The sequence below is a fragment of the Podarcis liolepis genome (genome assembly GCF_965112155.1).
Source record: "Podarcis liolepis genome assembly, chromosome: 5".
Taxonomy (NCBI): Eukaryota; Metazoa; Chordata; class Lepidosauria; order Squamata; family Lacertidae; genus Podarcis; species Podarcis liolepis.
The window spans coordinates 69,996,821-70,068,267 of NC_139556.1; the positions used below are offsets into that span (position 1 = coordinate 69,996,821).

General features: G+C 43.2%; 3 protein-coding genes across 4 annotated transcripts; 2 read left to right on the forward strand and 1 right to left on the reverse strand.

Annotated features, from left to right (window-relative positions):
- Positions 1-22,390: 22,390 nt before the first annotated feature.
- Positions 22,391-29,209, forward strand: MRPS22 (mitochondrial ribosomal protein S22). Of its 2 annotated transcripts, none has more exons than XM_083506564.1 (8): positions 22,391-22,549; positions 23,304-23,467; positions 24,309-24,473; positions 25,715-25,858; positions 26,789-26,872; positions 27,321-27,466; positions 28,546-28,654; positions 29,026-29,209. In XM_083506564.1, the coding sequence occupies exons 1-8, from the start codon at positions 22,417-22,419 to the stop codon at positions 29,116-29,118; spliced, it is 1,038 nt and encodes a 345-aa protein (XP_083362690.1). In that variant the 5' UTR covers positions 22,391-22,416; the 3' UTR covers positions 29,119-29,209. The 2 variants fall into 2 exon arrangements, with proteins under 2 accessions (XP_083362690.1, XP_083362691.1); XM_083506565.1 differs by having other exon boundaries at positions 22,392-22,549; positions 26,792-26,872.
- COPB2 (COPI coat complex subunit beta 2) lies at positions 28,627-48,581 on the reverse strand. The gene is made up of 22 exons (XM_083506388.1): positions 48,435-48,581; positions 46,335-46,472; positions 45,840-45,926; positions 44,950-45,076; positions 43,587-43,735; positions 42,989-43,135; positions 42,548-42,647; positions 40,977-41,119; positions 40,203-40,402; positions 39,908-40,018; positions 39,386-39,474; positions 39,186-39,292; positions 38,849-38,992; positions 37,797-37,927; positions 36,402-36,609; positions 36,021-36,131; positions 34,878-35,092; positions 33,207-33,299; positions 32,939-33,119; positions 32,758-32,826; positions 31,500-31,589; positions 28,627-29,672 (listed from the first exon to the last, which is right to left on the reverse strand). Exons 1-22 carry the CDS (start codon positions 48,435-48,437, stop codon positions 29,580-29,582), a joined length of 2,736 nt encoding a protein of 911 aa, XP_083362514.1. The 5' UTR covers positions 48,438-48,581; the 3' UTR covers positions 28,627-29,579.
- An 8,679-nt stretch (positions 48,582-57,260) lies between these two features.
- On the forward strand, positions 57,261-62,496 carry MRI1 (methylthioribose-1-phosphate isomerase 1). Its single transcript, XM_083506551.1, has 6 exons — positions 57,261-57,421; positions 58,549-58,790; positions 58,875-59,044; positions 59,525-59,701; positions 60,584-60,808; positions 61,577-62,496. The coding sequence occupies exons 1-6, from the start codon at positions 57,290-57,292 to the stop codon at positions 61,708-61,710; spliced, it is 1,080 nt and encodes a 359-aa protein (XP_083362677.1). The 5' UTR covers positions 57,261-57,289; the 3' UTR covers positions 61,711-62,496.
- Positions 62,497-71,447: the final 8,951 nt, after the last annotated feature.

The following is a 71,447-nucleotide window of genomic DNA, read 5'->3' on the forward strand; positions in this document are numbered from 1 at the left end:
AAAAGAAGGAGGGTGCCTTGCAATGACATCCCACCCCACTTTGAGGGCTGGATTAGGGCCTATGCATGCTTTAGCAACATCTGCTGCTGCATCAGATTGCTTGGCTTTTGGAGTTTTCCCCTCATGCACATCAGCTGCCATGGCAACACTGGCAGATGGGAGGGAGGCATCTGCCAAAGCCTCTGTGGCTGTTCAGGAGGGATGGACGGATCTGTCAGTTTCGGTTTCTCATTTTCCCAAACTCAAATTCAGTTCCCTTTCTGCAGAAGTTTGTGATTGGTTTATTTTTCCAAATCCTCATGAAAACTGATTAGCATTTTAGTTTGAATTTCTCCTAACATTACATTTTTCATATGCTGCTTTGACAAATACACAGATTTTTACATGTTCTTTTTTTAAAATGGCTGAAAGATTGTGGAGAACTGAATCTAAGAAACTGACAGGTCCTCCCATCCCCAGACTGGAGTGAACGAGGTTGGAAAAGGCTGCCTTAAGTATGCCTGCCTTTCAGTCATATAAGCTTGGGTCTTCTCCCTACATCAAATCATGTTTACTGTATTTCCAAAATGGATTTTTGTGTGTACCCCTGCTAGATAACGTTATTCCCTTGTTATGCTCGTTCAGTTTCCGCCTTGTATACGCTGCATTCTGAACCTTTTAGCCGGCCTCTATACCTATCCCTAAAGGAAACACTGTATATACAATCCCCAAGTAGCCATGAGGGCAGGTTTCAACTCTAATCAGTGTTAGCAAAACATTTCTTGAATTAGCTGCATGAAAAAGAGTAATGGTGATCCTCAGCACCACCAGCCAACCATATCATTACATTAAGCTAATCTAAATAACAACAGCCTAGTTCAGCAACTAAAGCCAGCGGAATAAGGTTTTACTGAGCAGAGCTTTGGGGGAACTTCCACTTAATACTAAACAAATATAATTTAAAATCACAGCTAAAACAAATCATGTAAGTGAATCCAATTTGGATGCTAATCATTGGTATAAAAAGGGAAATGGCTTGAAATGGAAAAAAACAAACCCCAAACCATGAGGCTTATTACTTGAACGAACTTGATAAATCCAACACGTATAGTCAGATCAGTAGTTCCACTTCTTACAACTGTTTGTCATTACTGTGATTCTGTTGTTAGTAACAAAGAAATTTTAACTGATTCACATTATGGTAAAGGGAAGAATAAGAATAAGAATAAGAATAAGAATAAGAATAAGAATAAGAATAAGAATAAGAATAAGAATAAGAATAGGAACTATAGAGTTGTATGCAAGTATGCTAAAGACCCAAATCATTTTGTGTAAAACCCATATTGGTTTATAATGTTTAGATGGCACTGCTTAAGTTTTTATTTGATATAAAAAAGACATTATTAACAACAAATGCCCTTCTTAATTATTTTGTATATACAGTGGTAACTCAGGTTTTGGACGTCTCTATTGCCGAACGTTTCGGTTTTCGAACACCAAAAAACTAGAAGTAAATGCTTCTGTTTTTGAACACGCCTCAAAAGTTAAATGGCTTCCTCTGTATTTTTCTCATTTTTCTCAATGAAATTTGCAGACCACCCATTGTGCCTTGGTTTTCGAACGTTTTGAAAGTTGAACAGTCTTCCAGAATGGATTACGTTCGAAAACCAAGATACCACTGTATGCCTCTTTTGAATGTATGCACCCATCACCTCACAATGAAATCCATTAAAGGCAGGGCTGGCCTAAGATGTATTGTTGCTGTAGGCAAAACAGCCTGACACTGCCCTCAACCCTATGATGATGCCCCCCCTCCAGAGATCCAGCCCCCTTCTCCTCCCTGCCCCCACTGTCACCCCCCCTTCCTGCCAGCCTTGTCACCAGAACTGTATCCTCACCCGCAGCTGTGCCTTCACTGCCACCAACATGTAGCAGCAGTGGCTAAGGCAATGGGGCTGTGTTGGTGGCAGGAGCGAAGCACTGGCATGGCTGGCGGGAGCGCAAGGGCAGATGAGGCAGTGGGTCCAGTCTGCCACCTGAAGCAAATGGCTTCACCTTGCCCAATGGTCGAGCCACTCCAATGAAAGGGGTACATCTAAAGATAAGATTGTATCCCCGCATGGTGTCATAGGAAGTAGAACAACAGCCATGTGGCTCAACAGGGACCACCATATCTGTGACACAAATATGCCACTAAATGTTCAGTAGTGTGGAGCAGTGGTGTAGTGGTGCAGGGACCGACAAGGACACTTATTTCACAGCAGGGCCATTATATCATTTCCTGGGATGCTCTTGTGAATCCTCTGCATGCCACAAGCTTATGTCAGAGAGAAACCCACTCAGAATGCTAAGCAGAGGAAGGGCTAGCTTACAGCAGCATGCGTGGCTAAGCATTTATACTGTCACTTTTATTTTGAAAAATCCCCAAATGGCTTTGTTATGACCAGTGCTATTTTTCTAGAAAAATAGGTGCCAGAACTCACCATGAACACCTCCCTCAGGCTCTTAGAATGACAATGGTGCCCACCTGAGAGGTGCCGGAACTGAGTTCCAGGTGAAAAAAAGCTCTGGTTGTGACCAACCAAAACGTCACAAAATGGCAGGCAAGCATTTGAGTCTGCCATAACTCTTCATCCAGCTTGATGATAAGCAAAATGGGAGGAAGAGAGGGAAATAAAGCTAGATTGGATTTTGAAACTTATAATGTCCCTGCCCTCAAGCTTACAATCTAAAAAGACATGAAGCAGATGGGAAGTAGCTTGGGAGGGGAAAAGGAAAACAAACCAGAACCATTTTAAATCCAGTGTACTTTCCAATCAATGTGTCTCCTTCATTCAGTTTACAAACAAGGACGCAATTCAACCAAAGATGAGCACTTCCAGGTCCCACTGAATTTACTAGTAGAGAACTAAGCAAGTTTTCTCGCCGATAATCGGTTAATTCTCCCAGTGAAATCAGAAAGACCAAAAAGACTGGAAGGAGGCTTAAATACAACAACCATCTGTTCTTAACAGAGGTCATGAAAATGTCTGAGCATCCATCTAGCAGGCTGAATCGTACAATACACTGAGTGAAGTGGCTGTGAGTATACTTTATTCAGAGTAATCATAACTTTGAATTGCATTAGACTGATCAGGTTTAAGCAAAGCCATTCATTGTATGTAAGGAGGGGGAAATGCTGACCCTAAACATTATGCTGCCATTGAATTAGGCAAGTTTTTGCTGCAATAAATCTTGCTGTGCAGTAGGTACTATGCTGGCAGATGACCCAGTGTTCAAGCTGGGGGTTTTTTTTGTTTTGTTTTGTTTTTGCTATGACCTGACAACTATAAAAAAAGATATTCTGCATTAATCTCCACCAGATCTCCAGGACCGTTTTCAAACTTAGATGAAACTCTCTCTAATCAAAGTTGACTTTGGGGGAAATGAAAGGCACAAGGAAATGACAAGCTAGCAGAAGGCTAACCACTCAAGTGCCCCAGAGGCTGCTTCAAAAGTTCACAGCCAAACCAAGACCTGGGTGTCGACCCCAAATGTCTCTCCTGAAGAGATGTGACCCGGGGTGTGACATCTAGATGACATGGTCAAACTACCTGGAACAGACCGAACACTTGCATAGATCAAATCTTTGGAATGCTTTTCAATTCCCATGGCTATTAACAAAGACTTTGTAGCTTTCATTTTCGCCAAGCATCTGTCTTGTGCTTGACTTGAAAGGTAACTCCTTCCACCCCCCCCACCCCAAAATCCCTTTAGGATGTCTTGTTCCTTTAAAAAAAAAAGTTGCCATGATAAGGTATAATTTAATAAAAGGGGGCGAAAATGACATCTAATGAAAAAAATGTTTGCTTCAAAAGAAATGGAAAAGCGTAAGTCACATAGAGATGTAAAAGTGATACACAGGTGCATAGTGCATATTCCTTCTAATGTCCTTTGTGGATGTTGTAAGCAACAGTTAAAAACAGGCAGGCGAGCTTGGCAAGTTAGTGTGGTCCTGGGAACCTGGTGGAAGCCTGGACTCATGAACTCACCTAGCGTGAATTCTCACTTCACATTTTGTTCTCTTGTACGGACACAAAGTACAAAACAGATAAACAGATGTGAAGGGCACATGTGTAAAATTTAGTGCATGTTTCTTTAAAATTTTCAGAAGTGTATGTGTGGAGAGGGGGGTGCAATGCAATCTGATTCTGAATTTACTTTTTGCACTCTGGCATGGATACCCAAGCACAAAATACGTAAGTTGCTCAACAAGTGCAAAGGGCACACATGTATAAAATTTGATGCATGTGCCTTCAAAATGTTCAGAACTGGGGGTCCAATCATTTCTGGAGCACCACTTCTAAGAATTTAAAGAGAAATGCACCCAATTTTACACACGTGTGCCCTTCACACTTGATGAAAATCTTATGCATTTAGTACTCAGGTACACAACATGCAAAACAAAAATTGGCCCTGAGTGGTCTTGGCTCGTTCCTTGTCTCCCATATTTCATTTCATTTTTAATATGGACCAAATTCCTAAATGGAAAACACTCCTGTTTAGAAAGAAGTGGGCAATTCAAAATTAGATAGTCATCTAATTCAATGTACATGGAATGAAATGCACACCACTGTGGCTGGATCTGGACTTGGGGGTGGGGCACTCAGCACAGTACTATGATGAGCTCTTTCCTATACTGGTGTTCCCCATTGTGGGTTTAGGGGCAGGAGGTGTCCTGCTCCGACTCTCCTGTTTCCCCCTCAATGTTCCTCATGAAGCATAATTCCAGAGTGTTGTAGGATTTTAGATGCTGACCATGTGGTGGCCCAGCACTGGGGAATGGGGAATTAAAGGAGGGGCAGGCCAGGCATCACAGCAGACCTGTCAGGGCATCGCCCCCGGCCAGTACCTGAGGATTCCACATGGTCACCCTTGACCTGCACACCTCCAATAATTCCAGGTGGTGACCTCAGAATTAAAACAGACATGCATTCTAAAATGTAGCTGAAGTGGTTTGAACATACATTTCTAAAAGAAGGGGGGAAAGCCTTTGGTTTTGCTTTGTTTGCTTTTGCCTCTATACATTTTGACTGTTGCATTGCAATATTATGATTGCCTAAGACCTTAAATCAGTGTTTCCCAACCGGTGTGCCGCGGCACACTACTGTGCCGTGAGACACCGGCTGGTGTGCCGTGGGAGGGAGGCGGGCGAGTCGGGCGGCGAGAGGCGGCGGCGGCGGCGGCGAGGATCCGCGTCGAGCCGGGGGCGGCTCCGCGGTGGTGGTGCCGAGCGGCGGGGCAGCTCGCGCAAAAGGGAGGAGCGCGAGACAGCGGAGGAGGAGGAGGCCGGCATGTCCGGGCAGCAGCAGCAACAGCAGCAGCAGCAACTCCCGGCGACGGCTCCTCCTCCGCCCGCTATCGCCGCCGCCGCCTCAGCTGCCCTCGCTCTGCTGCCTCCTCCCACCCCGGCAAGGGGAAGGGAAAAAACGTTCACTTTTGTGCGTCCCCCCCCCCCCCCGCGTGACGCTGCGCGCTGACGTCACGGGGCGGGGCTTTAATGGTGGTGTGCCGCGAGATTTTTTTCCGGTAAGCAGGTGTGCCGTTGCCCAAAAACGTTTGGGAAACACTGCTGTCAGGGGTTCAGGAGCAGAGACGCAGAGAAGGGAGGAGACAGAGAGCGAGGGGGAGGAATACGAAGGAAGGATGAGTGGGGATGACGACCCGAGATCACCGAGCCTGTCTAGCGAGTCCGAGGATTCCCAGAAGGGAGCGCCAGCAGCCAGAGCAAGGGGGGAGAGCAGGGGGACACCCCAGGAAGAAGGGTCCAGAGAGGGATCAGAAAGCAGCAGTTGGAGATCGGGACCCACGTTCCCAGCCGGGAGCAGCGGGGAGAAAGGGGACCAGATATCGGGCTCCGGAGACTTTCAGAAGGAGGGAGGGCATGAGTCAGGAGTAGTCACGCCCACCTCGGGGAGCGAGGAAACGATCAAGAGGAAAGTGGAGAGTTGGGCGCGCGCGCCAAGTTCAAATGTAACGGAAGCTGGCGCAGCCAGCAGCCCAGAGAGTGAACCGAGTCCCAAAGCCCGCCGCAAGGAGGCGGAAGGGTCAGGGGGGTCCGCGTCAGAAGAGAGTAGGAAAGGAGAGACCCAGGGGGGCAGGAGGACCCAGAGACGGAAGGAAAGGCGCAGGAGGTGGAGCAAGGCTAGGGTATTAAGCTGGTGCGCTAGAGGCGGAGACTCAGACGGGTCTTCGTCGTTCTGACCTAGAAGAAGTAGGGCTGCACGTTGCAGTTTGGAAATGGAACCTGTAATCCAATAAAGACTCTTTGAAACTGAACGCTGGCTGACTGGGTCCTATGTGAGCTGGGACTGGGCGGCAGCCCTGACAGTAAGACCCGTCTCAGTAAGCTTCTGACACCTGATACCTCGCAGCGGAGACAGAAGCAGCTGGAGGAGGGGATCGGTGTGTGGGAGCAAGCTCACGACGGTTGGCAAAGATGACGGAAGCAGAGAAAGTTTCAGCGCTGCAACAGGCAGTTACCCAATTGAATGCGGAGGTACTGGCATCCAAGAAAAGGGAGGAGGATGTGGCAGCCGCCTACCGAGATCTCCACGCCAGGTTTGAAGCATGGGTTAAGCATGGGCAGCCAGGACCCAGACCGGAGGGGGTTGGGTTGGCACGGAGAGCAGGAGGGCTGGTGGCTCACTTCGATGGGAATTTACAACAGTACCCCAACTTTCGAGCAGATGTGATGTGCGCACTGCAACTGCTGGCAAAAGACTTTAGAGATGAGCAAGAGAAAGTGGGGTTTATACTGTCCCATTTGCATGGGGATGCGAAGGCGTGGCTGCGCAATTTGTGGAGGGATAAAGATCCGGCGCTTCAGAGTGCAGATGCCTTTATCAAAGCGATGGATGCATGTTTTTTGTCTACCATTGATGTGGATCTTGCCCGACGGGAGATTCATGGACTGAAACAAGGGAGGGCGAGCGTCCGACAGTACCACGCCCGCTTTTTTGCGCTGGTCAGTGCATTGGAATGGGAGCGGGACTCGCCCCCAGTCAGGGACCTGTTCTGGGAGGGTCTCAGCTCTGCTGTGAAGGATGAAATTGCGAGGGGGGAGAGGCCCCGAAGCACGCAGGAGGTGGTCCAAAGGGCGCTGACTGTGGGGGTGAGGCTGGAAGAACGTCCATGGTGCAGAGATGAAGGACGTGGAGGGCGCGAAGCAGCGAGAAGTTTCTCTTTCGTTCCAAGGGAAGCAGCGCGTGCGCAATCCACACCTCCGCCAGGAGGGGGAGTGGAACCTATGGAAGTGGGAGGCGCCAGGGCTCAGTCAGCTAGCAGAACCTCTGCACCGACAGCAGTCAAGACTAAACCTCCTAGAGGGACCAGGAAGTGTTACATATGCGAGAGCCCTCAACACTTGGCGAAAGAGTGTCCCCAGAGGAGCTCCAAGCACACTGCAGCCTCCGCAACGGTGAAAGTGGCCACACAATGCAGCGAAGACCAGCAGGGAAACGACGATGTCTGGCTGGAGACAGAGGCACTGGGGCCCAGCCAGACGCATCAGTGAAGCAGTCCCCAGCGATATTGCAACCCACGGACCCCCTCCCACCCAAACCAGTAGTGCAACTCACAGCGTCTCTCCAGCTACCCAATGGAGTCACCATCGAAGTGCCGCTTTCTGTGGATTCTGGAAGCAACGCAGACTTTATAGCACAGGATTTTGTGGAGCAGCACGCTATAAAGCTGCTGCCTGCCACTCTGCCCCTGCAAGTCGTCACAGTGGATGGCAGAGAGTTGCTAGGGGGGCAGGTGGTGAAGCAGACGCCACCAATGGTGATGCAACTTGGTAACCACAGGGAAGTCATCAGTTTTAATGTCACCCGACTGTCGGACACGCCCATTGTGTTGGGCATGAGTTGGCTGGACAGGCACAGTCCAACGCTGGCTTGGTACCAGAGACAGCTGATCTTCGGCTCCTCTTACTGCGCAGAACACTGCATCCTGCCCAGGCAGGAGGGGGAGGAGGAGGACTCACAACTGCAGTTGGGAACGTTGCAAGCAGTTCCCCACAAATACGCGGACTTTCTGGAGGTCTTCTGCGAGAAAGAGGCAGACAAGCTACCACCGCACAGGCAATATGACTGCAAGATTGACCTCCTGCCAGGGGCGACGCTGCCGAAGGGGAAGCTATATTCCATGTCTGAGGACGAACTACAGGAACTCAAACAGTTCATCGATCACAATTTGCAGCGCGGTTTCATCCGGGAGTCCAGCGCAGTAGGGGGCAGTCCTGTTTTCTTCGTGAAGAAAAAGGACACGCCCCAAAAAAGATTGGTCGTGGATTACCGCCTCTTAAACAGAATGACCAAGCCCTCCGATTTCCCTATGCCCAGGATTGACGACCTGCTGGCGACGGTGCGCAAGGGACGCGTGTTCACCAAGTTGGACCTGCGAGGAGCGTACAATCTCATCCACATGAGGGAGGGCGATGAGTGGAAGACAGCCATGTTCACGCCTCTGGGCACCTACGAATATAGAGTTATGCCTTTTGGATTGCAAAATGGCTCCCACGTTTTTCAAGCTTTTATGCATCACGTGTTGGCGGGACTCCTCTACAAGAAGTGCGTCTGCTTTCTGGATGACATCCTGATATTCTCTGACTCGCAGCAAGCACACGACCAGGACGTTCGGGAGGTGCTGAAGAGGCTGCAGCAGCATAGACTGTACGCCAAACTGGAGAAGTGCCAGTTCGACACGACGGAGGTGGATTTCTTGGGTTACAAGCTGTCGGACAAGGGGCTAGCCATGGACAGCGCCAAGGTTCGTGCGGTGTTGGATTGGAAGAGCCCGCGCAACCGGAAAGAGGTCCAGAGGTTTGTCGGATTCGCCAATTTCTATCGCAAGTTCATCAAGAGGTCCACGATCAACTCAGACGGCAGCTGGAGCTGGCGAAGCACGCATACAAGGTCCAAGCTGACAAGCACAGGCGAGTTGGCGAGGAGATCCGAGTGGGAGACTGGGTCTGGTTGGCAGCCCACGCGGTGCCGACCCGATCGTTAGCCAAGAGGAAGCTAGGGCACAAGCAACTCGGTCCATACCGAGTCGAAGCGCAGATCAACCCGGTGGCTTTCCGGCTGGTGCTACCAGAGGGTTCCAGGATGCATCCGGTGTTCCACAGGTCGGTGCTCACTCCCTACAGGGCACCGCACAGGTTCCAGGAACCAGGAACGGCACCGAGTCAGTCTCCGGAGCGGACGGAGGTGGGAAGATTGCCACAGCAGGACCCCATCAACGAAGTCACGGAGATTTTGGACTCCAGATGGGGGGAAGACGGAGTAGAATATCTACTAGCAAGGGAGGGCACCCGGGCCAGTACTAATAGCTGGGTGCCGGACTACGCCTTGGAGGAACCCCTGCTCAAGGATGAGTTTCATGCCCTTTTCCCACACAGACCTATGCCAGCGGGCTTCTTCGACGACTGGTTGTTCACGCCCACGCTTTCCTCCAGCACGTTCCATGGCTTCGACTCGGAAGGGGAACCCGCACCGCGCACACGTTCCCCAGAGGGGTCACCGGAGGGTTCGGCGTCCGACAACTCGTATTGGTGGGACGATCGGCCAGAGGAGCAGTGGCGCCGGAAGTGGCAGGAGACACCAGGTCCAGCGACAGACGCAGAGACGGACATGGACGTTTGCGGGGAGGACCTTGGTTTCGAGCACGGCGGCACCGAGATGGAGGCGGAGGAGACCACCGTTGACGAACGCGGGGAGGAAGACTCGGAGGTCTTCAGTTGGCGGCCAGCAACGGGGAGCGAACTGTATCCGACATTCACTCCCGTGATGACGGAGCACCCACCAACCACCCTTGAAAGCGGGGAGGGGGGAAGGGGAGGCTTCGAGGGGGGGATGGATGTCAGGGGTTCAGGAGCAGAGACGCAGAGAAGGGAGGAGACAGAGAGCGAGGGGGAGGAATACGAAGGAAGGATGAGTGGGGATGACGACCCGAGATCACCGAGCCTGTCTAGCGAGTCCGAGGATTCCCAGAAGGGAGCGCCAGCAGCCAGAGCAAGGGGGGAGAGCAGGGGGACACCCCAGGAAGAAGGGTCCAGAGAGGGATCAGAAAGCAGCAGTTGGAGATCGGGACCCACGTTCCCAGCCGGGAGCAGCGGGGAGAAAGGGGACCAGATATCGGGCTCCGGAGACTTTCAGAAGGAGGGAGGGCATGAGTCAGGAGTAGTCACGCCCACCTCGGGGAGCGAGGAAACGATCAAGAGGAAAGTGGAGAGTTGGGCGCGCGCGCCAAGTTCAAATGTAACGGAAGCTGGCGCAGCCAGCAGCCCAGAGAGTGAACCGAGTCCCAAAGCCCGCCGCAAGGAGGCGGAAGGGTCAGGGGGGTCCGCGTCAGAAGAGAGTAGGAAAGGAGAGACCCAGGGGGGCAGGAGGACCCAGAGACGGAAGGAAAGGCGCAGGAGGTGGAGCAAGGCTAGGGTATTAAGCTGGTGCGCTAGAGGCGGAGACTCAGACGGGTCTTCGTCGTTCTGACCTAGAAGAAGTAGGGCTGCACGTTGCAGTTTGGAAATGGAACCTGTAATCCAATAAAGACTCTTTGAAACTGAACGCTGGCTGACTGGGTCCTATGTGAGCTGGGACTGGGCGGCAGCCCTGACAACTGCCTTAAATAATAAAATCAACTGGCATTAGCTACATTCCAATTTATTTTGTTTTCAGGTCAAGCATGTGTGTTCAGACAATTTTCACCAGACCTAGAATGTCTGTCTGTCTTCTGCTGTGTCATGAAGGGTCACTTTGCTTGTTTTACATACATTCAAACAGTAATTAAATTATCACAGACCATATGTTTCAGATTCCATTGCCATGTAATGCCAACTTCTAGATCCCCTTCCCTTTGCACCCATGTGTATACATACCTGTCAACTGAGGATTACACTTCGTGCATCTGATAGACTCTAGTCTACGAAAGCTGATGCCATAATAAAACTGGTTAGCCTTTAAGGTGCCACGAGAGCTGTTATTGTTTTCGTCTTCACCCCGTCTCTCAGGTTTGTGCACTATTTGCTACATATGAGTTTTTTGGATGTGGCAATTCTCTTGCACGTGGAACAAACTTAAGGGTAGCCTCCCTCACTGCATTTCTGCGAGAAGAAACAAAATAGATGTTCCAACTCAACAATTCATTTACCCTCTTTTTATTCCATTCAAGAGAAACAAGTACCCCATGCACATGTTTGTTTGTGCATGAAGATGTGCTCTTATTTAAATGAATGAAGGTACATAGTGGAACACACACTGAAGGAGCATTTAAAAATGCCAAATGAACGAATGAGTAATGGGAACAACTTATAAATATCACTCAAGCAAATCAGGATGAATGTTCATTGCCTTATAATCATTCCACAACGAAATCAGAAGGAAAGCTCAGTAAAGACTGGGCATAGTCTATTCTCTTGTGCAAGAAACAAAAATGAATTCTTTCCTCCGTACTCAGCTTGAGAAAAAACTGAACTGTGGAACTCCCTGCCACAGGGATATTGCCCATTCCCAAAGAGGTGTTAGATAGCAATAAAAAAGTATGTCCGTAATTGTCAACTGATTAGGCCAATATCCATCTGCTACCATTTTGATGTTGACTCTGCCCGTGCACTAGCATTTTGTGACTGGTTGGCTTCAGGGATTTTTATTCTTCCCAAGTGGACCCTGGAATTAAAAAGTGCGAGAAGCCCAAATTAGATCCTTAGGTGATATATTTATTTACAAAATGCATATTCCAGAAATGTACATATTATGTTCTCAGGATGGCTGACAATGTAGTAAAAAAGTATGCAAGAGAATAATATAAAACATGCAAGCTAATGCATCAAAATTAAAGCAACAAATTAAAGTAGCAAAGCTCGTTTAAATCAAAGGGAGTTAAAAATGTTTCCATTAGCACATTTTTAAAGCCTGGGAGAACAGAAGAGATTTTTCCTGGTGCCTAAATTATAGCAATGAGGTTTCCAGGTGGGCCTCCTTGGAGACAGCTTTCCAAAGGTGAGGAGCCACCACAAAAAAGTCTCTCTCTCCCTCTCTCCCCCACCCACATTTTATGTTTGTTCAAGGTTCCTATATTTGCCCACTCATGAGATGATTGTTTTATATTGTATAACCCATCATTTATCCATTATTATCCTATATGTGCCATTTCTGATTTCCCAGGCTTCTTAGAGGCAACTAGCCCACGTCACATAGTCATCCCATCCTGAGGATCCTGGAAGAACAGTACAAAGGTAGCTATGTAATAGAAAAAATAAAAATAAACTTTATGCATGACTGTAGCCTTATGCTAACTTGAGAATAAGCATTAATTAAATAGGATTACTTCCAAGTAAACACTCACAGGCTCAGGCTGTGCAGCTGAAGATAATTACCCCCCCCCCCCATTTGTTCAGCTGATTGCACTTTAACTTCCTTATGAGATTCATTCGTTATCTTTCCAGAGTGATTCATTTGTCATCAGAGATCCTTTTCTAGATCAGCCGCTGTTTACATTGCTTTGGTTTAGCATTCATTTTATTTTATTTTCCATTCCAAGGATATTTTACTGCATGCTCACTGCTAAGACCTTCAGCTATGACCACACACATCCTAAATTCACTTCCCACATCAGCTGGAGCTCATCGCTGTGTTGAGATGGAATAAATGAACAGAGTGCTTTCAACATATTTGACCAAAGGAGGTGGGAGTAAGAAGGAGAGGAGAAGCTAGAAATCTGAAATAGGGAACTAAGCCACAAATAGAAGATGCTGCAGCTGCAATCCTGATGGCCTGTTACAGCTGGGAAACCTCATCAAAAACAATGGGACATACATGTGATGTCCATAGGACTGGCTGCACATCTCTGAACGCCCATTTACCTGTATGTTCATTGCTCACTCTACACACATATGCCACACTGAACTGAGTTTGGATTTTAGATCATGAATAGGAAATCCAGCTGCCACTTCTGAGGATTTCCTGTTTCTCTGAAGGACGTTGGCTCATTTGCTCATCCCTTTACAAGAAAAACAACAACTATCTGTTGCATTTCTGTGGTTAGCAAGAAAGCAATTTCTGTACAGGAGTACATTTTTTAAAATTTGCAGTGTTTCTCCAGCCATGTAATGTGTACAAAAATGTATATGTTAGGGCAAAGTGTCTATATATTTGAGAAAATAACATACAAGAATGCATGGTATTAGGGGAAATTGTTCTGCAGTGGTGTGTGTGTATTAGGCAAAAGTGCATGCAAGATGTGTATGTTTCAAATAAATTCACACTAAAATGCTGCTGAATTTTCATGTTATGCATATTGTGTGAGACAACAGAAAATGAAGAGTTTTGTAGGGAGCCACCTATGGAACAACTAAGTACAAAGAAGGCTGGGGCTGATAGCAGCCTCTGGAAGGCCCCAAGTCAGCAAAGGCTGACTTAAAGCTTGATTATGGTGATAAATCAATACATTTTTTAACTTGTGTAACTAGCTAATCAGCATCCATATCTGAACCATAGGGGGGAAAGGCTTCCCACTTCATCCATACATTCCTCAGTAAGCTGTTGCAAGGTTGTTGTTTTTTGTTTTTGACAAAAAGCTTGGGGAGTCTGTAACTTGATTATTCTGCAGTGTTCACTTGCAATGGAAATAGAAGCCAGGGCCAGCCCAAGACAAAATCCAGCAAGCATTCCTCCCTCTCCCTAGCAGTGAAAACACAAGAATAATATGTTAAAATAGCTTTAGCAATTTGCTACATGAGACCCCAAACCAGCGAATACAACAGAAAATGAATGCATTATGTAGTCACTTGTGGAACAGTTGTCACAGCGAAAGAACAGGCACAAATGTGATGGAGACGTCTTACTCTGTCTCATGGTGGAGCTGGTCCTTGCTGGTCCTGTGGCTTTTCACCCTAGAATAATCTGGAATGGTGGTGTGATGCATTTTTCAAAGAAACTCAGTGCTCAAGAGAATGCCTTGCACTTTTCAGAAGCTCTTTCATGACAAGTGAAAGACCCTCACTGCTTCGGTTCCTTATAAACATGAATCTCCATATTTGTTGCTAACTAGGGCAAAGCAAACCCAAAAGCTGTATTCACACGGAAGTGGGTCAGTCAAAAGCCTCTGCATTTCTTCTAACGTAGACATTCTTGCACAGAAGTTTCCTCAAAAAGGATACATTTTTGTATGTTTTTTTCCAATAATATGTACATTTTATTTATTTTTGTTTGACACATTATATGCCACTTAACTACATTTTTGTACATGTTATTTGGCTGGGAAATTGCATTCCAATATTCAGGGAAGTGCACATTTTGAAGGATGCATGTATTTCAGATCATATATTGCTCCTTAAAGTATATTAGGTGGGTTTGCTTTTTAAGAAGGAACTGAATTGAATTTATCCCTCATTCCTACCATCCAGACACTTAAAACTATGGCCCATTTCACACAGTATGTGACAGGAAACTCAAGTTTGTCCTTGACCTGTATTGATGCACGTGTTTGTTGCGTTCACGCTTTTCAATTATACATAATACACACACAGTATCTGAAGAAGTGTGCTTGCACACGAAAGCTCATACCAATAACTAACTTAGTTGGTCTTTAAGGTGCTACTGGAAGGAATTTTTTTGTTATAATACACACAAAAAGTGCAAATTTTATTTCTGTGGCTAAATCCTGACTAGAGAGAGATCTTGTGATTTTAATAACTATGTATCAGGGAGAAATCTGATAACTAATATCTGATAACTAAGATTCTGTTCCAGCCATCACTGCTGGCTGAAAGTATACCAACTAAATCACTTTCTACCGCCAGGTTTTAAAAGGGATTGGTGGATTCAAGCCTTTCCAACTGAAACGTAATGTGCAATTATGTTGTTGTGGATCTGACAAAGGAATCACTATTTGTAGGACTCGAACCAATGGATTCAAGTTACAAGAAAGGAGATTCTGATGGAATATCAGGAAGAACTTTCTGACAGTAAGAGCTGTTTGACAGTGGAACAATCTCAGAAGGTTGTGGAGTCTCCTTCCTTGGAGGTTCTTAAGCAGAGGGTGGATGACCATCTGGCACTGGTGCTTTAGTTGAGATTCCTGCATTGCATGGGGTTCAATTCTATGATTCTGTGATCACCATACATTTGTTGATCCTTAAGGTGTGATCAGACTCTTCACTGCTTTGTAAACCATTTGTTTTTCAGGTTTCCCAGATGGAACAAAATAACTGCTAATTTTTCATTGCTCTGAATTGCATCATTGTTTGTCGTTTTACTCTAAATAGTTGCCGAATGCAAAACAAGTGCCTGTAAAAGTCCCTGGACCTTTTGCATCTGTGTTTATTATGAACCGTGTGCACTGTCCTGTATGTCATTTGCGCCTGTCTTTCTCTTCGAAAAGGGACACTGCTTCAGTCAACAGTTGGTGGGAAAAGGAGATGCACATATTTGAAATTGAAAGTTGGTTGACTCAACAAGTAATCTTCCATACTTGGTATTTTGTGAGTGAGTGTGTGTGTGTGTGAGAGAGAGGAGGGGGCATATAAATAAAAAAAAGAGGCGAGTGCCCTCTAGCTGATAAAACAGCACTTCACATCATTTTCAGACCCATGAAGCCAATCTCATATTGTAAAGTCTAATTGTTAAATTCTGGAAAATGCTTTTATACTGGTTTCAATTGGATTTGCTTCCAGATAAGTGTGCTTGGGATCACACCATTAGTGGCAGTAATGCATAAAATTCTCTTGAAGGTTTTTTTTTTAGCTCTGACATTGATAAACCACACTTGCCCATATATGTCTCCACCTTCACTTCAATTTATTATTATTATCATTTAAAAAAAAATCTCAGTGTGTTTTCACTCTAAAGCTCCAGAATTGTGTAAAGGATGTCATAAAAAGGGACATGGGAGCAAAGTATTTTCATTTCTTCCTGTTGTCTAAGGAATGTTCTGATGATATCAGGGTCTGCAAAATTCCTCTCCCTTCTCCTCCAACCCTGAATATCTAGCAATTATCTAGTTTTTGCTTAGACAAAAGAAAGGCGCATGCTGAGCTCACACTCCTCTCTCCCATCCAACAAAATGTGGCCTTAAATAAAACTCCCACACGGAAGAAAAGCTTGTCTACAAGGCACCAGAATACTTCTTTTCTTTTCTTTTTTAGAAAAAAGACTGAGCAAATCCATGACTTTTTTGCAATAAAAACACAATATGCTATAAAATAATTCAAAAGAAACTTTTTTTAAAAAAAAGATTTTGCAGAATGGTGTATGAAATGAATTGCTCCTGTAGCTCATGTGTATCACATGAAGGAAGACAGTGCCCCCTGGTGTTCTTCAGAAAAGATGTTCCTACTCACACAGTGCTTAGGTTCTGAAACCAGACCAACCCGAAACTGATCCAAGTCACTGGGAGAGCAATTGCTGGTAAATGGATGGCACTTGACTGCCATCTTAATATGTTGCTGCATGCTTGGTGAATGCACATGATGTCAAAGTGAGATCAAAAGGGAACCGCAGTAAAATTATGTCCAGCTGTGTTGGTTGAGACTGATGGTGAGTAACTAAGAAAGTTGCCCTCGCCTATCCAGCTATTGAACTGACTGGCTGGCTGTGTAATAATACCTGTATGCCTTTCCTATCCTCCCACTCCATCCTGGAAGATGCTTGGAGAATGATGTTCAAGTTTGGACACCATCGTTTAACAAGGTAAAGGTAAAGGGACCCCTGACCGTTAGGTCCAGTCGCGGACGACTCTGGGGTTGCAGTGCTCATCTCACTTTACTGGCTGAGGGAGCTTCCGGGTCATGACTAAGCCGCTTCTGGCAAACCAGAGCAATGCATGGAAACACCGTTTACCTTCCTGTCGGAGCGGTACCCATTTATCTACTTGCACTTTGTGCTTTCGAACTGCTAGGTTGGCAGGAGCAGGGATTGAGCAATGGGAGCTCACCCCGTCGCAGGGATTTGAACCACCGACCTTCTGATCAGCAAGTTCTAGGCTCTGTGGTTTAATCCACAGCGCCACCCGCGTGCCTATCGTTTAACAAGGTTATGTACCAATTGCCTTCTTGATAGTGGTGCCCGCCCTGTGGAACGCCCTCCCATCAAATGTCAAGGAAATAAGCAACTACCAGACTTTTAGAAAACATCTGAAGGCAGCCCTGTTTAGGGAAGTTTTTAATACTTGATGTATTCGGCAGGTTTTTAATATTCTATTGGGAGCAACCCAGAGTGGCTGGGGAAACCCGGCTAGATGGGTGGGGTATAAATAAGTTATTCTTGTTGTTGTTGTTGTTGTTGTTGTTGGGAGCTGCAGGAGGATGAAAAGATTAAAAATCAAAATGAAAGAGGAAAGGGAGACAGAATTGGATATATGCAGCCCAATTCTCCACCACCATATTACTGCCTAGTTCTGTGCTGGTATGATGGTAATACAGTTCTCTACTCATGGGAGGGTTAATTTTTTTATTTAAAAAATCTAGCGCTTTACTTTTCAGCTGATTTGCCCCCCCCCTTCCAAATTCATAGGTTCAGTAGTAACACTGGATAGGTGCCAATTGCAAATACAATACAGTGGTACCTCGGGTTAAGTACTTAATTCATTCCGGAGGTCCGTACTTAACCTGAAACTGTTCTTAACCTGAAGCACCACTTTAGCTAATGGGGCCTCCTGCTGCTGCCACGCCACTGAAGCACAATTTCTGTTCTCATCCTGAAGCAAAGTTCTTAACCCGAGGTAATATTTCTGGGTTAGCAGAGTCTGTAACCTGAAGCGTATGTAACCCGAGGTACCACTGTATTAGGCAAGCTTTGCACTTTCAAAGTGCTTAGCTTTGCTTACCAAAAAGAGTTGACAGATTGAAAGAATCATAGAGTTGGAAGGCTGAGGATCATCTAGTCCAACCCAAATATGTAGCACAATGAACATGCTGCAAATGAAAAACTGCACTATGCATATACGCTGATTTGCATAGGAAAATGTCTGGGTAAATTCCAACTATTTTTAAACGCATGTCACTGCTTCTATCTATACTATGCTAGTGTAACATTTTAACTTGTCAAACCAAATGCAAGTAATTTTTTGTAACTGCATTCATGGTCAATGGAAACCATCTTTTAGAGACTCCTTGTAAAGAATATAGAAATAGCAGGCAATTAAGTGTAGTACTTTACAGCCTAAATAAACACAATTTACTAATTTTGATAAGTGCTCTCTTTCAATCTGAGCACCATCTCCTTTGTTAAATAATAAAAAAAGGTCACTCCCATTGGAATCATGATTATACGCAGGTGGAAGTGGCTTTTAGCCCATACTAGAGCATCCCTCGGGAAAAAGAAAAATCCACACAACTGCCAGCACACGACTTCCATTTCGGAAAACAGAAAGCCAAACACTAATTTTTGTATAACCGGCAACGGCATGAAATGTGACTTTATAGCCAAATTACACGGGCCAATCTCTTTCCTCATAAATGCCAGATGGAATTTTTGGGCACAATCCAGCCAAAGTTCAGTACTTTTATATACCATCAGTTTCAATGGCAGAGTCACACACATGTTTAACTTTAACAGCGCAGTCCTATGCATGTTTACTCAGAAATAAATTTAAAGGGAGAGCAGTGGGACATTCTCTGAGGAAAACACGTGTAGGATTTCAGCCTAAACTCCAATCTGTGCCATTTAGAGTCCTAGGTTAGAAGTAAAGACCCCATTCTCTATGGCATTTGAGTCACCTTTGAGTGGGGCTGAAGCTCATCCCAAATGGTTCCAAGCATAGTCAGTCATGTTCTGGAGTAGCTCTGGAGTGAATCCAATGCTGAACTGATTGACCAGACTTTTTATTTATTTGTGTGTGTGTGTGTGTGTGTGTGTGTGTGTGTGTGTGTGGAATTTGTTTACCACTTAATTGTAAAAACTTCTAAGAGGCTTACATAAAATATACATAATTTTAATTTTATACATTAAAATTATTGATTAAAGTCTCGTGCCTGCCCGTTCCTCATTTTGCTCCCTGTTCGAAAATCAGCCCTGGCCCAGATTCACTTTCCTCTGCTAGCTACCATTTCATTTCCTCCTGCTCATTTCCTCTTTCCTTCACACTGACTTCAGCTCTGATCATCCACTTCACCCACCTCCTACGTGGCAAAGAGTCCCTGGAAATGCTCGTGTGCCATTTGAAATTGAGCAAGGGCTCACAGCTTGAGCTGGACATCCTCCAGTGAGGCTCCAGATTTGGGAGCATTGTAGGAAATTTGCATGGTGGCCAAATCTGCCTGGAACTGCTCAGAGTGCCAGGCTTGGGGGTTGGGGGGGGTATGGGTGGGTTTAGAGCAGGCCATCTGTAAAGGGTCCTGCCAGCTGCCCAAATATACAGAAGTGCTGAAGGCATGTATGGCATTTACCACCAACGTATGCTCACAACATACCTTTGTGCTCACCAGTACCCATGACTGTTATAGACTAATTTCACATCTCCAAACGTGTTTACAGAGTGTTGACTCTACTTACATGATTCAAATGCATGTCCTTTTGTAAGCACCACGAACTGACTATACCTTGATTTATGATTATAAATATATATGGAATTAACTTTATCTCACATGCCAGCAAAGCTAATCCTCCCAGCAGCTGTTCCCACTCAAGTACAAAATGAATATGATTTTAACTACGCCTGGATCTAACCTAATAAATTCTATTGTTTTCCTAAGCACTTCTGCAAATTAAAGTGAACTCTGGGTTGCCATCCAGACACATGTATTGGGCTGAAGTGGCTTTTAGGCATGTAGCCAAATAGCTTCCCAATTCCCTAATAGGGTATATAGAACTCTCCCTCTAGAAAATATGTGCATCAAACGTGGAAAAACAAGCTCCTTTCCATTTCCTTTAAGTTTTTTTTTTACTTTCCTAGCATTGCCAAAGTGCCTCGGCAGGGTTTAACTGTGTGACCCTGTGGCAAAGAAGTGTGCAGCCTCCAAGTCTCCCACCCTGCAGGCCTGTCAACTGTTCCATCAGCAGCTGGCTCCCCCCTGATCCAGTCTGCTCAAAGGTGCATAGTTAGGGGTGGACAAATCTATCTATTTCACTTTCTCATTTTCCAATCTCCACATTTCCCCATCAGCTCATTTTTTTTAAAGTCCACATGAGAATTCAGCAGCACTTTAGTGCAAATTTGTCCAAACTTTTGTACACAATTCTACTGAATATAATGCATTTTACCGTATATGTTATTTTCAGTTCACTCTAGCATGTGCACTTATGTATACATTACTTGCCTGGAGAACTGCAGCACAAAATTATGAGAAAAGCACATTTCAAAAGATGGTTGTGTTTCGGTTCACACGTTGTTTTCAGAAGTGCAAATTAGGTAGGTTTGCCTTTAAATAAAAACTGAATATGCCAGCCCGATGTTGGCCAGGTTTAAATTTTAAGAGGAAAGGAACTTTTGAAAGACTAATGCAATGTTTCCCAAACTTATGATAGCTTAAACTGTTTTGCCTGTTGAACCTTGATTTTGGATTTAGGGTCCACAAAGGTGTTGGAAATGTAAATGTTTTGATGATGATGATGATTTTATATGCCATCCATCTGACTGGGTTGCTCCAGCCACTCTGGGTAGCTCCCAACAAAATATTAAAACATCAACCACTAAAAACTTCTAGAGTGACAATTCCTGGGCAGAACCTTTCATGCAAGTCTGTTGTAAGGTGTTCCTAGTCAAGGGCTGTGGAAACAGTGGTACTCTAGAGGTTATTGTGCAGGACCAGCCCCTGACCACTGCCTATGCTGGCTAGGTCTGATGGGAGGTAAACAACATTTGGTGGGTTAGCTCCCCATTTCTCTCCTAGTCCAAATGAGGCTTGATCACCATTGCTCTTCTGTATTTTTACAGTTGTTGTAAATTTGTGATTGATTCTTTGTGGCACACCCAGATGTGTCATCACGTAAGAGGCAGAAAATCCCCAAGACAGCATGGGGAGGGATGGTACCTCAGGTGGGGGACATGTCATGATCCTTCTGGGGCAGTTTGTCCACCTTGCACTCAGCTCTCACCTGTGGCTCCTAGAAGCTGTCAGCATGTTCAATGTGACATGCCACATGCTGGGAACAGCTTCGACTGGCTGGCTAAACCAAGTGAGGTTAGCCAATGGCTCTCAAACCTTTGGTGAGTTAGGGACTTCCCCTGCATGTGAAGATAGGCTCCGGCAGACTTGAGTGGACAAGACCAATAGCGGGCCAACAGTCAAGAAGGCAGTTCTGTAGAGGGAAGTGAGGGGCAGATGCAGCATGTCAAACTGGGAAGGTAGTCCATCTTGGGAGAAGGAAAACTCTGATCTTAAACCTTCACTGCCTTTGGGGATATAGATCTTCGGGAGAAGAGGGGTGAATGAGTAAACCCTGAAGAAATCCAGAGTAGAGTCCCTACGACATTTGGACGGTGTCTTGTATGCCTCCTTCCAGCAACTCCTGCAGCCAAGCTGCTGCTGAACGTCTTGCTCTGCTTCCCTTTGGACCACGTCAGCGAGGACAAGAGGGAGGGTCTTGTCATCTGGGCAACCCAGGATCTCCATACACCCTGCCCAGGCTTGCACCTTGGGGAGGCCCCCTTGGTTCTGCTAACCCAGCAGTTTGACTTCACCCTGCCTGGAGACACACTTTCATGACTTTCATTATTATCATTTTGTGTGTGGGTGTGTGCACATATGTGTGTTTTTGTATGGAATATTTGGGAGGAAATAAGACGGTAAATAACAAATAAGAAACTAAATATTGATGTATATAATTTTTATTTCTTAATTATATTTGGTGGTAGTATGGTTGTATTGTTTTTTGCAACATAAGTCATTCAATAAAAATTATTTTTTAAAAAAAGCTGTAGGGGGCTTTGCCCAGCCACTAACTCAGGCATAGGCAAACTCGACCCTCCAAAAGTTTTGGGACTACAACTCCCATCATCCCTAGCTAACAGTGGTCAGGGATGATGGGCATTGTAGTCCCAAAACATCCTTCCTTTCCTCTTAAAACTGAGCCTCACTCGCTTCACAGGGCAGCGTTTGTACTGCTTTGAGCTGCCATTGCAATAAATCGCGCTAAACCAGAACGAGGTGCCTATCTCGAGCGCCTCTTCCTCTCTCGTGTGGCTTTCTCTCCCTCCCACCTTCGTCTCTCCTTCGGCGCTGCTGCTTTTTGCACGCAAACCAAGCTCCGCAGTGCCGGGTACGGGCGGACTCAAAAGCCTAGCCAACAAACCAACACCAGCGCTTCAAACCGGCGCTCTCTCTGTGGCGCAAGCATAGAGGCCGCTGCCCCATCGGAGCCTAGAGCGGATTGGTCAAACGCCACTTCCGGATTGCGTTACCTTAGAAACCCGCGGCGCTGCGACCCGGAAGCGCTTGCGGGACCAGTTCCGGGTCGCCGCGCCATGGCTGCGCTAGGAGCGTCGGGGTGCTTGCGGGGCGGAAGGGTCGCCGTGGCTTCGCTGCTCCTGAGGCAGCGCCCGCAGGGACGCCATGCCGCGTGGGGATGGCGGGGCCTCTGCCAAGGCCCGGAGGCGGGTGAGTCTTTCCCTCGGGGGGCGGATACAGGCGGACAGGCTGCCCCCCACGTTGGGCGCGTGAGGCGACGTCGCGTTTGAAAGCGCCTCCTGTGGAAATGGCTCACCTGGTTGGGGCTCAAGGGCTAACCAAGGAGGCAGGTGGGCAGGAGGAACTTGCTGCTGCTGCTGCTGCTGCTGGCTTTTGCCGGTTAACGACCCCACCCCAATAAATGGGACGCTTAGGGGAAGGGGCTGGGCTGGCACCCATCTGCTGGGCCTGATCCAGGCATCTTCGTTGTGCTAGCCTGGGAGCTGGCGCAGTGAAAGAAGCATCTTTTCCTCCTACACTGGCCCACACAAGTGGCAGGGACGTTAGGGTTGCAACCTTAGGATTTTTTGTAAAACATCCAATATTGCAGCCAAAAGTTAGTCCCCATGTGTTTAATGGGACTTACTCTAAGGTAAAACTTGCATAGGTCATGCCTAAGTTACAGCTGGCACTTTAGTAGCATCGTTCAAGTCTCACTTTTCAAAACTGCATTTTAAAAAAGGTATTTGAGCTGTTGCTTTCCTGCAAGACCAGAGCTTTCCGAACTTTTCACGTTGGGGATGCACTTTTTGGACATGCATTACTCCGCCACACAGTAATTTAGTTTTACCAGCAAACCGGAGGATAAGCTAACCCCTTATAAGAGATATCATACAACACACTGCAGCTGGCTCACTAACACAGTTTGGAAAGCTCTGTGCTAGCCCAACCACTTGTTTTTCAGGGGAGAAGAAATCTGATGTTCCAAAACCTTCTTTTACGGATGAAAAAGTTCAGAACTTACTCTTCCAGATGACAGGACTGAATTTGCAGAAAGTCTTTAAGCCAGTAAAACAAGAACTCAACCCCCCGACGTACAAGCTTATGACAGAAGCACAGCTGGAGGAGGTATATTGCCAGTGTTCAAGAAATAATATATATGGGTTTAAGATATGAATAGAAGACACTTCAGGTTGTTTTTTATTTATTTGCTTTGGCCGTAAGAAGAGTTAGGAAATCTAGGCACTCAAAACATTTATATATTTGTTAAGATGTATATGTTGTGGTTCTAACATACCAAGGCAGTTGCGAAAAAACATTTAAAATAATTTAAATTATTCAGAGCAATACAATGACCATATAATATACCTTGAGAAATGTATTGCTTATGCAGTGGTAATAATGAGAATGAATGCTGAAATGTTGTAAACAGTAACTGATTCAGAGTAGCCTTGTACAGCAGGAAAAAAAAAAACAACTCTGTCTCATTTTGATCCAGATGGCAATCAAGTACATGAAAATTGATGAAATCTAACCTGCAGTATGCGGATGTGGTCACAACTCTTTAATATCCCAGGCACTTAGTTATTGGGCATGTAAATAAGTATTTCCACGAACTCAGATCAATAATAGTAGGTGCAGCTTGTAAAAAAAATATGTATCTGCTCTTCCATTTGTCTCTCATGTTTTTATTAGTATTTTTGAACAATTGTCAAATGCTAACATGTTTTGCCAATGAAATGACAATAATAATTTTTGTGTAAGAAATTGTAGTAAGACATGCAAAAATATCTGAAACTTTTGGGTTTAATTGTCACCATGCCAATTTGCATATTTTTGCATGGCTAAACCATTTCTCCCCCTGTCCTTCAAAAACCTATATCTATCAAATATTCGCACATTTTTTATGTTAGATGATTTTCCAATATGACATTTTCTGTTTAATTAATTACTCACTTCTTCCTTTTAGGCCACAAAAGCTGCTGTTGAGAAGGCTAAAGAGAGGCTCAAAATGCCTCCTGTATTAAGTGAGCGGGAGCCAATTAATGATGTATTAGCAGAAGACAAGATTCTGGATGGAATAGAACCTTATAAATATGTATTTACTGACCTAGCATACAGCACCCCCCACCGTGTGAGTCTGTTAGCTACCTTGTAAAAATATCAATTAATTTTACCCACTTTGCAGTTCCACTAGTAGACACTAATCTACAAGGAAATGCACTGTTTTATTGTACACACAGGATCACAACAGCAGCTGCTTCTGAAATCAGGATATGCAGTTTTAGGATAGATAGCTGGGTATGCTTTTTTAAAAAAAATACCATTGATGGATTTGAAGAAAGGAAGAATTTTGCCATCCTTGGACACAGAGGCTTTTTGCTCATGGCATGTTCTGACACTATATTCTTGGGCTGACCTATACCCTCTTGTAAAGTAGTACTTGATGCTTCTGAAAAAAAGACTTCCCCCCATGGACCACTTGAATATTGGCTGAGTCTTGATAGACCACATCACGAATTTGTTTTGTTCTACAAATCCAAACAAAGCTCACATTTTAAGAACTGCAGTCTTGCTTTTTTAATAGGATGGGCCTGTTTTGTGAGCAAAGATCTGTGAAATTGTAATGTTTGTCAGCTTTATTATCAGATCAGGTGCAGCATCCATCCTGCTTCTTCATTTTGAAGTACGGTGATGTTAGCCTTTTCGCAGGCTATCGTGGTGATTGCAGACCACAAGCTTAAGAACTTGTGCTCTATCTGATCCCACTTGTCCCTCAAGATACGTCCCATGGGATCAACAGAGGCCTGAATCATTTTCTTTTGAACAGGGCTCTGTCTCCTTTACTATAATCTTTCTATTGGAATTAAGTTTACACTTGAACCTATAGAATTAATTGCTACAAGATGCTGTGCCTTTTAGTACAGGTAGATTTAATATGGATTAGATAAATTTATGCAGGATATGCCAATATAGGGATACTGGGTATAATAGCTAAATGAAACTAAGGAGAATGATTTTCCAGGTGTGTTCTGACTAGCCTGTGAGCTTTCTAGAGACTATTGGCTGACTGTTGTTGAGAGAACAGCTGGATTAGCAGAACTGAACTATTAAGGTAACTCCCATACTCTTAGTTTTTGGTCTTTAAATCCCTTCCAAGCAGCAGTAACATCAGCTTCAGGTAAGCTGAACAAGCATGTTCTGTTTTCGCTGTGCAGAAGACATGATACAATTTACTTTTTTCAAATATCTTGATAGGAAGTTACTGAAAAACAGTTGGCCCTTTAAAAGTTTGCACTGTTCCATATCTTAAAGTAAAGAGACATGATGGAACAGATGACTACAAGTGCAGCTTACTTCTCTTTTCAATTTCAGGAACGCTTTATTGTGGTTCGAGAAACAAATGGAAAATTACGCAAGGCCACTTGGGAGGAACGGGACAGAATGATACAAATATACTTCCCAAAAGAAGGGCGCAAAATTATTCCTCCAGTTCTATTCAAAGAAGAAAACCTTATGGTAAAAGCTAGTATTCAGCCTTGTGCAAAGCAATTAATCTTACTCACGTGAGCAATATGAGACAAATATATTGGGCCTACTGCACCTTTGCCATTGTCTCAGCTTCCTTACCAGTATCCTTCTTCATGATTTTCTAAATTATCCTTAGACTATATGGCCCATTTGGAAACTCAGTTCTCTATTTGCTAAACCATAGTTTAAAAGCTGGGAATGAGCAGTGAAAATACACACTCCATTCTCACTTGTCTTCTGGTTTCCTTCCTGTCTGGGCACTTATTTCCTGGTATAATTAGCCTGCAGTTTGCCATTATGTCCAAAACTCATTTAATGAGAATTTTACTTCCCAGAATCTTAAACATTTTGAAGTTGCATTTAAGAATACAGTTAATAGACTACCATTCTCAATTTTGGTTATTAGAGCAAACTGCAGTTTAATTACACCAGGATGGGATGAGGAAACACATCCCTTCCTTTGCAGCCTATGGGAAGGTGGGAGGACTCGGCTGGTAAGGAAGGTGCCTCATCACTTACTGGGAAGGTCACAGGAGGGCCCGGAGACCTGCAACGTTCACAGACCCCAGTAAGCAGCCCTCCATCTTTTAGTGGGGGCACTATGCACTATTTTGTTTTTGCCCATGGACCCCCAGAACAAAGTCCTCATGTAAGTGATGTAGTATAAAAATCCACTGTAGTATAAAAATCCAATGAAAATGAAGCTGATAAAACTACTTTGAGATCCGGATCTTTGACAGTGCTGGTAATCTTGATAGAATCTATTAAAGAACGGACCCAAAACATTTTTGCAACTGCTGTCGGATGAGAACCCTAAATTATTGCCATTGTTTAGACCTGGACTATTACTGTTATTGAGTCTGGTTTTTTGATGCAGGATGCTTCATTTATATTTCATTCTTGTTACTATTGTTCCAGACAACGTTTCTTCAAGACCGCCATGAAGAACTCCTTGATCGTTGCCTTGTACAGTTTGAGCCAGATTCACCTGACTATATCAGAGTGAGTTGCCAACATTTGGGCAGGGAGCGTGGGGCTGAGACAATGCTGTTTCCAAAGGGGTAGTCATGTTTTTGTTGTAACAGTCTTAACTTTTTGCACAACAAATAAATTTATTATGGCATAAACTTTCATGGGCTGCAGCTGACCAGTGTTATCCTATATGCCAGATGGTATCATTCCTCAAAGTTGCTATCCCTTTGACACCACTGTTTACAATCCCCTTCTTTCTTGACCCTGTAAGATGGTTGTGTGTATACCTGCAATTCAGGATAACATTACATGCAGATGAAGTGGACTTGTCCATGAAAGGTAATGCTATATAATACATTTGTTTAGTCTTTAAGGTGCCCGAAGTCTTTGATGTTTTTGCTACATACACTTATTCCAGAAACTTACTCGGGAAGCTATTACGACGTTTAAGCATTATTATGTTTCAACTTCTGCACAGGTTCATCAGCGGACGTATGATGATATTGAGAAACATGGAAAATATGATCTGCTGCGTTCAACAAGACACTTTGGAGGAATGGTGTGGTACTTTACAAATAGAAAGAGGATTGATGGATTGCTGATAGACATGCTCCAAAGAGATTTGTAAGTGCTGTTTATTGAGCTAGAGTTATCTGGGTTCTCCAAGGCAATACAGAATTTAAAAGTTCATATTTAAGCAGCCTATCTGCTGAGATTAGTTGCACTTGTAAGCATATGTGTTCAGGATCAAAGCACTGGTTGACTTTTATTCAGGAACTGTAGGCTGGGTTCTTAACGATCATTAACATACTTTGAAAGAGTTTGCCATGAGACACTAGTTAATAGTGTTTTCTGCCAATAGTAGCTAGCAATTCCTGCAGCTATTGCTTATTTTCATTTCCACCTGTATGGGTAGGATAATTCAGTTCCATTTATTATTATTTATTAAACTTGTATACCACCCTTTATATACCACTCCATACATCTCAGAGTGGTTCACAACATAAAAATACAAGAGGAAAAAGAGAAAATACATAATAAAAACAATAATCCCCCCCACATTTTATTATTTACTCATCCGAAACATATTTTGGTGTCATCCAGGAATCAATTCAGTTTGAGTAAGGCTGCAGAATGTGATTGGAGTGTCAGGGTAAGGTATCAGATTGGATTTTACTGTGAAGCTGCAGTCCTTTGGAATAATCCCTTTAAATTTGGTGGGAAGTAAGACTTCTCCAATACATGTTCATCAGTGATGCTGGATAGTTTTACAAAGGCATTAAACTGTAGTGGTCTTGGGAGGTAACTCAATATTGAAAGGGGGTGATTTATATTGTAAAGGTACGTGTGTGACTACAGAACGCCCAGAGCAGGAGGTGTGTTAGAGAGTTCTTTCTACAATATAATCCCTACTGTTGGAATGGCTCCTATATGGGTCTGAACCCAAATGGAGACACTACCTGCACAGGGGGCAAGGATGAAGCTGAGATCGAAAATGAATTCAGCTGGGTAAAAACCCACCTCTTTGAAGATATTTGCTCATAGTGGTGGCTTTCATCGGTTAGTAATTCCTCAAAACTTAGTTCTTTTAGCTAGTGAATTTAATAAAACAAGCTAGTTCCAGTTTAATGTGTTTGTGTGGAGTGCTAACTGTGATGGTTCCTAGAAAAGCAATTAAGTCTTGAATAACTCCTGTATTTCAGAATTGAGGACGCAGTAAGCTTAGTTACTTTGTATCACATGCTCCATCCTGATTGCCAGTCAGCAAAAGAAGCACAAGAATATGACATTCAAGGACTAGATTTAATTAAGGTATACAATTCTTTTATATGGGCCTCTTTTCATGGGGTAGGTACTTATCACAGCAATTTTCCTTTTTTTGGAGTTTTGGGACAAGAAATATTGTACACATTTGTGGAAGCAAATCATCCATGGAACAGTTTGTTAAAAGGCCAACATTTCATATAGCTGAAGTTATCTTTATTCAGTGTTAAATAATCCCTATATGGACTAGAGACTGCACAGCTTTTAACTTCATAACCTGTATCCTCCATTTCACAAAATGTAATTTAGAACATTAGGCTAGTTTCGTCATTTTGAGGTTACCTGCTAGAGCCCAACCCTAGTAACACAGTCAAAAGCTTGCTGGCTACCTAATTATTATCCTTTACATTTTTGTACAGGTTTTTGTGAAGACAGAAACACAGAGAGCTGGATACATTGAACTTGCACTCCAGTCTTATCAAGCAACTACACCTAGGTCTGCAGCTTCATAAAGAACTTACCAATCCACTTAATATGATGTTTGTGAGTGGAAGGGTGGTGTAAAATGTATATAGAATTCTGAATAAAATACTTTTTGCTGTATAGCGTATGGGAAGTAGCTTTAGTTAGCTTTTAAAGCACAGTTGGCCTGTTTTGATTAACAGAAATACAGAGAACTTCTCATATTGAATAGTTTTGTGGGTACAGTGCTTAGTAATCAAAACATTAAAAGGGAAACTACATTTTAAAAGACATTTATTACAAGGCATGGTCTTCATGTGACAAGAGCTTGGCATAGTATCTAAGGAGTTCTACACAACAGAAATAGATACTGCAATGCGGTTCACAGGTCTAACCCTACTTACTTGATCCAGCTTGCATATAAAAACCAAGCTTCTTTCCACAATGAAGACTGCAGTAAATGAAGTTTAGGGAAAGAAATTTGTAAGAAATTTGGTCATTAAAAAAAAATTCAGTCAGACATCTCTTCATCCAAATTAATATCGGTAGTATCAATATCCTCCAGGTCTAAGTTATCCAAGTCTTCATCCAGCTCCAATAATGCCTGTGGCGGGAAGTACATAGAAGAAAATGGCTTACTAAATACCATGCATCTATCATTGCTAAAGAACTACTTACTGGGAACTACTTATTTTATTTCTGCAAGTTGAAATGCTCCAACTACTGCTTTTTAGTGATATTGGACTATCCTGCTACCACCATCCTAAACAACTATGGGCCTGCTAGATATATTTGCTTATTATAAAACACAGCCCCAAAATTTGGGTATAATAAGCAACTCTGATTTAAACCAATGTACAATCTGTGTGTTGAAGGAAGAGGATGAGTAACTTTTTTCTGATTTCATAAAGAATTGTGAAACCTAGAAAACTTTTCCAAACAGGGCCTCTAACACTCTGAGCAATGGTGATTAAGGCAGTTTTAGAGGCTGTATAATGGGACAGTATTTACATTAATATCTAAAATATTACACATTCTACAAGCAGAAGTAAGTTTACCTAGGCAGTAGAGATGAGGATGGGGCAGGGTTTGGTACAGTACAGCAAATCAGCAGCAAGATTAAAACGAGGTTATTGGCAAGATTGGTTTTATCAAAGATATCCTGTGTTCTGTTAGGACAGCCACGATCTCTGTGACACGTTGACAATGAGCTGCATCTGAATAAGGACTTCCTTGAGAAGTAGGTTTGCGTGCTGATAGAACTACTTTAAGGTTGTATCCACTGCTGTCACACATATGAGAATGGACTTCTGCTTGCACAATGGGACTTCACTGTCTCCTACACACTTTCAATCTGCTTCGGGACTCTGGAGCAGAAATGGGGGAGGAGGAGAGGAATGCAAGTCCTGTGGCACAACTGGAAACCTACTTGTGCAACACTGGATTCTGTCCTAAAGAACCAAAACCTAACAAGCTGAATGGAAGAATTCAAGTTTTTATGCAGCTAGGTTCAAGCCTGAAACCTATGGCTTTAGCTGACAAGATAAGGGGCAATATCCAACACTAGTCATACTCTGGGCATGACTTATGTCCACTGACTTCAATGGATCTACTGGGAATATGACTAATCTTGGATATCACAAATACCTATCTTGCTGGAAAGAGTTAGGGAACGTTCAGTTTTGCAGTCCAATTTGATCATGGTGTATAAACACATTAGGGATATGTGGGAGAAAGTTGAAGGAAGCATTCTTTTTAGCACACACTCTGCAAACAAGCTTCATGTGCCCAAGTTAAGAACACCCATCCTAAACAAAATCTGATTGCAGCCAAGAGCACGCAGTAAGAATGTACTGTGATGTACTGATCAGAAATGTAAACAACTACTAAGCACAAGTTTCTATATTAAATTAAGAGGAAATCAATCCAATGGCAAACTTTCCTAAAGAGGTCAGATTAACATTTAGCCACACTCTGGAGAAAGTGTTATTCTCTCAAGAGCTCTCATGTACAAATCTGATCTCAAAGGCTATGCTTCACAAGAAAAATGTAACATAGGAAAGTGAGCGAAGTGGGGGAAATTGCAGAATGGAGTTAGCTTGTCACTGAATTGTTTTATGGAGAATGGAAATGTAATGGTAGAATTCTAGATTGTCTCACTCCCCAAATGATCTGCATTTAATGTTCGTACATTGCAAAAGTAACTAAACCAAGCTTAACCTCATGTGCCAGTTTATTACACGGAGGGAGATTTGCTATCGCCAGTCTTGAATCTAAAGCTCTGCTGACTTACTCTTATTCTGTATAGCCTGTAGAAAAAGTCTAATTTTGAAACTTCCAATGACAGTTTGGAACAAGAAAAATAAGGATTGCTACTGGGATTAGAACCTTCCCAGCTTTAGGATTTTTCATGGTGCACTTGAGCTTTTACCTTTTCATCTTTTATTGTTTCAATTGGGTCCTTCCCTGCAACCGGAGGCACTATCACAGGCTTAGGAACTAGTTCTTCCTCTTCTGAATCCTTATGACAAAAAAGGAAATATTTAAATATTTGATAAGGCTCATATAAGGAAAAACTGGATCCCATTCTTAGCTTGCGTAACCCAAAGAAACGGATTCACCAAGAAAGCGTGTAATACTAGCCCTACACAAAAGCAAATTCGAGAGAAGGCAGCATATGGAAATACTATGTATCATTTTATTCCATTAAGACATTCTTCCTACAATCTTACCTATTGCCCTTAGAACTCCTGATCTAATTGACACTTGCCCTGTTCAGATGACATACCAAATAATGACCTGGTTGTGACAAAAATAAACTCTAGCGAGCTACCCATCTTTCTAACACACACTCAATAGGAAAGGAAGCTTAAAATGTCTGGTTATATTTAAACAGGTACAGCTTTGCCCTAACCACAGTTAACATACCAGGGTCTCAAAGCTAGTTTCAGATCCTGGTTTATTTGAATTAACATTGGTTGGAACTAACCACAGCTGCACATAGTTAGATGTAATGGAAAACTGCAAAATGTCCAAACTGATCAAAAGCTTTAAACTTCTATCAGGTTGTTGGAGGAGAGCATTCAAGCCTGAGCATTCTCATTACAAGAAACTATAGTTTCTTGTGACGTGAACAGGTCTCTCATTCCTGGAACGTGCAACATTTGCTCGCCATTCCTTTCTTAATACCCTTCCTTCTCCTTCCTCTCAAAATTTAGTCTAGAAGGACAATCTTCTTAAATGTTGTGAAGTATATGTGGATGGGCTCATAAAGCGATAAATAATAATAAAAAAACTAAGAATTTTGGAGCTGTTGCTCAGGGCTATTTCAAAGTGCTGAAAGCAACTGTGATGGGAAGAAATGCAGCAATGTTCAGGAAGACAACCGATTTATTCAGACACAGAAATCAGGAAAACTGACAGCAACAGAATTATCTGCATGCATCTAAGTGCCAATGCTATCCAAAGCGGTTTCTATATTAAGGTAACATGGTATGAAAAGAACACACTTACAGAGCAATTGCTTATCACCAAAGTAAATGTAAAATATAAAGAGGACGGACAATCTAAATGGCTCAGTTTTGTTTTTTTAACACAGTCCATAAAAAGCCACAGTCTACACTGTGGAAGTAAGGATTTTGAACATTTAGTGGAGATAACTCTTACTCCAGAATTTCATTACCACTGACCTGCAATGCTTCCCCTATTTTTGGTGTGTAACCTTTAGCTTCTTCCAGTATGTTTCTCTCTTCATTTGGCTACCAAAGACAGAGAATATATCATGTGAGTAGAGACTTTTGCTGACACTAAATGATTCTCAAGGTCGTGCCAGATTCTATATGAAATTGCTCATAACTTGTATCTACTTACAGTGACTAGGGGATATTTATTGGCTGGCCGCAAATCAGTTTGTGTTGCCTTGATGTATTCTTCAGCAACAAAAGCTTCCTTTAATCCAGGGAACAAGTTTTCATATTCTGTGGGATCGGCCAGCGATTCTGCAGCTTTCTGGTTGACTTTAGAGAGATTTTCTCTCCACAGTTTTACAACCCTATCGATGGAACAGATGGTCATTGCAAGTACCTCCGTTATAAGCAAAATATTTTTTACAAAACACACATTAACATTTCAAAGTTACCTTGAAACTTGGCTCGGCAAATATGTTCGTGCTAGGAAAGCAGCTTCTGGTAATCGTCCGGTTTTAATCAACAGCTCAAGACAACTATCAAGCCTACAATGGTACATTTAAAGAAAGTCACATTTTCATTTGTTTGGGTTTAGTTAAATAAAGAAAAAATAAAAGTAAAATCTAGTTTTTAAAATGTACCCATTACTGGAGTATAACACAAATGAGGCAATAGTAATAATCTGAGGATTATGCTAATAGCAAACCATTGTGTTCAATGTTACTGGCAATGTGGTTTTAAAGGCTAATGAATGTCTAATGCCCTGATCCTATGAAGCAACTACATAGGATCAGGCATAAAGCTGCTAAGGTTTCTTAGAGGAAACAGGTTGTTCTCTTATACCATCTTGGCTGTGAGTCCTGGAAGACCTGCTCCCTGCCTTGCAGGCCTTTTTCCACCTGGACTGGGAGGGCAAGACCCTGACTGACTCCAAGTACACAAGCTTTTGAATAGATTCTTGGACTGGGATACTGTTTAGGGGCTTGGGGGTGTTGCTGTTATTTATATTAATTTTATCTTTGTTTTAGATTACAATTTATATTGGGAAGCAGTTTGATTTGCTTATGTGCCTTTTGTTGTTTTATTTATTATGATTACTTTTGTTACATTTGTAATTATGTATTTTTTCATGTTGTAAGCTGCCTTGAGCATGGTTTTAACTATGGAAAAGTGGCATACAAATAAAATGATGTATGTAGGTCTTATACTGGCACTGGCAAGCAGCTTTTGATGCTATTGTGCCAGACATACTCCCCGGGCCTCTTCGTGGTATATAGTTGTGTTATAAACAACAAAGGAAACATCATTAACACCACTGTTACATCCTGTAGACCATTCCTAGATTTCCCTCAAATCTAAGACAACAAAACTAATAGATTGAGAGTATACAGGACTTTCGCATAGAGAGGTTCTATTGCATAGACAATGGATAAACTCTGGATTTTCTTTTTAAACAGCTTTCAATGTTGGATCCTGCACACATGCACTTTTTTACTTTCCATCTCCGTCTCCCCTCATAAGTGAATCCATTCCCTTGCACCCACACCCTTTCCCATGTCCATTTATGTCATAATCCATTTTATGGTCTTTCAAATGCTGGCTCTCTCAAAACTAAAAGATTTCATTGACCTTCTTTCCCTATTGGTTTCCATCCCCCTTCCTCTGTTTCAGGTACTTATTAATAACTTTTTATAAGTAATAATAATAATTTTTAAACTGCCCACTCACTACTGCCATTTGTTCCTGGTTTATTCTAATCAGCTGCTAACTCAGACAGTTGCAAAGCCTTTGGCTGCTCTACAGAATGACCAGAGGTCAGATCTTTTGTCAGTCAACACAACTCAGCTGTCTGAGCCAGCAGCAGCAGAAAAAGATTACTACTGCTGAGTGATTCAGAAAGCACTGTAAATCTGGGAAAGAAGAACTAATGCCAAAGCAATTTGGGGGCAGTTCTCTGCAGAAACAAGTCAAGTGCAACAGTAATAAACCACATCAGCAAAATAAAATGATGATGATGATATCACCATCAAAAATTTGCCAAGGGTGTGTGTGCACTCAGGGCCCACATAAAAGTTTGGGGATTAGCCACCCCTAGTATAGATGAGAGATTATTTGTTACTTACTTTCCTTGCAGGAAGTAGCTCATAAATGCGACATTGTTCTTCCCATCTTTTTCTGCCCCTTCGGCCAGCTTGTTCACCATGCTGGTATTTCCTGAGGCTGTGGCCAACAGCAGTAAGCCACCATAGTCTTGCGCATGGTGCAGGCACTCTTGGGCAAGGCCAAACTGGCATTTACTGATAGCAAGCTCAGCCAGCTGCTTCCACTTCTGCTCAGACTGCGTAAACAGAGAGCAATTCCACATCAGCCATGTTTGACATTGTTCTGAAGCCTATTTAGACTAAATTTAGCCCCGTTAGGTTTTTTATCTCAGCTTTCTCATCTATAGTTCCCCACTTGCACTGAATGTTTCATTCAAAGCACATGGTCATGCCTTAAGAGAAGATACTTATTGCACTATTTGGACACCCAAGAACTACGGGTATGCCTCTTCTAAAAATTAACTCTTGGTTAGCCCACAGAAAACTTCTCACTGTCCAGATCACCCTCGGTATTTTCAAACTATGCTCTGTAAACCAAAAACTATGAACCTGGATAGATCTTGAGACTATCCTAGACGCGTGGACTATCTTATACCACTGAAACATCATTCAAGCAATCTAGTCAGATACTCCAGATTAGCAGCAAGACAGAAAATATATTTTAAAAAACACTTGAATTAAGCTGCTTGCTGCTGTCAAAATCTGGGGAAAGCTATCTTGCTCTCACTTCAGCTTTACAGACAGAGATCATGTCAAATAATCTTGTTTGGTGCTTTACAATATAAAAATCAGGAATTCTAGAACTTCAGTGGGCAATCAATATTTTACACAGATTCCATTAAATTCAGTTCAGCCTTGACACTAAACAACCAGGTTGACTTTGCACCTTTATTGCTGGCATCCATTTGTCTCGAGAGACAATGGAAGAATGCACCTTAGAGGATAAAGTCAATCCACTGGAGAGTTACAGCACCTGCTGTGGCTGCAGAGACTGATACAGGAGAGACATGTTTTATTGCAGGTTGGGCAGGTATAGGTATTCCGTTTTGCTGCTACAGGTGGACCTTTAGAGCCAAAACATTTCTTTCATAAGAGACTATTCTTCTGCATCTTAACATGGACATTGGTAATTCCTCCTGGGTTTCTAAAATGGTGTCAGCATACCTCTGCTTCCACTGCAAGCTGATATGCAATCTTAAGTTCACCAAGCTGAAGAGCAAGCTCAAAGCGGTGTTCTGGGTCTGTAGATACTGCGAGTGCTTGCTGTTTGAAGCCCTGAATATTATAATAATAATAAAAGACATTAGTGAAGAAATCTTCTTAGCAAACCACAGCAAAAATTGATACACAAATACATCTCCCTTTTTATACAAGCCAAAAAAACAACACACCATGATTATTTACCTTGTATTTAAGAGCATTTAAGTGCCTAATAGATATGTCCACCCCTGCCAAATTAAATTTGCAGCCATTTCCAATTCCAGTATTTTAATCTATATTTGTTGACCAAAGATTAATTTGATAGAATGTGCCAAATGTTTTCACCTGCTTCTCAAGGAAGTGTGCAACTCTGGTCCTCTGTTCCTTTGGAATTGTGGGAAGAACTTTGTCAGCCATACTGAAGTCTCTCCTCATCACGGCAGTTTGATACTCTAGCACCGAGACTAGCAAGGAGTAACTCACTATGTTCAGTTCTTTGTCACCAAGGTAAAGTCTGTTGTCTTTGGGGATATATCCAAGTAAATACATTGTCCTTTAAGGAAAGGGGGTGGGAGAGAGAGATTGCATTCATTAGAATAACTTCAGTCTCAGAAATCATCTGGCAGAGCAATCCTAATGTGGAGCAACAAACAGCAAAGTGTCAGTTGAACCACCACATCCCAAGCTCCACTAGCTACACCGGCTGGGGAAGATGGTGGTGGGGTGGTTCTTCAGTACATTTAGTGCATCGGATCCTGGTTGGTGTAGCAGAGAGACACAAGGACCCAATTGGGATGCTTTGCTTTCCACTGCTGGTGGAACAACAGCTGGCAGCAGCTTTCTACTAGCATGGGCAATAGCAATGGTCTTAGAACCACCAGCACTCCAGTTGGCCAGAAGAGAGCCATTAACACACCATCCTAACCTGCACTCCCCTAGCCATCAGCATCACAGTCCTTAAGATTGCACGCTGAATTATCAGGAAATTATGTAATTCACTTGAATTAAACTGATAAGCTAAGGATAGTGAGTCTCTATCAAACTGTGAGCATGCTGAGGTACAGAAACTCCAGATCACTGTGGAGACCCACCCCACCGCAAAGGATTTTTATTTCTGAAACTCTTCCATTTCCTTAAGTAGTAACACACTGGAGATAACAGCAGCGACGGATAGGAATAATTTATTGCTTAGCGCAAGTATGGAGAACCTTTGGCCCTCCAGATGCTGCAGAACTACAACTCCTATCATCCCTGGCCATTGTCTGTGCTTGCCAGGGCTGCTAGGAGTTGTAGTTCAACAATGCCTAGAGGGCCACACCTAGCTTAGTATGTGATCTTAAAGTTTAGCCCACACCTGGCTTAGTGCCATATCTGAAAGACAAAAGAATCTTCAAGAAGCAGGTCACATGGGCAACACAAAAGCTACGCTGCTGGAGCACCCCACAGTCAGATTTACACTCTAAATAGCTTCTTGCTTAAGGACCACATTTCTGCCCATCACAGGCACAGTAATTACTTCTTGCCACAGAACTCTGCTCAATGTGCACTGAACTATCAAAGAAGTAGAACATGCTACACTTAATAGCAGTAATTTCATATCTTTCTTTGCCAAACCTTTATTAGGCATCACAAATATAGGCCATCATAAAACCTCCATATAGAAAATTTTAAAATATATGCAAATAAACAGGTAATTTCATATCAATTAGAACTACACCTGATGAATAGCTGAACACTCACCGGTCCAAATGTGCAATGGTGACGATTTCTCCTCCAACGTAGTAGTTCAGTCTGTTCACAGAACTGGTATAAATAAAACAGTCGCCTACCCACAACCCCGTTTTCACAATCTCTTGAATTTCACCAAGGACCTGGAGGAACAAAGGTGTTAAGGCTTAGGACAATCTTGTTTACTGAACTCTCCATAGGCACTGGGTCCATTAAAAGAGTTTAGCTATATAAGTGGGTCAACTCCATAGGCTTAGTGATGAAGAGTCCCATATTAATGGAAGCTCAGCTTAAAATATTGATCCACCAAAAAAACCTCTTCTACTACAGCACAGATAAGATTAACAAAAGTTCAAATTCCCTATTCACCACAGTTCCCTTAGTAGTGGGATATGGTACAAGAAGTTCCATGTGACATATGTACAAAGTAGCCTAACAATCTTTTAAAATCCAACAGAACAAAGTTCATTCACTAACTTTGTTGTCAACAAAATATTCTGAACCAGGAATGTGACCTTCCAGCTATTTTTGGATTCCAAACTCCCATTAAGTTTAGCCAGCATGGCCAAAGGTCAGAATGACAGGAGATGGAGTCCAACAACATCTGGAGGGCCACAGGATCCCCAGCCCTGCTCTATACAGATCAAGACAGCTGTAAGATTCATATTTACATGAAGCCTTATTAACATCTTAATATGGTTCCCTTGCTGCTAATGTTTAGGAGAACAATTAAATTGTTTCTTTTTCAATTAGGCTTTAGAGCCCTCATAAATATATTATGCTGGTATCATGTTATGTTATATTGTATTATATTGTCTATTGTATATCATTTTACACTGTTTTTATTTTTATTATATACCACTTTGATTTCCTTAGAAAAAACAGGATCTAAATGGTTTAAAATGACCGTGTGTCCCCCAAAGCTAATCTTCCAAGTCAACCCATCTTGTCAATTTCCACATTCTCCTTATATCACATGGCTAGTCTGTTAGTTGACAGCAGTATAAATGGTTTAAAAGACAGAATCAGATCCAAAAAGCCTATTAATCATTAAGTGTAGTTACCTCAAAGGCATCTTCAATGCCATCTTCAGTGACTCCCTCGTGTGTCTCTTGGGCTGTTGCAACTTTTTCAGAAAGATACTTCAGAATGAAGAAAGATTCTTCAGTGGCTATGCAGACGAGCTCACCAGAGTCAGACCAGAAAATCTACATCAAAACAATGCAATAACCTTTAAGGTTTGGGCTCTGATTAGAAGACAAATTAAGCCTATTGTGGCACCAAAAGAGGTAGAGCACACTAGTTTTGTTTTAAGACTCCGAAAGTTTCAGAATTAACAGCAGCTGACCTTGCAAGGTGAGCTTTAATTAATCAGCAGGTTGCGATTGGAACAAAACTCACATGTTTGGGCTGGATTTCAATTCTGCGTATCAATTCTGTATTTTCCCAGTCGTAAAATGCCAGGCCATTGACAGATCGGACACCCAGCAAGAAACCGCCATAGATACCTTCAGGGGACACAAGCAGAAGAAATTAGAAGCTTTCTGGACAGTGTTTAAAACTAGCTAAGATGGGTACAGAAGATAAAATGCATAACGTGCCTTCTGCTCCAAAGTCAGGTTTAAAAGACTTCTTCTCTTTGAAGTTTTTAAATATCTTGACACTGCTGTTGCTTTCCCTGATTGCATACCTGCACACAAACAAAAGATTTCAGTAGAACCAAGGTCTTATTCAGCAAGATTAACAAACAAGGCCAGGAGCAGTCAATACTAGGCACACTGGCCATATAGATCCTGCCAATGTTCTCTTGCAGACTTGTATAGACAGGTTATTCCCCTTTTGCCAAAACAGCTGTGAAAGGTCGGCTGGAATAAGGCTTAAATTGACTGGATGCAGTCCACAGGCCATGTGTCTTTGCCTCCAACTAAGCCATAAACTGAATTGGGATGCAGCCACTACAAAAACTGTTGGTTTCACTTTTTATAGTTCATACTGAATTTTTTTAAAAAAACAATAACAGCAGACCAAAGAGCTATGCAAAGACAATTGCTGTTCATAGTCCAAAACAAAGTGCCATAATATTAAACGAAATGCTAAGATTAAACAAAGCACAAAGGACTTACTCTGAAGAATCATGTGCCCATGCAAACTCCTGAGCAGAACCAAAGCTTTTGTTTCTCAGTGCCATAGCTGTGTAAATGATGTATTCACCATCCCCACACACTACTACAAACCTGTAATGTAGTAAAAACAAAAGAAATGTAAATTACAGTATGCAAGGAAGGTTTGTGTAAGACTTGTAAAACTCAGAAAAGCATGATCAGAAAGATACACATATACAATGTCTCTGGTCCTAAACAGAATTTAAAATTAATGAACGGATTTAAGTTTTTATCTTCGGAAAAAGAAATCCCTTACCGCCCATTGGGATTGTGCTGAATAGTCTGAGGATATATTTCACAGCTGCCCATATCTTTCACAGCAAGTGGCAGTCTCTCTCCGTCTTTGATTTCAGCATCCCCCATTGCTTTCAGATTAGCTTGCTGAATTTCTGAATGCTTAGCCCAAATTATCTTGCCATTAGCATCCATTGACATGGCTGGCTCTTCACGGCCAAGCTAGCAAGGAAAGAAGCATGAGGAGAGTAGATGTATACAATAGTCAATGTAACTAATAAACCAATTTGCTTAAAAACCTTTTGATGTTGACATCAAAACCTTGATGTTGACATTAAAAACCTTGTGGTGCCCCGCAAGACGAATGCCTCGCAAGACGGAAAACTCGCTAGACGAAAGAGTTTTCCGTTTTGGAGGTGCTTCACAAAATGAATTTCCTATGGGCTTGCTTCGCAAGACGACAATGTCTTGCGAGTTCCTGCTGTTTTTCCCCCCCTTTCCACCCTTTTTCTAAGCCGCTTATCAGCTGATCCGATCAGCAGATAAGCCGCTAAAAGCCGCTAATAGCGCTAATCCGTCAATGGGCTTGCTTCGCAAGACGAAAAAACCGCTAGACGAAGAGAATCACAGAACAGATTCTTTTCATCTTGCGAGGCACCACTGTATTCTCCAATGCAGTTATTACAAATAAGACTGGTGTCCTCTGCAATGACCCCAATTATATAATAATAATATGCCAAGTAATTATTCCACTAGTGGACATCTAGCACAGTTAAATATTTTCTAAGGCACATACCTTAACAATGATGCTACCTTCATCATATCCCAGAGCCACATTATTTGATCCTCTCAGGCTCGCCACACACCACACCCTTTCCATGCCATAGTTCAGAGTACTTTCCAAACGGTAAGTGCTTGAATGCCAAATCCGAACAGTTCCTATGCAGTGGCAGAGTTATCGCATTCAGCATTATTTAGATACTTCAGAGGGGGGGAGGAACCCAACCCCCAATCATGATTATTAATACACTGTTTCATACCCTGTGCAAAACTGGGTTACATAAAGGACAAAGAATATAACTACAAAATAAAATGCAACAAATATGTAAACTGCACAAATCACCTAAATACATAAAGGAGCAGAATCATAATGAAATAAAAGAACAAAAGCATCATCAAAAACTTTTCTGAAGATTTATGTTTCCATTGTCCACAGAAAGGCAAGCAGCTATTGGGACAGGTGATTCCACATGCGTGGTGCCGTACCTGAAAAAGATCTCTATCCTGTGCTCCCCTGCAGGAGAACACAACAGGATAGAACCAGCACTTTGAACTGGACCCAGAAACAAACAGATACTCAATAAAACTTGCACAACTGCCCTCTCCAGGTGTTTGTAACCTGTGTACAATACATGGGGGGGGGGGCACAGGAGCTGTGAGGACGAGAACAATAGATCCACTGCCCCTCAGTTTTCTGTTGCCTTCCATGAGTTGGGAGGGGGCATATTCTGGAGTAGGAAGGCTCCCTTGTACCTGTGGAGGCTCCCTGCACGTTTTACAACTGTGTAGATAACCATCACGTGTGCAGGAGGTTCCCTGCTTCAGATAACTGTCCTCCAATTTGTGGAGGGCATCAAAAATGATGAGGGGGTGTGTGGTTCTAGCAGCACCCCCTTTTTTGTTTAAATGACTTACAAATGCCTGAACCTAATTATCATCAGTTACTGCAGTCCCAATTAGAAGTAACTGCTGCATTTTGAACCATCTGTAGCTTCTGTACATTTTTCAAGGCAGTCTAACAAGAAATACATTAGAGAAGTCCCACAGGGATGTTGCCATAGCATGAATGACTGTGGCCAGGTCTGCCTTCTCCAGTCTTTATATAAAAGATAAGTATTTTCCAATCAGAGTATTAAGCATTTGTTTATCACTTCTCAGACATTTCTAACTGAAAAGAATTTAAATCTGTGCAATGGAAATATATCTCATGGAACAATTCTACCCTTCTTGCATTTCGTATTTATTTGTAATCATACCCCTTTTAAGCCTTCGTGATTATTAAAAATCTCAGCCTCTAGGTATATTTCACTTTTGTTTACAATGCTCCTCCAATAAAGGAGCTGTAAATGAAAACAGTTCACAAAGAAACCCACTAACAAACCTACACTTCGGCTCTGCAACCCATCTATACAAATATAACAGGACTATTTCTAATTGTCTCGAGTTAATTTGTAAGCATCTGAAAGAAAAAAAATGCTTATGGCTCATGTCAAGCTTTGGTGAGATGTTAAGTTCTCACTGCTACAGAAACCCCCATAGGAAAATAAACTGGCATTCTAAAGAGAATTGAGAAATGGTTGAATTTACCATCTTCAGAGCCAGTGATGATGATGGGAAGCTCAGGGTGGAAACTAACGCAGGACACATTTTGTGCGTGACCCTCAAGAGTTTGCACACATGTTTTATTCTGCAAAGGGGAAAAAGAAATGAAGCTGTGGATGCAAAGACTTGATAGCACTCTTTAACATACGATAAATGTTATAAACTATAAAACTGAATGACAGTTATAAAGTACCTAACTAGACCTTTCTGATGATGACAACTACTTTATTATTTATATGCCACCCATCTAACTGGGTTGCCCCAGACACTATGGGTGGCTTCCAGCAAAATATAATAATCTTGAACTGAAAACAGCCAATGACAAAAATATTCATATACCTGATTTAAAAAACACAAAACCATAACATTTTTGCTTTTTCAATATAATGCAAATAAATGGTATAGGAATAGTAGGACACAACATACCTGATAGTCCCAGATCTTTACTAGGCGGTCATCTGCTCCAGAAATTAGGTACGGCTTATCACCTCCACTGTAGTAATCAATGCAATTTACGCCTTTCTCGTGGCCTTCTAAAGTGAAGTTGGGTGATGAAGAACCAAGCTGCCACACCTTCCAAGAATATGAAAATGATTGGTGACTGGGTCTAATGAAACCCTGGAAGCCCTTTCACATATCACTATTGGCTAATTTCATGTGTTTAGAACAGAAGTCAAAGGGAGCAGTATAATTAGAAGCCTGTGTTAAATCCTGGGGCAGATTTTGTCCCATCCAAATTCTGTGTGATGACAATAACCCCTATGATAAGCAGATCAAAATTTAAACCCAGGGATCACACTATTCTGAGCACAATCTACACTCAAGTGTATCATGTGCACCAACCTTTGTATTGGATGCATACTGGTGCAGATAAATAAAATAAAAAAATCTTCCCAGAGTATTAAAATGACTCAAAATACAGTTTATGCTATATCCTCCAAGCAGCTGTTAAGCACCTACAATATAAGAAGAGCATTTCACTTTAAATTTAAAATTCTGATTTTCAAGTAAGAAATCACTCTACCTTGATTGTTCTGTCCAAAGAGGCACTAGCAAACTGATTATTATCCTTAGGATTTATGACAATCTGCATCACATAATGAGTGTGCCCTTCAAACACTTGAGAACAGGACCATTTTTTATCCCAGTCCCACAGCTTAATAAGCATGTCATCTAGGAGAGAAAAAATACCTTCCATTATGCACTTCATAAGCACCAAAGGGAAAGAAAAATAGTGATAACCTAAAACTATTTTTCTTTTGTTTCCCTGAACATCTACCCGAAGAGTTCAATATGGCTGAAAAGCTTATCTTTACAAAATCACTTTTCAAGAGTCTACTCATTCTAGTGATATCAAATTTGCAGTAACCTGTTTAGCAGTCCCACTTTCCTCTTTAATATGAAATATGCCAGCGGAACAGCATCATGCCTAAGTGCCATTGCTCTGACAGCGCTCCCTTCCTCTTTTCCCTAGACATAACCTGGCAGAGGGTGTTTCTCTCTGATCCTACCTGGCCCCCCAAAAAGGTTCACAGCTAAGCCCCCTCCCCCAGCCCCAAACTACTGTTATATTCAGATGTGCCATAGGAAAGCATGCACTGTTTCTCTTTCAGATACTGAGTTGCTGCTGTTTGGTCAAGTTTTATTCTTAATCAAATACTTCTATGACATATTCTTTCTAAAGCATGGATGGGAAATCTGTGGCCCACCAGATGTTGTTGAGGCGCAATTCCCATCATGGCTGACCTTTGGTCATGCTAGCTGGGGTTGATGGGAGTTGAAGGCAAGCAAAATGTAGAGGGCCCCAGTTTTGCATCCCCATAATGAGAGTTTTATGTTGCATAGATATGCATCATCATCATTATCAGCAGCAGCATACATTTAAATTCTTTGAAGTTTGACTACATCCTACCACAGTGAACTGGATAACTGAATACAGATGCTTGAGAACCATAAATACTTATGTTTTGTAAGAAGTAACTGGGTTTATGTTAAAATGGGACTAGCGTATAATGCAAACAAAGATCTGGGGCACTTAAGATATAAAACAACATAAATAGGAAGACTATGAGACAATAAGCCAGCTAATATGGATCTAGTTCCAATCAGGGATGACTAACCTGTGGCCATCCAGATGCTGCAGAACTACAACAGCCACAACCAGCATGGACAACAGTTGTGCAATTATAACTTGGCAACATCTGGACGGCTAAAGTTTTGTTAACCCTCTTCTATAGCTTCCGGTAGGATTCTGCAGCAATCTTGTTACAAGTTCTGGAGTCGCTAAAATATGTTGCTACTTCAAGGAGGTACGCAGCTTACTTTCTTACAAAATTCTAGAGAGTAACTCATTAAAATAACAATTAGTAATAAAATTAAACTCTTACCACTGCTAGTTAGAATGAAAGGTTGTGTAGGATGCACAGCAATGCAGCGGATATAATCTGAGTGTGCTTCAAACATGTGAACCCTTTCCAAAGTGTTGTAGTTGAAAACCCGAATTTGCATGTCATCCTATGAGGAAAAACCCAATAAAAATCAGCTTCTCTATAAATGAAAACTGAATTTCCACTTCCAAATAAAGGATTGTATCTAATGCTGCCATTCTGCTTGTGCAACAGACTTCTATTTGTGCAATGGAGCTTTCCCTTCTCTTCTGTGTCCCACCCATGCACTCTCAAAACCTGCTCCAAAGAGTTGGGGGACTCTCTAGGGCAGATTTAGGCGATGTGCAGGGACAGGAGAAGAAAGGGAAGTCCCACTGTGTGAATGGAACACAACTCACAACTTTATTGGTTTTGATCTTGCATTGTTTTTATTGAACTTGTTTCTAAGCTTCCCTCATACAGATACATTTTAAAAAATAAAAGATAACGTCTAGCATCACTTTGCATATCTTTTAGTGCAGAGATGGGAAAACAACTGGGTCCTCCAGTTGTTGCTGAACTACAGTTCTCATCATGCATGACCACTGGTCATCCTGGCTGGGCCTGATGGGAGCTGAAGCCCAACAACATTTGGAAGGCTGCAGGTTCACCACCTCTGCTTTAGTGGACTGTTTATTTTTGCTAATATAGCACCTTATACTACACTGTATCTCTCTTAAAAATCATCAACCCTCCTCAGTCCATAAGGTTCCTCTGCAATTAAATTTGCAATTCAGAATTTCTTACCACTTAAATATCCTTCTTTTCAAAAAGCAAACCTCTAAATGATTAGTAGCTTCAAGGTTCCAAAATAAACAACAAAACATTCTTAGTGGAAGAAGATAACTTACGGCTCCTGTAACAACCCAGTTTTTTCTTGCCACAAATTTAGATGCTCTCACTGGTAGGTCACATACTTCAAAAGTCTTCACTAATGTCTGAAAACAAAGGTTACATTTTATGTTAACTTTTATTCATGAAAAACCGCTATTTAGAAATCTCTTTAGCTATTTCAGATAGCTGTTTTTCAACTATCGGAACATGATGGACAATATTCTAGAAACATAAATAAGTTACAAAAGTTACATAAATAAGTTGCAAAATGTTTCAAACACTTCATAAATTTCATATTCTTAGGAAAATAAATACACCACAGTTCAATGCCCTTGAGTGGGGGGAAGGGTCTTAATGTGATACCAAAATCCCAATCAAATTCAGAGGACCCTGTGACTTCATAAAACACAAGCAGTCCTGATCACAAATCTCCCCAATCACATTTAATTGGGCCCTAATATCAATAATCATTTTACAACTTTTCACTGAACATATTTTATATCACACATTACCTGTGTTTCATGGTTCCAAACACAGACACTACCATTGTAAAGGCTAGCCAACATCCATGGCTCTGTGGGATGCAAGTCCACACTCTTCACTCGATCAGATCGAGCTGTTAGCTTACGCTTTATGTCAAGTCGAAGTGGCTAAATAGCAGAAGAATAGAATGAGGCTGTTACAAACACATACAATAGCTGGTTAAATATATTTATGCTGAAAGAAAATTGGACAGGACCTAAACAGCCAGTCATATTTACATAAGTGGTTCACACTAGCCTGACTGCAATAAACCTATTCATTCATTCATTCATTCATTCATTCCCTTACAGACTGTTCTCTGGAATGGCCCAAAGATTTAGTTTACCCAGGCCATGCTAAAATCAGCAACAGCTGTCAGCTTATTAAAACATTATTGTGATAAATAACACACGTTCATCATATACCTAGTCCTAGGCTAAGAATTTTGACAATGTGAGAGGATTTCAGATATGAAACAACAGTTTGGGATGAAATTATACTGCTACAATATTCACAAAAAGTGACACAGACAAAAGAGCATGTTCATGCCCTTTGTGCACAGCCCTTTTTTGGCAAGTGTAATAGAAGTACTAGGTAGAATTAAAAAACAACAACTGATGCCCCATTAGTATATATACAAACATCCAGGAAAACTCACAGGTCACTCACAAAGCACACTGCATGCATTTGACTCCAGGCTCTTCCAGTTAAAAGCATATAAATCAGGAGTAAGCAAACTCGGCCCTCCAGATGTTTTGGGACTACAACTCCCATCATCCCTAGCCAACATCACCAGTGGTCAGAGATGGTGGGAATTGTAGTCTCAAAACATCTGGAGAGCCGAGTTTCCCTCTGCCTGATATAAATCAACAGAATCCTAAGAAGCTGCCGCTAGTAAAAGTTGGCAGTACTGGGCTAAATGGACCACAGATCTGTCTCTATAACTGGTATTTTTATTATACTGCTTCGATCAAATCTCACACCTTCTTGGATACATCTAAGCTAACCTATTTATACAATTCATAAAACCCAGAAATGTGCAGGCTTACTTTCACCCTCCATTTGTTTTCAACTCTAACTTCCATAAGCCCCAGCCAGCAAGGCTAACGGGATGATGGGAGTTGCAGCAGAACATCTGGAGGGCCACAGATTGGGAGAGACTGTTGTAGACAATGCACTTCCATTTCAGCAGGCATGAAGCGGGACACTAAATACAGGAAGCAACTCTGCCAATACCCTAACCACATGCCTGGCCATCGGCCTACTATCCATACTGCAGAGCCCTCAGCTTAAGATATGTACACAAGATACATAAGAGTGCGAATCACAGCAATGGTTGAAGGAAGTGCTTTTTTCTGGGGGGGGGGGCACATACCCCTAAACATTTTGTGAATCAAAGTTTGGTCTCATTGAGGGGCAGTATTTCAATATGTGTAGGAAAATGAGAGTACCCCTAAACATTTTTTAGAAGAACAAAAAAAGCACTGGTTGCCTGCCTTTCACACATCTTCAGATGAGAACAGGCTGACAGCTGATAAGTGGTGGCCAGGAGAATTTGCCATTTTCAACTGAGCAAATGCTTTCATTGAACCATCAACCATCATGCAGACCCTACCCCCAATATCTCTTCCATCACCTCCAGTCCAGACGCTACTTGTGAATATACGCAGCACTGGAACACACCACCATGGGCTCCAAAGGGGAGCTGGCTGTGAGCTTTGCGCTGCACAACACGAAAGATGCAGGCAGTTTGATGGAGGTAAATCCGCTCAGAGCTTCGGGAGAGGCAGCAATAGCACAGGTACCACCTTCCCCATCCCCCACCCCATAATCAAAGCAGGCAGAAATCAGCAGGTGAGCCTTCTCCTGTCAAGGCGCCTCCAGGCCGGGAAACACTTCACCTGCTGGATTTCTGCCTGCTGTGCGGCTTAAAAAGACGGGGAATCCTTGGCCCCGCCGGGCAGGCCTCTCTCTCCCCGGTTCCAGCAGCGCCTGCTCCTCCCCACCCACCAAGCCCACTTCCCGGGCAGAAACAGCCAGCCTCCTGCCTTCGGGCCCCGCTGCCGCCGGCCCCTCCTCGCCCAGCTCACCATGGCTCTGGCTCACGCAGTCCGGGCTGCGGCCACCGACGCTCCCCGTCTCCCTCACAGCCCAATTCACCGACGTGGAGCTTCCGGCTGCAGCGGTTCCCGCGAGAAGCGGGGAAACAACGCGAGAGCACGAGCCCTTCCGCCTAGTCGCCTCTATCTCGGCCAATGGGTGGAGCGGAAGGGAATGTTCGTAGAGGTAGCCAAAAAGTGTAGAGTGACCGCGTATGTCTAGAAACGGAGAGAGGGAGGGAGACTTATCCGCTTTCTATGGGCTCTCGATTCGGCGCTGTTCGAATAGGGGGAAAGCACGCGCGTTTCTACCTCTCGTGAATATTAAGTGGACAATTCGACTGCCCAGTAGCTTTGAGTCCAACTTTGAGTGAAAGATTCCCGCATTGCAGGGGGTTGGACTAGATGATCCTAGTGGTCCATTCCAACTCATTCTGCGATTCTATCTGCAAATGTGCTTCGTTTCCCTCCCTCTACTACTTGCCTCAGAATAATCCAGCTGACCTTAATACCACTAAGAAACGCAAAATAAGCAATACATGTTTCACTCAGGTGGAAACAATGATGTATACTCGGGTAATAAATGGAGCTGGAACTTGTGCATGAACCTGTTAAGGTCACCCACTCCTATGTCAACAGAATAACCATCAATTTAGCAGACATTATCAAAGCCCATCTAGACAATAGGCTTTTTGGAACACAGACGTCTGTGCCCACATGGCAGGGATCCATCTGTAAATTTTACACCATTGATCCCCTTTAGAAAAGACTCAGCTCTTCGTTTAGATATCACTGCTCTACAGTCGTCCATAAGGGCCGTGAACCGATAAGGAACACTCAGACCCTGTATCCTAGATAGCAGCATAAAAAAAAATCATCCCTTCCTCCAAATGTCTTTTCAGAACCTACTGAAGTCCTCCCTTTTTTAACAAGTCTTTTAAGTGAGGATTTTTATTCCATGCTGAATCTGTATTGGATTTGATACAGTTTTAAAAAATATCAAATTGTTTTGTTTTTATAAATCTAATTGTTTTATATTTGCTTCCATTGTGGATGATTTTATTGTTAATTTGCTTTGAGGTCTTCTACAGGAAGCAATTCATAAATGGAAATAAATAAATGAATGACTGAATAATAATGAACTCAGGCAGTGAGTGCCAACTGCCAACACAAAATGAGCCACCAACACACACACACACACACACACACAGCCTGATAAAGACTGATCATACTCAGTCACTACAGAATGGTGAATGTCTGTTAGAAAATGAAAACAGAAAACTGCAGGTATGAGAGAGAATGGCCTGTTGGAGGAAGGCATAGCAAACTGATCGGAGCTCTGAACAGAAGCACTGTTTTTGGTTTTGTTGTTGTTCCACTTGATTACAATAGCCTCTAAGCAGTGTACAAACAATACAATGAAAATAAAAACCAGTTAAAACTATAAAATATTCCATTGAGAATAATATTGTTATGAGCTGAGGGGGTAGGCTGTATGCCTGAGCCCCCTTCTAATTCCTGGATTCAATTCTTGAAACATCCAGGCTAGCTTCCTATTGAGGTAACGGCCCTCTGAGTATGGCCCATTAAGGTAACAAAGGAACTGGCTCTGTGCCAGACAAAAGTGGGTGGGCCCCGCTCTCTCAACTCGCTGGTAATTAGAAAGATAAAGGACATAGTTGAGAGTTGAGGCGTATGTGAGCTAGAAGGTAGAAGCAAGGCTGCAGGCTGGGCAGCTGGGAGACAGAACCATGCCTGATTTCTGCTGGAATCCAAGGCTGTGGCCATGGGGGAAGCAAGACCCTCTTGGGCTGTTAATGCTGTGAACCCCTCCATCATAGGCTCAGGTTGTATATATCATTCAATATAACCATATATCATTCTGAGAAAACCAAACCCTGGGTAACCGCCTGGAGTCTCTGGAATCTCACACCGCTTGCAGCAATATAAAGTAACATTTTTTGCAGGGCCCTCTTGTCACACCTTAATATGGAATCTAAGAACAGCAGCCAAGATTCTAATCGTTATTCCCTCTGATGATCCCAACATCCATGCTTCTATCGGTTTAGAAGCAAAACGGGGTTACCTCAAAAATTAATTTAGTAGTTTCTGCATACACATGCTTCTATCGGTTTAGAAGCAAAACGGGGCTACCTCAAAAATTAATTTAGTAGTTTCTGCATACACGTGACATGGCCCAGGTACAGAGACACATATAAGGTTTTTTTTAACTAGAAGAACAACTTATTTATATGTTTGTTTGTTTGTTTGTTTGTTTGTTTGTTTTTAAAGCCTAACTGCTTTAAAGTTGGAGTTTAACAACATCTAAAAGACTACAGGTTCCCTATTCCCAATTTAGCAGATTTTAAGTAGGTCCATGCTGGAAGCTTTTGAAGTGGCTTGTGGTAAAGGTGTGTGGTGTGGGCTCTTAGAATATTCAGGATGTATGCATAAACAGTTCTCTTTTATTTGTCCTTTCTGCCACCGGCACAATAATTAATCATTTTCAGGTACATCACATGTATTTGCCATGCCAACTTCACTTGCACACGTTTTAACTATCTGATGCAAATAACCTTCTTCATTTTGCAGGGCTATTTAGTTATTGGTCTCCATGTCGTGACTTACAACTAGTTGGCTAATTGGGATGTTTAGTTCAATGGCATATGTCCTTCAAGAGGCCTGAGCTGAAAGGATATTAATCCACTTCATTAACCCTTATTGAACAGATGGTAACCACTCTCAGATCATCCGAAATCCGTGCTGAATTTAAGCTAGTGATCTAGATGTGACAGGTTGTGTATTGCATTACCCATCTGCTAGGCTATCCCACTGCTTGGCTGAACCTACGAACCAAGCACCCAGGAAACAATAAAATCTAGAATTGCTAGATGCATTGTATTATTTCTGCACGAAAGAATAATTAGTTTATCACTGATGTACTTTCCTGAGTCGGTTCCTGCTGTCTGTCCTTAACGGCATCCGATGATTAGCATTTGGACTTTGAACATGGAAGGTGGTGGAATATAGCGTGGAGAATGTGTTACAGCAAGATAGCCATTATCATTTGCCAAAGGGCAACATGGCAGCTTGTGGAACAGCAGGGAATTAAAGAAAGCAAACACCATAGAAAAACAATCAGTGTTTCTAACAGGTTGCTTTGTATCTGCTTAAAGTTTTAGATTTACTCCTGAAAACACATTTTTACATAGCAAGCTGCCTTATATTGAGTGAAGCTGTTAGTCTACTTAGACCTGTACCGTCAGTCAAACACCAAGTTTTCAAATTTTCCCCGCTCCAGAGCTGGCAGCAACTGAAACTTGACCTTCTGCATGTAAAATAGTGCTTTACCAATGACACATGACCCCTTTCCTTGCAGACTTTATTGCACATGTGATCTTCCTGCCAGCTCAGATACTAGCCTTGTTCCCTACAACCAAACAAGGGGATATGTGGAGTCACTTTTGGTCACTTTTGCAGAGCCCATGTACATCTAGAGATGCATGTAAGTGCTCTTTGTGTGATCAGGGACTCTGCAATCTTGGTCCAACAATTCCACATGTACACACACATTCAGTAGCCTCTGATCATGTTTCTAAGGGCTGTTATGAAAGGACTTGTCAAATGAGATTGCTACAGACTTCTAAAATCACTACCAAAACAGGCAGCCCAGAAGTCTATGGGACCATTACAAAATAAACAGTTTTCTTTTGAATACACTAGATGAAATCACACTGAACACAGCAACGCTATCCTAGAAATACTTCAATAACTTGCTTGGGGACTGTAACATACACTTCCGTCAAAATCACTGCTAACCAACTGAGCCGCTGCATCAATATGAGTTTTGGTTATTAAAAAATAAAAGAGCACTTTCTTTTATCTGTAATCAAGCACTATATGCTTCAAGTTGCAGTAATTAGATTTTGACACTTGAATTGAGTTTTAGAAAGTATAAAAATGAAAAATGCTATGAAACCGCTCTGTAATGGTAGGGCTTTGCATATTCTATTATTAACCAACTTACTGTGATTTAGGAGGTGCAATGAAGCAACAAGCAAATTGGAAACAGCTTGGAAGAGCAGGCTTTAAAAAGCTAGAAGGCAATAGCAACTGTGCTACAGTGCCAGCCGGTGTACCACTTCCTGCAGGGCTTGCCCAAGTTTCTTCGCTTGCCTATAAGTAACAGTAGTTCCAAAATCGCTGCTATTTAGAAAGAGAATTTGGAATAGATCAGAAAACAACAATGGCCATCTGGATAGAATAATATACTAACACATTGACCCTAGAAAGGAGATACTGTACAGGACAATGCCTTTTCATTTCAATGAAGCTAGAATTATTCCCTTCCACATATTGACTCAGCATGTCTGATGCACATGCAGGGACTGCTGCCAAACCCTCTGTCCATAGTTCATATGGAAAAATGAGGACTAGTGGGATCAAGATGTGTGACACATTCCAGATAAGTTCCTGCAATGTTAAACGCTTGTGATCCTATAGGGTAGTGGTTTTGAAAGTTTCTGACTTGCTCAGCAGGGCAGCTGGCTCTTATGGCAGGGTGAAGGTTGGTTTGGATTAAACAGAGGTATCCTTCTGCAAAGCTCTCACATGGGTGCTAGCCAGTGATAGCTAGCAGAAGGCCCTGAAATTGGGTGTTTGGAGGTGGAGAATGGGAGCTACAATTTGCATGGTGGCTTAACAATCAACCCCTCTTCCCAGGGAACTCTAGGAATTGTAGCTGTGTGGGCGGAATAGAGAACTCCTAGCAACTCTCAGCATCCTCAACAAACCACAGTCCCTGGATTCTTTGTGGGAAGCCATTACGGTTCAAAGTGTTAGGATACTGCTTAAAATGTACAGTGGTACCTTGGGTTACAGATGCTTCAGGTTACAGACTCCGCTAACCCAGAAATAGTACCTTGGGTTAAGAACTTTGCTTCAGGATGAGAACAGAAATTGTGTAGCGGCAGTGGGAGGCCCCATTAGCTAAAGTGGTGCTTCAGGTTAAGAACAGTTTTAGGTTAAGAACGGACCTCCAGAACGAATTAAGTTCTTAACTCGATGTACCACTGTATTATTATTTACAGATCAACTCTACAGTGTGTCTATTTTGTATATACTTGAACAACAATTCTATCTCGTTTATTAATTACTTCCAAAATGATAAAATTCTTCAAAATATAAAATAAAGGTAAAATACTATCAGTAATGCATAAGATATAGCAAAAACTAATCTGTATAAAAGCGTGCCCCTTCAAAGTCAGTACTGTACCCCTCTGAGGTCTGTGCCCTAGGCAGCTGCCTCGTTGGCCTAGTGCAGGGGTCTGCAACCTTTAAGACAAAAAGAGCCATTTGGACCCGTTTCCGAAGAAAAAAAACCTGGGAGCCGCAAAACCGGGAAGGTGACGTCGGGACGGTGCGTGACTAACGCACGCACCACCCCCATGCGACGTCACAGCCAGTACAGCGCCCGCCACACTGGGGAGTGTCAGGGCGCACAATGCGCTTCCTCCCCTCGCTTGTATCTGCCCCGGAGCCGCGGCAAAGGTGTAAAAGAGCCACATGTGGCTCCGGAGCCGCAGGTTGCAGACCCCTGGCCTAGTGATAGCCCTGCGGGCTGCAGCTGCTGCCCAACAATGCTAATCTCTTCTGCCTGTACTCCCCCACCCTCCACGCCTTCAGAACCCTGCTAACAAGTAAGTACAGTCAGATAGCAGGCATCTTTTACCAGAAATGAGAGAACCTGTACTACAGCTTTCAGATTGCATGGTTATCATCCCACGCTTCTATTTGAACGAAAGTTGTATCCTTCTGCTTTAGGGATTGCTCCTGGCTCAGGTTTCAGTTCTGCTTCCAATGCTTGAAACTAGCAAAAACATCGCATGCTAAGGCGCATATTTTACCATGCATTATTTACAAGGCAGCATATTTACGTAGGAAGATAGCCTTTGGCAATGTTTAGGGATGTTAACAAAACTCTGCAATGAGCAGAGGAGATGAAAACAGGTACACACTGTAAGACTCCTATTAGTATGCCAAGGCTCAGTGCCTAGATCCGCTCAGCATTATGTACTGTGATTACATTCACATGAGGTACCATTATATGTATCCCGCTTGACTGGATGCAGGTTTGTGGGACACATACGTGCACTTGCTGGGAAACACTTTTAACCAAATAATATCTTCTGTTTAAACTGCAATCATAAACATACTAATTAGGGAGTACCGTAAGTTCCACTGAACACAGTGGAGATGCATTTCTGAGTAAACGTGCATAGGATTGCATTGTAAGACACGTGCACCTGCTATTTTGGGATAGATAAGATGGTCAGCAGGATTCCTAATGTCTGCATTCTCTTTGGTGGAAAGTAATTAAACAGCTTTCGTTCAGCAAATGCGCAAACGATGCATCTCTTAATGCAGTCCATTTGCAACGCCTCAATAAATCACAGGCTAATAAACAGGAGTGCTCAGTTTGTTTTAATTTATTACATTTTAATCCCATCTTTGTCACCAGAGGCCCAACTGTCCTGTGGCTAGGAGTACCTTTTACCAGTTTTGTCTGGTTCGCCATCTGCAGCCGTTCATGGCCAGGGATAGCCAGACCACGGTAGTCCATGCATTGGTAACCTTGAGGCTGGATTACTGTAAGGCGCTCTATGTAGGGCTACCCTTGGGTCTGGTTTGGAAGCTTCAGATGGTGCCACATGCTGCAGCCAGATGGCTGATGGGAGCTTCTGGCTGAGACACCATGTGACACTATTGTTAAAACAGGTAGCAGTAGCTGCCCACCTGCTTCTGAGCCAAGTTCAAGCTTCTTGCATTGATTTACAAAGCCCTGAACAACTCAGATCCAGGATACCTCAGGGATCACCTGAACCCTTATATCCCAGCTCGATCACTGAAATCATTTGCAGGAACATCTTTGGTCATACCCTGAGTTGTTGAATAATAATAATAATAATAATAATAATAATAATAATAATAATAATAATAATAATTTATTTATACCCTGCCCATCTGGCTGGGTTTCCCCAGCCACTCTGGGCGGCCTCCAACAAAACATTAAAATACAATAGTCCGTCAAATATTAAAAGCTTCCCTAAATAGGGCTGCCTTCAGATGTCTTCTAAAAGTCTGGTAGTTGTTTTTCTCTTTGACATCTGGTGGGAGGGCGTTCCACAGGGCAGGTGCCACTACCGAGAAGGCCCTCTGCCTGGTTCCCTGTAAGTTGGCTTCTCTCAGTGAGGGAACCGCCAGAAGGCCCTCGGAGCTGGACCTCAGTGTCTGGGCTGAATGATGGGGGTGGAGATGCTCTTTCAGGTATACTGGACCAAGGCCATTTAGGGCTTTAAAGGTCAGCACCATCACTTTGAATTGTGCTCAGAAATGTACTGGGAGCCAATGTAGGTCTTTCAGGACTGGTGTTATATAGTCTTGGCAGCCACTCCCAGTCACCAGTCTAGCTGCCACATTCTGGATTAGTTATAGTATTTGGGTCACCTTCAAAGGTACCCCCACGTTGAGTGCATTGCAGTAGTCCAAGTGGGAGATAACTAGAGCATGCACCACTCTGGAGAGACAGTCTGCGGGCAGGTAGGGTCTCAGCCTGCCTACCAGATGGATCTGGTAAACAGCTGCCCTGGACACAGAATTGACCTGTGCCTCCATGGACAGCTGTGAGTCCAAAATGACTCCCAGGCTATGCACCTGCTCCTTCAGGGGCACTATTACCCCATTCAGGACCAGGGAGTCCCCCACACCTGCCTGCCTCCTGTCCCCCCAAAACAGTACTTTTCTCTTGTCAGGATTCAGCCTCAATCTGTTAGCCGCCATCCATCCTCCAACCGCCTCCAGACACTCACACAGGACCTTCACTGGTTCTGATTTGAAAGAGAGGTAGAGCTCGGTATCATCCGCATACTGATGAACACCCTGCCCAAATCCCCTGATGATCTCTCCCAGTGGCTGCATGTAGATGTTGAAAAGCATGGGGGAGAGGACGGACCCTGAGGCACCCAACAAGTGAGGGCCCAGGGGTCTGAACACTCACCCCCCCCCCACTTTCTGAACACGGCCCAGGAGGAAGGAGCAGAATCACTGTATAGCAGTGTCCCCAGCTCCCAGCTCCTCTAGACGGTCCAGAAGGATGTTATGGTCGATGGTATCAAAAGCCACTGAGACATCAAGCAGAACTAGGAAACAGCTCTCACTTTTGTCCCTGGCCTGCCGGAGATCATTGACCAGTGCGACCAAGGCAGTTTCAGTCCCATGATGAGGCTTGAATCCCAACTGGAAGCTCGTTTGAACAAGAAACCAAGCCTTTAGTGTCATTGGCCCAGTCCTGTGGAACACCTTGCCACTAGATTGAGTGAGCACCTTCTGCACCAACTTTTAAATGCCTGCTGAAAACATTTTGTTCAGCCAGGCCTATGCAGGCAAATAAGAGTACATCTATCCCGCAAAATGGTCTATTGATGTTTTTAATTTCTTTTTTGCTTTTAACTTGTTCTTAACTTTTTATGATGTGATTGTTTGATTTTATATCGACATAAACTTCTGCGATATATTTTTATGATGCAGCGTTATATAAATATTCTTACAAATAAATAACAAATAACTCAGCGGTAGACGAATAGAAAAGAAGCAGCAGCAGCAGCAGCAAGGATCCTTTGCCCTAGTGGAGCTTTTGGGGTCAGCAGTGGGGCATATTCGCAGGGACTTGAAAATGGTTCTTCCTAGGACCCAGCGCAGCTTCTCGGCCGCGGGCAGAAGCACCCACGCGGGCTGCTTCCACTCCGCCTTCTCGCTCCGCCTCCCGCAGCCCAGCCTCGGAAGCAGCCATGAGTTTGGAAGCGATCCGCTACCGCAGGGGATCCCTGCAGATCCTCAACCAGCTCCTGCTGCCCCAACAGAGCCTCTACGAGGAAATCGGCAGCGTCGAGGACGGCTGGAGAGCCATCCGCGCCATGAAGGTGCTACGAGGGGGAAGGGGAAACGCCTAAGGGACCCGAGCGATGCTGCTCCCCGGCTGTGGTCTCGCACCTTTATCAGCTGCACAGCAGGCAGCGGTTCAACAGGAGAAGCTCGTGCCACGTGGAGGGGCAGTGATAGGAGAAAACAACTCCCGTTTGAGTGCCAGCCCGCAGTTTGGGCGGTAGGGCTGCGGGACTGTTTACCATTCAGATAAAGGAACCGCGACAAAGAGTGGCAGGCAGAGGATTCAGAAGTGAAGGCATATGAGCAGGATATTTTTTTCCCGTATTGTGGGGGGAGGCAAAACATTACTGGCCGAAAAGAATGGGGTTCATCTTGTGCAGAGGTGGATTTTCTTTTAAAAAGGGAGGACACTTGGTTTTCTCCTTCGTGGCCAAAACTAAAGTTTGTAATTGCTGCTCACGTGAAGAGTTCCATCTGTTTAGCAGTCGCTCATTCAGAGTTGAGGTGATGCAGCTCCTGTTCAGAAAGTCATTCCCAGGAAACTAGAGTGACAGGCAGGGTTTGTTTCTATTTATAAAGACAGGCTTGAGGAGCCTTTGACCTTCCAGATGTTGCCGAACTACAATTTCTTGGTGGGGCCGATGAGAACTACAAAATGGAGTCTTGGGGTGGATGGGAACTGTAGTTCAGCTACATCTGGAGGGCTTAAAGTTATCCATACCTGGTTTAGAACATGTGATCTCTTCTCCCCCCACTGAAGGTCTGAAGTAATGCAGGCCAACAAGAACTGACCACATACGATTCTGCTGTTCAACTTGCTAATTGCTATCCATGTTCTTTAAATTGTTTTCTCCTAAAGTTCCCATAAGAGGCCATTAAAAATCAGTTCCCTACGGCACATTCTGTGTTAGGAGTGACATAAAAAAATTATCACACATAATCTACATGCCAGTTGAACTGTGTGCAGCGTTGCCATGTGCCTTGTGGAGAAGACACGTGTGTTCAAGTGCACTTCGCACATGCTAGAAGGATCCACCTCCCAAACAAAAATGCTTTTCAGCTGCCTGTTCTGGGGCAGGCTGTAAGGGACAAATTAAAGTGAATCACAACTCCTCATTTCCTGTGTAGTATGGTGCTTACACTCCAGTTTCCTTTCCCTTAGGTGCGAGGTGCTCCAGCCATTGCCATAGTCGGCTGCCTGAGTCTGGCAGTGGAGCTGCACACCAAAGGAAATGCAGAGCAGACTGTGGGCAGCCTTGAAAAATTTGTGGCAGACTCGCTGCGCTACCTAGAGAGTGCCCGTCCTACTGCTGTCAACATGGCCCGGGCAGCTCAGGAGCTGGGCCACTTTGTTCGCCAGGAGGCCAAGCGTGAAGGGAGCACTGCGGAGAGTTTGCGAGAAAGGTGAGGGCTCAACAGCTTCCCAGTCTCCCCACACCTTTTGTTTTTAGGTGAGAACACGCAGGTCAATGTAACCTTTTGTCACAGCGTGATCAGCTGGGCGGAAGCCATGTTGGATAAAGACCTGAAAGACAACAGAAGCATCGGGGAGCATGGGGCACGCCACCTCCTGCAGCACATAGGGAAGGACAAGGTGACTGTCATCACCCACTGCAACACGGGCTCACTGGCCACTGCTGGGTATGGCACTGCACTTGGTAAGTTATAAATTGATACCTTGGGTTACAGACGCTTCAAGTTACAGACTCCGCTAACCCAGAAATAGTACCTCAGGTTAAGAACTTTACTTCAGGATGAGAACAGAAATCGTGCTCCGGTGGTGCAGCGGCAGCAGGAGGCCCCATTAGCTAAAGTGGTACCTCAGGTTAAGAACAGTTTCAGGTTAAGAACGGACCTCCGGAACAAATTAAGTTCTTAACCCGAGGTACCACTGTAGTCCGAAAGCATCACCTAAGCTCAAGTACAAAACCTCTCAAAGCATGGGGCACCTTTCTCATGAGTGGTGGTTACCTCTCCCAACCCTCTCATATTTTTCTCTGGCTCCCCACTGTCCCTCCCCTGGCAGATAAAGGAAGGAGCTAGGAATCCTAGCTGCCCTTCTGAAAAAACAAGGTTGTATATGGAGTGACAGCTGGCACCTTCTCCCTAGTGTCAATATTCATGATGTTGCTTTTTAGGTGTCATTCGCTCTCTGCATGCTATGGGTCGTCTGGAGAAGGTCTACTGCACAGAGACGAGGCCGTACAATCAGGGAGCCCGGCTGACTGCTTACGAGCTAAAGTATGAAGAGATCCCTGCATGCCTCATTACGGATAGCATGGTGGCCGCGCTCATGAAGCAGCTCGTTGGTGCAGGTGAGCGCTGGTGTGCTTCTCTCTCTCTCTCTCGTCTAGTTTGGCCCTTAGTGTTGCATTTTGGTTTAGCAAGGAAGCTTGATATGTAGCAATCAGGCTGTCTTCTGGAGGTAGTTTTGCTATTGGAACAACTGTTGGTGGCTCGAGCATCTCTTGAACACGGAGGAAGAACAGGGACAATTTAGCCAATATGGCACACTGGTTTGAGTGGGGAACCCAAGTCTGAGGACGCAGGCCCTCTCAGAGACCCAGGACATTTCCAGCTTTTGAGGCCCTTACGTCAGTGGCAGCTAGTGTTCTCTGGACTTGGCAGGGCTGCTATAAGGTCACCGGGGTGTGGCTAGTGCGGTCACAGGGGTGTGACCAAGTTGTCCTGCATTTCTACCCCGTCCTCCTTCCTTGTAAACATTCCACAGACACTTAAGCACTGCGATTTTACGATTACTTAGCACTCAACTAAATTGAGAAGTGTCTTACTGTGGTTTAGAAGCGGTGCCTGCTGTCACAGTTGCTCTCTGCTGAGAGAAAAGTTATGTGGCCTCCACCCGTTCTGATTCTATCATCTTCCTTTGCAAAGATACAGTGCACACTTAAACATTACAGTTTTATTAATTCTTGGCACTTAAAGTGTCCTACCTTGGTTCAGAAGGGCTACCTGCTGTCAGTGTCTAGTGTGGGCTCATGTCACACTGAATTCCATGGGGATTGCTTTCTCTGTCACCTGTCTTCCAAGGCTAAACATGCCACAAATTTTTAGCATGAGCACTGCTTCACCCATCCTGTAATGGGGAATTTCAAAAGGAATCAAGTGCAGCTTGCAGGTGGGCATTTTTTTTTTTAATGTGTAAGGGGCTTGTCATCCTCTCTTTTTTTTAACCCCAGCTGTCATCGTGGGAGCAGACAGGGTTGTTGCCAATGGAGACACTGCGAACAAAATTGGCACCTATCAGCTGGCTATTGCTGCAAAGTACCATGGGATCCCCTTCTATGTGGCAGCACCCAGCACCTCATGTGACCTGACTTTGGAACATGGCGGGAAGATCGTTATTGAGGAGAGGCCAAGTGAAGAAGTGACGCACATCAACGGTGTGCGGGTTGCAGCACCAGGTACCGAAGCGTGGGAAGGATGTGTGCAAAGAGATGGGTCATTCAGTGGGACATTTCCATCTTCAGTTGCAGTGCTTTTAACAGGTGGACACACCAGGCTCTGTACAGTGGTACCTCGGGTTACAGACGCTTCAGGTTACAGACTCCACTAACCCAGAAATAGTACAGCGAGTTAAGAACTTTGCTTCAGGATGAGAACAGAAATCGTGCTCCGGCGGCACAGTGGCAGCAGGAGGCCCCATTAGCTAAAGTGGTGCTTCAGGTTAAGAACAGTTTCAGGTTAAGTACGTACCTCCGGAACGAATTAAGTTCTTCACCCAAGGTACCACTGTACTCCAGTTTTTACAGTAAGCCTAAAAGAAAGTCAAGGAAAAGTGGCTCAAGTATCTCAGAATCCAACAGACAGCTACTTATCTTTGGCCAGGCATGGCCATCCTGTGACCTTCCCAATGTTAGACTACAACTCCCATCATCCCTTCTCTTTCCAGGGGCAAAAATGCATGGGCTCCTTTGGAAGGAAGAGTGGAATGCAAACATAACAAATGAATAAATCAAAATAAGCAAGCCTTTCCATCTCCCATAATGTTTTGATTTATGATTTAGGGACAAAACATCTCTGAGCTCTTGTGACAATGTGCCTTTTCTTTTGAGGTGTCTGCCTCCTATTTGCAACACTGGGATCATGAAACAGAAGCAGAGATTGGGGGCGTTGAGCTAGGACAACCTTTAGCATGCTGTTGGACCGACTGTATTCTTTCTGCTTCCTAGGCATTGACGTTTGGAACCCAGCCTTCGATGTCACCCCTCATGAGCTGATAACTGGTGGCATTATCACTGAATTTGGTGTCTTTGCTCCTGTTGAACTTAAAGCAGGACTGACACAGGCAGTGAAGAAAGTCTGAAAATGTTGAGCTGGGCTGCTTTCTGGATTTGTGGAGAAGAGTGTGACGAGGATGAGTTAGCTGGAGAGATCAGTATTTGAGCTTGGTGGGATATATTCCTAATTCAGCTCTCTGGCTTTGTATTTATACAGTTGTCGATAAATACTCGTTACCATTCCGCCAAACCAGTGGGGTCTATGCAAAGGACACTTACTTTCCTTGTGTCTTATGTTGCAGATTGGAAATCCAGATCAGAAGGGTTGTTCGTGTTTCCATCCAGTTACTGTACAGCATCTGTATTAAATAATACAGAGGATGGTGATCTGGATCCTGAGCCATTTATGGCTCTTTAGATCCTTTGCTTCTGCCTCAGCCAATAGAGATGTTCCTTTTTTACTGGAGCAGCAAAGAAGAGTTTGAGACTTCTTTCTCACTACACCCTTAGGGCACAACTTACATCCTTGCATATTCTTTAACTCCTTCGAAAGAAAGCTGTGAGGTTCCTCTTTGCACAAAAGCAAAATTAATACATGTGCAAGCTTATCTGCCGAATTGTAGCTAGCTGCTTTGGTTTTCACTCTGTATTTTGCATATTCCCTTTTTTGCTTTGCAGTGTACCATGCTAAAATAGACTTCCTTTGACACAATGTGAAATTGTATGAATTCTGCATTCTACTATTATTTGGCTAAGATTGGTGGGCACTAGGGTATCGGGGGGGGGGTCACACTGTTGATCTGCTTTTCTCAACTGGACTGTGTAGTGCTTTTAAACAGACTCATTCATTTTTCTAACAAATACAATAAAAATATTTAAGCTGAATTTTATGTTTTAAACACATGTAAAAAGCATCGTTGAAGGCTTTGTCCTGAAAGGCAGCATATAAATGCCAGGAGTGAAACAAAATAAATTGCGGGGGGGGGGGGGGAGCTTGGTGTAGGAAGAGGTAAAAGAGGGGTGAAAATCCATGTTCTGACAATACCTTCTGTAGTATGTAGTAAGAATGTAAGACTTGATTTTCTGTACCAGACTAAATTTACATCAAATCCAGCACTCTTGTCTTCAAGCTTAGCCCACCAGCTGCTCCTGGGAGGCTGGAAGCAGGGCAACAGAAGGGTAGCCATCCCCCCTTGTTTGGTTGTCTGCTAATTAGAGTGAAATTGTTGCGGAGTTCGTATAGGGAACATGAAATATTTGCTCAAAAGAGCTTTTCTATTTTGTTTCCCTTGTAGGGCACACGGTTATTATTTTATGAAATTTTTAAAGTAATACTATGCAATGTCAAAACATCATTCTCCCCTCCAAAGTTACACTAATATGAATAGGTCCGCTAAGACTTCAGATGGCCTTGTTTAATTATTTCTTCATCGTCTTAATTTAACAATTGTTCCCCTAAAGTCTCACTTGTTTAGTTCTTTGACCCAAGAAGCTGTGATTCTCTGCACAACTGTCCTGTACCCTACTGGTTTTGACTCAGGAAATCTGTACAATACCCCTGTTTCCTGTACTCCCATCTTGAGTACATTTACATGGCTGAAAAGTCACATTGATTAGCTGTTTATTGCAGAGGAGATGGCAAGCTTGAAAGAGAGTAGCTTGACTTAAGTCCTTTGGTGGATTCGTTGCCAAGTTCAGATTTGGCTGTAGGATTTTCTTGAGCTACTTTCAGCAGGACTTACTTTCATGTATGATCAATACACATGATGCAGGAGAGCTGGGAAATGCCATAAAATGGAGAGTTTTGTAACATTTCTACTAAGTTCCTAAAAAGCTATCTAATAGCAGTTCCAGCTGCTAGCTCTTCTTACTCAAAAGATTTTCCATGAATTTTAGAGAAGGCTCTTCAGTAAACCTCAATTTTGATGAATATGATATGAACAGCATAAATAAATTTAGGAAGTTCTTTACTAGGATAGGTTTCCCCAGCCACTCTGGGGAAGTGGCTTTAAAAGATTAAAAATACATTAAAACAGTCATTAATAATAATATTAATCTGGTGGGAGGGCGTTCCGCAGGGCGGGCGCCACTACCGAGAAGGCCCTCTGCCTGGTTCCCTGTAACTTGGCTTCTTGCAGTGAGGGAACTGCCAGAAGGCCCTCGGCGCTGGACCTCAGCATCCGGGTAAAACGATGGGGGTGGAGACGCTCCTTCAGATATACTGGACTGAGGCGGTTTAGGGCTGTAAAGGTCAGCAGCAACACTTTGAATTGTGCTCAGAAACGTACTGGGAGCCAGTGTAGGTCTAAGCTAAGGAAATAATCCTCTGCACGAGAAGATGGAATGAAGTGCACCGTATGAGTTAACCCATCGTAAAGTCACACCAGGTCCAAATTCTGCGCAGAAGTGAGGCTGCTCCATCTGAAGCCTGGCAAAGGAAAAACACATCTTTAAAACAGTGTTCTGTGTAAGGTCATGTAAGCTAGTTCAATGGTTGCCCCTTCCATGCCAGTTTTGGGAGACTTACAGCACCCTTAGCTACTCCAGCATATTATACTCTGGCTGAGTTGGGATTGGGGATTTACCACCAGCTGAGCCAGAGATCCGGGGCATCCTAAGCTCATCCTGGAGGATCTTGCCATAGCGTTGCCTCCTAAGAGTGGTCCAGATCTCACCTCTGCCATGCCAGATTGCTTTATTCAAGCTGCCATCTCTCAGCTTTAGCACCAATTCCACCGTGGGCATAATAAAACTTTTGAAAGGCAATTGTAGAAACCACTGTGATAGTGTATAGGAAATGCTACTAACATTTAACATATGCTATGAAAATGCTGAGTCGTCTTAGCAGAAATCCAGCAATCTTGCAGCTGTTAAAACCACAGAAGCTGTGCCAGAAAGAGATATGCAAACTTCAGATAGAAAAGAAGGATTTCTGCATGGTTGTCAGCCCTATTTTAGGGCCAGATTAGACATGATGCATCTTATGCAATTGGCAATGAATTTTTAAAATTGCAGACACGATGGGGCTCAGTTTGGGTAGAGACCCTGACATGATGGTGGTGGGGATTTAATTATTTCAACCCCTCCTGCAGTCCTTTTGAGGTGGGTGCCTGCTATCTGCAGTGAGAAAAAAAGTTTCCACTGGAGCTCTGCCCTCAATGCAAATGGCAGGGATTGGACCCCAATCCAGTTCAGGAGCTTGGAGGGAGCAAGGGGTTAATTCCCCCAACTCTTCATGCCAGCACCATGATCTTTATAAGGACCCAAGCAATTAACGTTTCAAAAAGCCATTCGTATGATTGTTAATTTCTGTGAATGTCATTGCATCTAGTTTGGCCCCGAGTCTTTTCCTATCATCTGGGCATAAACCATTCATTTAAAATGTTTAACTTGGCCAGGCAGGGCTTTATGATACATAAGGGATTTCAAATTCATAACAAAACGAAGGAGGAAAATAGAGGTCAAAGGAATCTCCGTTTATCGTACAGGGGGAAATTGCCTCCGGTAGGTTAAGTTGGCTTGATTGACCATCATTTGCAGCAACTGCAGATCTGACCTTACGCTTTAAAATTTGTTTCATCAGTTAAATGAACTGGATTTGAAGCTTTACCAGTGTGTGTTATGACTGTTACACAGCTAGTGATCAAATTTGCAATAGCAGCCTGATCTGCACAGCTAAGTTGCATTCGACTGAGTCTAATGATTTTTGTTTCACCAACTCACAGATGGGCTCTTGATGCACTGTGTTCATGAAAAGTCCTAATGTGAAAATTTGCTTTAAGGTCAGGGTAATTTAAATAGTCTGTCAAGAGAAGCTTTTAGAAAACCCAGTGTGTGACTATAATCCACAAGATTTCTCATAAGGCATGCCTTATATTAAGCATTGATTTTGGCACCGTTCCTTCAAGGGGAAAACAGCTCTGTCAGCAGTGTGGGGTAATAGTAGGTGTTTTAAAAATAATTTCTTTCTCCAGAAGTTGTAATGCCTATTTAATGGTCTTGTTGGAAAGGGTAAAACCAGTGATTGTTTCTTAAAAAAAATAAATCAAAAAACACCTGGCATTTCAACTGTATTGTGGGTCAAACAATTAGCAATCACCCAGCAATCGCAGAATATATTCATTACACAGTGCAGATGTTGGTATAACCACCAGAGACTTTGCCAAGACCAGGTTAACCAATAATTTACTCACTACAATGAGTGATTGCACAGCCTATGTACAGGCTATTGCTCTTGTTTTGTTGCATGCAAGGTGCCATATGTACAGCTTCCAGTTCACAAGTAAATACTTAAAATAATAATAATAGTATTTTATTCCCACTGTTGCTTGCAGATCTCAATTTTTTTCTTTTCAACAGAAAAACACCACATGGGTTGTTTTGACTGCTGATCCACATGCAAAAATTAGTGGGAGGGGTTAGGCTTTACCCTGGAGCGATTTCAAACAAGGAGACTGCAGAAGTGACCAAGAAACCCCCTGGTGAGTCGGGGTTTTGCTTGTGGGCAACGATTCATGCCGCTTGGGGTGAGAGCTTTGGTGAGTTGGAGCATGAGGGTGGAAGGTGTTGCTCAAAAGCCGAAGATCAAGAGTCTGATAGTGCAGAGTGGAGCCTCCTTCACGTGAGAGAGACAGAGGGAGGTTGTGGGCTACCCCAGGTGAGAGAGGGAGTGTGGGAGCTCTTGCTAAGGCCATTTGCTTCAGTTGGTTAAAGTCCGCCCTTTCCCCCTTCCCATGTATTTGGTTATATTGTTGAACAGATTCTTGGGCTGGGGTATTGTTCACGAGGGGTTGAGAGAGCTGTTGCTGTTATTGATATTATTGTTGTATCTTTAGTTTTAGATCTTATGATTTACGTGGAAATTGTTTCCATTTGGTTGTGTACTTTTTGATGTGTTTTATTTATTGTTTATGACTTCTGTTATCTTTGTAATTATGTAAATCTTGTCATGTTGTAAACCACCTTGAGCAATAGTTTCAACTATGGAAAGGCGGCATACAGATAAAATGATGATGACGATGAATTAGAAATTCTACTTTTTGTCCCTGCTGCAGTATAGGCTTGTTTTACATTGGAATTGTGATTTTTAAAAAAATGTTATTTATTCTCCTTTTTTAATGGATTTTAATTTTATTTCACTATTCCCTGCTTTAGGATTAAATGTTTGGAAAGTTTGTGTGAGGAGTTTCCATTTGTTTCAATTCTATTGCAGTTTTAGCTTTCTGTGTGTTTTAAATTATGACTGTAATTTTTTTTAGTGATCATTTTATTGTTTTATATTTTCTGTAAACCGCTTTGAGGGGTTTCCCCCCCCCCTGCAATCAAGCTGTATATGAATTTAATGAAATGAATGAATAAATAAAATACTCAATGAAGATCAGGCTATCAATACTTATAAATAAATAAAAACAATGAAAGTCTCATCTCCAGAATTTACTGCTTGTTGATGGTCATGAAAATGATTATAGGAGCAGGTGGACTCTGACAAACGGTACTGTGTTCACATGTAAACCTGGACACAATGGGAACTGGGGGCATGGACAATGAATATCCTAAACTCTTGGCAGTCTTTTGTGTGTGGTTAGATTTAGCTGCCATCATAAGTACACATATTACACTTATTAGGGTGTAAGTACACTTATCATCACAGGGTTTGGGCTGGGTGTTCATCAGTATGCAGATGATACCTAGCTCTACCTCTCTTTTAAATCAGAACCAGTGAAGGCAGTGAAGGTCCTGGGTGAGTGCCTGGAGACGGTTGGAGGATCGATGGTGGCTAACAGATTGAGGCTGAATCCTGACAAAACAGAAGTAATGTTTTGTGGGGACAGGGGGTGGGCGGGGGTAGGGGACTCCCTGGTCCTGAATGAGGTAACTGCCCCTGAAGGAGCAGGTGCACAGCCTGGGAGTCATTTTGGACTCACAGCTGTCCGTGGAGGCTCAGGTCAATTCTGTGTCCAGGGCAGCTGTCTACCAGCCCCATCTGGTATGCAGGCTGAGACCCTACCTGCCTGCAGACTGTCTCTCCAGAGTGGTGCATGCTCTAGTTATCTCCTGCTTGGACTACTGCAATGCGCTCTATGTGGGGGTACCTTTGAAGGTGACCCAAAAACTACAGCCAATCCAGAATGTGGCAGATAGACTGGTGACGGAGTGGCTGCCGAGACCATATAACACCGGTCTTGAAAGACCTACATTGGCTCCCAGTACATTTCTGAGCACAATTCACAGTGCTGGTGCTGACCTTTAAAGCCCTAAACGGCCTTGGTCCTGTAAAGCTGAAGGAGTGTCTCCACCCCCGTTCTTCAGCCCAGACACAAGTCCAGCTCCGAGGGCCTTCTGGAGGTTCCATTGCTGCAAGAAGTGAGGTTACAGGGAACCAGGCAGAGTGCCTTCTCGGTAGTGGTGCCTGCCCTGTGGAACGCCCTCCCATTAGATGTCAAGGAAATAAACAACTATCCTACTTTTAAAAGACATCTGAAGGCAGCCCTGTTTAGGGAAGTTTTTAATGTTTAATGCTGTATTGTGTTTTTAATATTCGATTGGGAGACGCCCAGAGTGGCTGGGGAAACCCAGCCAGATTTGTGGGGTATAAATGATAAATTATTATTATTATCAGCCCCAGCCATCATGGCCTGTAGCGCAAGAACCTCAGCAGACCCACAACCATGGGTTCCCCATCCTTGAATTAAGGATTCAATGCCCTCTTATTATAGCCTTGGTCTTCAGTCTTTTATTTGTAATGTTCTGCCTGCTTTGATATATAACCACTGTGGATCAATTTAGTGGTGGACAGAATTTGTACACCCAAACCTTAACCCCTGTAGTCACTTGTATTGGTCCAAATACTTTTGCATTTATCTACCATAGATTTGTCGAGCATTTCTGAAAACATTTAAAGACTCAGTGAGTGGTGTGTTTCTGTGCACACAAACAGAGTAAATTTAAATGTCTGTCCCCTGCACTGTGATTAAGCACCACAGTATTTCAATGTAGCCTCCTTAATTTCTGATACAGTTTGGGGCCACAAATGCCATATGCATTTGTGTTATCAAGGTAGCATTTTAGAGCTACAGGACCTGTTTCATATGATTTGCCCACACACTAAAAGTACATATACTCTGCCACTAGGTGGCATATAGACTCTGTAAACTGTTCTAAAATGATCTCATCAGGAAACTTTCTTTTACTGGATTCACTTTTAAGTCATTCAGATTAGTTCAGTAAGTCCACTTACACTATTCATGTTTCTCGTCATTTTACTTGCTCTGTAAAAGCCTTCTTTAAACATAAAGAAATGGAGTTTTAATACTGTATGGGCAGAATTCAATTCACTTCTTTTCTTTTTAAAAGAAACTTCATCAGTGACTACATACACTGTTAATGGATGTATTTTGATATAGTTAAAGTAGAATTAATACTTCCTAAGCCTCATCTTTCAGAAACTTTCACACACCCTTGCTCATATGTGTGATACCAAACAACATTGCATCCTGCCCCATGTCCAGATGTCAATGTAGAAACGACTCTTCAACAAAGCTGAGAGATGAATTCATGTATTGCATTCCACAATCAAAATACAAAGTTGGAAAAATGTATGTCACATTCCTAATGAGAACAAGAACTAGCCACATAACTTTACTTTCAGCACCTTAACCAGCAGGAGAGATGAAGCTCTGCAAACTGCATCCCAAGCTTCTGCCACCATAAAGCTTGTATCCAGCATAACTCTGCCCACACTACATGATGTCCATTTCCTCTCCTTCCCCTAAAAAAGGTAAGGGTAAAAGAACCCTGACAGTTAAGTCCAGTTGCAGACGACTCTGGGGTTGCCACACTCATCTCGCTTTACAGGCCGTGGCAGCCAGCGTTTGTCCGCAGACAGTTTTTCTTGGTCATGTGGCCAGCATGACTAAGCCACTTCTGGTGCAACAGAACACCGAAACCAGAGCAGTGCACAGAAGTGCCATTTACCTCCCCGCCAGAGCGGTACCTATTTATCTACTTGGCACTGGTGTGCTTTCGAACTGCTAGGTTGGCAGGAGCTGGAACCGAGCAACGGGAGCTCACCCCGCTGTGGGGATTCGGACCACCGACATTCTGATCAGCAAGCCTAAGAGGTTGAGTGGTTTAGACCACAGTGCCACCCGCATCCCTCCTCCTTCCCCTACACCCCCAATCTATCTGGAGCTGATTTTAAAGCATGGAGGGGAAGGGGAAGGAAGAGGCGGTTCCATTGCACACATGTCTGTTGCATTAGTGGAGGTGGGAGGTTGGACAAAGCCTTAAGTCTTTTATATATTTATAAAGATACTGTCTTCATTAAAAAAAAATAGATATTTCCCCGAGAATCCCGGGACCTTAGCAAGACTCCATACATGGCATATTGTGATTGACATCTGGGTGGTCCCATCTACTTGTCAAAGTTGGTCTACAGGAGAGTTGGGGACATATGGATTTGGCCTACCTGCCAGCCAGATGCATCTCTCTCTCCCCCCCCCCATTGTACACCCTTAAATGGGAGCCTCTGAAAAGGGTGAAAAGTCAGTTTGAATCTGAAGGAATAATTCCTAGTTGAATGTTCTTTTATGTAAGCTACATTTGACATATAATATTCCCCCAAAGTAAGGCTTGTTAACCCAAACTACGGTACTTTGAGACATTTGAGTATTAGCTTGGTTCAATAATTTCCTGTGCAACTTCCAGACTCTTGTCTGTTATAGCACCCTTGAATTAGCTGACCTTTGCATTTACTGGCATTTATTGTGCAGATGACAACTTCCCTGTGTGCTCGTTTTAGCAGGGATTTTTAGCCAGTGAATATTTCTCACACCCTTTAGAATTTAGCATTTCTTCAACAACAACAATAATAATAAAAGTGCAGCTATTATATTATATTATACAATAATAAAAGTGCAACTAGTTTTTCTTTACTTTAAGATAGTTTGTCGCCCTCATCTCATGGGCAGCAAAGGAGTATGCTGAATTATCTTGTCTTCATTTGTTCTAAATAGAACCTGATTAATAAGAGGGGCGAATTTCAAATAATTAAAGAAAAAAACATTCTCTGCGCATGAGATGTACCTGCAATCAGTGCTTAGAGGTTAACTACAGTCTATACTGTAATCAAAAATGGAAGGAGCCTGAGTTCATAAAATTGTTCTTCCAGTTTGAATGGCAAAAATTTCTATCCTTTATCCATCAAGTTCCAAACAGAACAGAATAAACAGAAGTCCTTGTCACAGGCAGAAACCTGATTTTGTGTGTGTGTCTGTGTGTTACTTGAGGGGGACAAGAGATGCAGGCAGATTTATGGGGGAAAGACAAAATCAGGAAGAAATGTGATTGCAGCCATTACAAACCCTGGGAGGTAAACACATTGTGTGTGTGTGTGTTTCTATCCCCTTTGAGCTTCCAACTTGTGGAATGTGACTGTCTGAACCAGAGAGCTTTTTTTTCAATCCATGGAAGCTCCTGACACATTTTGGAGCACTGGAAAAATCAGGTTTCCAAAATGCACAGGTACAAAGCAGCATAGAAAACTGCCTTATACCAAGACCTTATCTCAACTGCCTTAACCCAACAGCCCATCTAGTTCAGTATTACCTACACTGACTGGTTTTCTCCAGGTTTTCAGGCAGGAGTCTGTCCCAACCCAATGTGGAGATACCAGGGGTTGAAACTGGAGACCCTTTGCATGCAAGACGGATGCTCTTCCCCTAAGCTCCATGGGCACAAGAGGCTCCCCACTGCAGAGAGTCACCTTCCACAAGCCGAAAGGTGATAAAAACATCCCTAGAGAGTGCAGTGAGCATACTTGCCC

Coding starts and splice junctions, on each gene's coding strand:
- MRPS22 (XM_083506564.1), top strand. CDS start 22,417: ATGGCTGCGCTAGGAGCGTCGGGGTGCTTGCGGGGCGGAAGGGTCGCC. Junction 25,859..26,788: donor TCAAAGAAGAAAACCTTATG/GTAAAAGCTAGT, acceptor CTATTGTTCCAG/ACAACGTTTCTTCAAGACCG. Junction 28,655..29,025: donor AAGGACTAGATTTAATTAAG/GTATACAATTCT, acceptor ATTTTTGTACAG/GTTTTTGTGAAGACAGAAAC.
- COPB2 (XM_083506388.1), bottom strand. Junction 39,475..39,907: donor TGGGCACATGATTCTTCAGA/GTAAGTCCTTTG, acceptor GTTTGTGTGCAG/GTATGCAATCAGGGAAAGCA. Junction 29,673..31,499: donor AAACAATAAAAGATGAAAAG/GTAAAAGCTCAA, acceptor TTCCCGCCACAG/GCATTATTGGAGCTGGATGA.
- MRI1 (XM_083506551.1), top strand. CDS start 57,290: ATGAGTTTGGAAGCGATCCGCTACCGCAGGGGATCCCTGCAGATCCTC. Junction 58,791..58,874: donor GCGGAGAGTTTGCGAGAAAG/GTGAGGGCTCAA, acceptor CTTTTGTCACAG/CGTGATCAGCTGGGCGGAAG. Junction 59,045..59,524: donor TGGGTATGGCACTGCACTTG/GTAAGTTATAAA, acceptor GTTGCTTTTTAG/GTGTCATTCGCTCTCTGCAT.